This window comes from Tiliqua scincoides, chromosome 4 (assembly GCF_035046505.1).
Source record: "Tiliqua scincoides isolate rTilSci1 chromosome 4, rTilSci1.hap2, whole genome shotgun sequence".
NCBI lineage: Eukaryota > Metazoa > Chordata > Lepidosauria > Squamata > Scincidae > Tiliqua > Tiliqua scincoides.
In genome coordinates, this window is record NC_089824.1 from 37,685,854 (window position 1) to 37,757,942 (window position 72,089).

Genomic DNA, 72,089 nt, shown 5'->3' on the forward strand with positions numbered 1-72,089 from the left:
ACTGGGTGCAGGGCAGTCTCTAAAGAACTCCAAGTTGAGCATTCTAAATTTTAATAAACTTTCTGGCGATTGAGCTTTCATGCGTTCTGCTTTAAATGGGATATAACTCTCCATCAAGCACATGTAGAACTGCAGCACTGAAGTATTTTGAGATGGTGAAAGTGGCTCATGGCTCTCTCTTTCTCCCTTAAGATGTAAGGGTATTATTCACACTTGCTTTCACATACACAAGCAGGCAATTGGCACATCATTCTCCTCCCTCACCCCAAGTCTTCCATCATGCAGAACTCATTCCTCCCTCTATTCTAAAATCTCACCATCACATTTAACACCTTTCTTCCCACCCCTCCCCTCACTCACTCTTCAAAGGTTATAGTCCTTTGCCTGGAATTCTCTTCCCCCCACACCCCAGTTGAATCCCAAACCTTGTTTCGATCATGCCCCTTCTAAAATTTGACTACCCCGCTTCCAAACATGTTTTCCTTCTTTCCAGAAACAACATACATCTCTCTCCACTTATAGAGTTCCTCAAGCTAACTTTATGAGGAAGATCTGTTCAGAGAAGTTTGATCTCAGTTTATTGTGAACTTGCCATATGTTTAATTAAATTAAGATTTAATTAATTAATTTACAGCCCAATCCAATTTTCCAGTGCTTTTGCTGCTGTGCCTATGGGGTATGCACTGCTTCCTATGTTAGGGGTGCAGTCACAGAGGCCTCCTTAAGGTTTGGGAACACTTGTTCCCTTACCCAGGGTTGCACTGCGGGTTGCATTGCGGTTGCGGTTATTGCGGGTGCTGGAAAATTGGATAGAATTGGGCTGTTAATTGTGTAATTAAGTTAAACAATTAATAAATACAATTAAATTAATTAAATTGATTGTATTTATTAATTGTAATGAATTCCAGTGCTGCAGCAGAATTGCTGCAAACCAGGTCTGTGATGCTTTCTCCATTTGGAACTGGAAGAAGGGGAAATATCAAGGGTAGATCTGTTCTGGGGAAAACTTTGGTTGCAATTCTAAGCATGTTTACTCAGAAGTAAATTCCATGAGATAAGGAAGAGAACTGTGTTTGTACCCAAATGATGTTTCTTAGTTTCTAATGTATACACTTCTTTACCTGGATAGAAGTACAAGTCAGAAGGGAGTTTTATTTTCCTGGCCAAGGTGCACAGAAGCACCGGGCTACCTGACCAGCACTTCATTTTAAGTCCAGACTTGTCTCTGAACACTGAATTGACGCTGCTGGTGCAGGTTGCCTGCAAGGCTCTCCACCTACCTTCCCCTCCTCCCCACCAACCCTAGGCATGTCTACTCAGAAGCAAGTCCCATTATCCTCAATGAGATTTACTCCCAGGTAAGGTGGATCGGATTGCAGCCTGACAGCCCGATCCTGTGCCTGTCTACTCAGAAGTGAGCCCCAATGGGGCTTACTCTCTGCTAAGCCTGGCTCGCTTACCCCTAGAAGGCGAGGCAAGAGCCAACCCCAGAGGCGCTGCTCTCCCTTCCGCCTCCCCAAGCGGGGGCTGCCCTGTGTATGGTGAGGAGCGACCCAGGCGCAGGTCTTCAGAGGCGCGCAGCTTCCGCGCCCCGCCCAGCAGACTGCGCGACGCCACCTAGGCTGGCCAACGCCGACTCCCGAGCGCCCGGAGGGGAGGGAGGCGGGTCTCTGATAGGCGCCCAGCACGCCAAAGGCAGCGCTGAGGGGAGGGTTTGTGGTTCTCCAAAGCAGTTTCCAGGCTGGCGCTCGGAGGTGCCGCAGGCGCTCTCCCAGCCTGAGAGCGCGGGGTGTTCCTCGCATGGAGCTGGGCTTCTGCTCGCCAACAGGAGGAGGAGACAGTCCTCAGCAGTAAGTCCCGTTCTCGTCAATGGAGCTTGCCCCCAGCAGGAAAGTGTGGAGAGGACTGCAGCCTGAGTCCAAGCCTGTGCCTCTCTACTCAGAAGTAAGTCCTATTGTAGTCAATGGGTAAGTGTGGATAGGGTTGCAGCCTAAGAGTCCAATCCGATGCCTGTCTACTCGGAAGTAAGTCCCATTAGAGTCAGTGGAGCTCACTCCCAGGAAAGTGTGGAGAGGATTGCAGCCAAAGACAGCTGAGTGAACGCGAAGGCAGCTGCAGGTCCTGTCCTGAGCAGTAAGTAAGTAAGCAGTAAGTCCCTTGAGGGACTGACCAGCCCTTCTGCTGTCTTCTTGTCGCGGCTCTAGCAGGGGCTGAGCGGAGGAGCGGCATCCGGGAGCAGCAGCTGCTGCAGGAGCGGACTGGGCACCATGAAGCGCTCTCTGCTGAAGTTCTTCCAGGCCCGGGAGAAGGAGGACTGCACTGCCTACGAGGGGGTCGTGTGCGACGCGGACGCCGCCTCCCTGGCCTCGCAGGATGTCTTTAAGGTACAGCTGCCCCCCCTTGGTGGGAGGAGGGGGTTTTGGGGATGGGAGCTGCGAGAGAGACTTGGGAATGATCCAGCTGGGCAGAGGCTGGCCTCTTTTCTCTTTAGCTTCTGCTGAAACAGCTGTCATGACAGCCAGGCAGAAGTTCAACAGGGAACGTTTCCCCATACCTCAGAAAAAGGCTATTCTGAAGGATAGGATTCAGATGTAATTATAGAAAAGGAATACTGGGAATGCCAAAATATGCTGTGGACACTTGTTTTCCAAGTTCTTGGGATTCAAATTCAAGTTGTTACTTTTTTTTCTGTCAAGAGTCCTGGACAGGTGCAGGTCAGGTAGAGATCCAACAGGTGCTGTTTCCCAGCACAGAGATGCAACAAACTTAAGGAGAGCCCCGCTGGATCAGGCCAAAGGCCCACCGAGTCCAGCTTCCTGTATCTCACAGTGGCCCACCAAATGCTTCAGGGAGCACACAAGGCAAGAAGACACAACCAGTGTCCTGGTGCCCTCCCCTGCATATGGCATTTCCCCCCTATCTCAATCAATGTTGTAATCCAACACACCACACACACTGGTTCCTTACAGAGGATAAGAGGTGACCTGTGCAGTTGTGATGTTATGGAATAGTAAGTGATTCTTTCGAGTTAGTCTCTTTTAATAGGGGGTATCTAAACATCCTAGCTTGGCATAGAGCACATGCTTTGCATGCAGAAAATGCCCCATGTTCAATATTTGGCATTGCCAGATAAGGCAGAACAATTCCTGTTTGAAAGCACTTGCCAGATGTTGTCAACAGTATAGAACTAGAGGGACTAATGGTCTGACTGGTATAAAGCAGCTTCTTATCTTTCCCCCCTTCCCTGTCGAGTGTTACCTGCATTGGGAGTGGGTTGTACCTGATGGCTCTACCTGTACCTGTACCTCTAAGGCCACCCTAGAGTCAGAAACAACTGTAACATTCTAATTCGGATTTGAAACTAGGGGTAGTCTTGAAACCCTAGCATGTACTCATATTTTCTTCCCATCAAGCCCTGTAAAGGCTGTTTTCAACTTTTTAGGTAGCATGTTGCATAGGAAAAGTTGAATGTGCTTCGTTTTCTGAGCAGGGATGTACATTCTGGAAGACTTTCCACAGAGTTTACATCTTTACTGATAAACAGATGTGGGTGTGACTCATTCTGTGTGATGCTGCCTGCTGACACATGTGGCCATTTTCAGTATGTGCATTTCCTGCATTTGTAATTCTGATGTGAAACCTACGTCCTTTTGACATTTGTTCCCTTACCTCTGCATTGTAGCTATATCACTGCATCAGCACTTGGATAGGACTGGGCCCTATGACTTTATAAAGCATAAGGACTTAGGGCCTGATCCAGATCCCAGCGCATCTGCTTATTGCCTGTGCGCACTGTCACAAACATGCTGTAAGGCATGTTTGCAAGCCTTACCGAGGACCCAGTGTCAGAGCTAGCACAGCACGAACCTGCGCTGGACCAGCTCCAGCACTGAGCTCACATGCTGCCACCCAGCGTTTGCCCAGAATGCGGGGCGGTGGAGAGGTGAGTTGGGGTATGGGGGGAGGCGGAGGGAGGTGTTCCAGGTGGGAGGGGGTGGGATGGTAGAGCTTAACTCCACTGGATCCTGAGCTCTGTGTGAGGCCGCTTGGCCTGACACAGGACTCAATGATTCTTTGCTGGCTCAAGAGCCACTGTAGAATTGAGTACCCCATTGTAGGGCTACTTCACTTACTCGGGAAGTGAGTAGCTGCTGAGGAGCTGCTGTGGACTGCCTAGCATGTGTTGGAAGCTGCAGTAGCCATTTTAAGATACTAAAAGAATAAACCACTAATCTAATGGAACTCTGATTGGAAAAGAGAAGATTACTAAGACTTATTGAGAAAACGTTTCAGTGCATAGAATTTCTTGCCAGATTTTGCAAGCAGCCATGAGAAAACTTGCACTCATAATAGTAGTCTGAGTGGTAGTGCCCATCAGGAGCTCTTTAGAGGTGTTTAAGTCAGAAAGGCTGGGAAACCTAGTCAGGGGGAAAATAAATCTTGTCAAATTCCATCATAAAATGGGTAATATAATAGTACGTGTTTGATGGTCTCTACCTCCCCATTTCCACATGGGTAAACCCTCTCATTCATTGGCTTATTTTTATAACTCCCATCTGAAACACCAAGAGTAATAGGCTCCATCAAGGTAGAGTGAATGTCCTCTTGTGCCCCGGATGCTCCAACACAGAAAGGTAAACAGCTAGAACAACATATCTAGCTCTCTTGGCTGCCAGGAAGCTTGGTGTTTGATTAATATCCTCCTGCCTTGCAATGTCAAGCAGCCTGTCTGATAGCTGCTTTTGCCTGATCTATATCTATTTCCGGGATGGTCAGGGAAGAGAGGCCCATCCTCATTAGTTTAGGAAGTACTGCCTTTAACCATGAGGACTGGAAGTCAGCAGTATTTAAACTAGTATGTTTCTGGTTTCTGGAGTACTCATAGTCTATTGTCATTAAAATAAAGAATATTGTAATTTTTAAAATTAAAAAATAGGTGATCTCAGATGGAAGTGCCTGCAGACTTCGAAGCTTCATTAAGAAGAATCGTGATGGACTTTGCAAAGTGGATGATCTAAATGCAACTCCATTGCATCATGCTGCAGGAAGAGGTCAACTTGAATTAATGCAAATGATTATAGATGATTCTTCAGCTGAAGGTGACAAATAAAAAAAATTATGTATCCTTAATTTGCAGCATCTCTCTATGCACATGTGCACACACCTTTGCACATATAATTTTGTTAGAGAAACTTTGCTTGAAGCAATCTTTTTATATTCTTGGTACTTCCGTCTACTTGTTATGTTAATAAAGATGTTAAGAAATAATTAGAAAGGACAAAGACATAGGGTTGATTCTCATGCAACACCAAGTATGGTTTGGTTATTTTCATGATCCCAACTTCTACTCTCCCTCCCTCCCTCCTTCTTTCATACACCTTAATTCTGTCTTTCTGGCTGTGACAGCCATATCATGCTATTAGACCTGAAGTAGAGGATTCAGAATTGAAAATGCACTTCAGACTGTGCTTTCCCACTATAGTGTTACTGCTTTGCATGCAATGGCAAACTCTGGTTTGCCATGAACCAGGAAGTGAGGGAGGAAATTCGAGGAGGAAGCACACAACCCTAGGGTCAGCCAAACCAAGGTTTCAGGACTCGGGGCCCAATCCTATCCAACTTTCCAGCTCCGGTGTAACCACAGTGCAACCCCATGGAAAGGGAACACATGTTCCCATACCTTAAGAAGGCCCCAGTGACTGCCCCTCCACCACAGGATGCAGTGCACACTCTACTGGCACAACAGCACCAGCACTGGAAAATTGAATAGGATTGAGCCCTCAGTCTGTGCTGTTTCTGTTGCCACAAGAGCCAGTAGATTTGGATGTATGAGTTTGCAAGTGAAGCAGCGGAGCTGTCCAGCAAGGAAAGAAAGACTAATGTTGAAGATAGATGCCAGGACCTGTATTGTATTGGCAACCTTCAGTCTCGAAAGACTATGGTATCGCGCTCTGAAAGGTGGTTCTGGCACAGCGTCTAGTGTGGCTGAAAAGGCCAATCCGGGAGTGACAATCCCTTCCACACCGGGAGCAAGTGCAGTCTGTCCCTGGTCTGTCTCCCTGGCTATGGGCCTTCCTTCTTTGCCTCTTAGCCTCAGACTGTTGGCAAAGTGTCTCTTCAAACTGGGAAAGGCCATGCTGCACAGCCTGCCTCCAAGCGGGCCGCTCAGAGGCCAGGGTTTCCCACTTGTTGAGGTCCATCCCTAAGGCCTTCAGATCCCTCTTGCAGATGTCCTTGTATCGCAGCTGTGGTCTACCTGTAGGGCGCTTTCCTTGCACGAGTTCTCCATAGAGGAGATCCTTTGGGATCCGGCCATCATCCATTCTCACGACATGACCAAGCCAACGCAGGCGTCTCTGTTTTAGCAGTGAATACATGCTAGGGATTCCAGCACGTTCCAGGACTGTGTTGTTTGGAACTTTGTCCTGCCAGGTGATGCCGAGGATGCGTCGGAGGCAGCGCATGTGGAAAGCGCTCAGTTTCCTCTCCTGTTGTGAGCGAAGAGTCCATGACTCGCTGCAGTACAGAAGTGTACTCAGGACGCAAGCTCTGTAGACCTGGATCTTGGTATGTTCCGTCAGCTTCTTGTTGGACCAGACTCTCTTTGTGAGTCTGGAAAACGTGGTAGCTGCTTTACCGATGCGCTTGTTTAGCTCGGTATCGAGAGAATGAGTGTCGGAGATCGTTGAGCCAAGGTACACGAAGTCATGGACAACCTCCAGTTCATGCTCAGAGATTGTAATGCAGGGAGGTGAGTCCACATCCTGAACCATGACCTGTGTTTTCTTCAGGCTGATTGTCAGTCCAAAATCTTGGCAGGCCTTGCTAAAACGATCCATGAGCTGCTGGAGATCTTTGGCAGAGTGGGTAGTGACAGCTGCATCGTCGGCAAAGAGGAAGTCACGCAGACATTTCAGCTGGACTTTGGACTTTGCTCTCAACCTGGAGAGGTTGAAGAGCTTTCCGTCTGATCTGGTCCGGAGATAGATGCCTTCTGTTGCAGTTCCAAAGGCCTGCTTCAGCAGGACAGCGAAGAAAATCCCAAACAAGGTTGGTGCAAGAACACAGCCCTGCTTCACTCCGCTTCGGATGTCAAAAGGGTCTGATGTGGAGCCATCGAAGACAACAGTGCCCTTCATGTCCTTGTGGAAAGATCTGATGATGCTGAGGAGCCTGGGTGGACATCCAATCTTGGGGAGAATCTTGAAGAGGCCGTCTCTGCTGACCAGGTCGAAAGCCTTTGTGAGATCTATGAAGGCTATAAAGAGTGGCTGTCGTTGTTCCCTGCATTTCTCCTGCAGTTGTCTAAGGGAGAATACCATATCAGTGGTGGACCTGTTGGCTCGGAATCCACACTGCGATTCTGGATAGACGCTCTCTGCAAGTACCTGGAGCCTCTTTAGTACAACTCGGGCAAACAGCTTTCCTACAACGCTAAGGAGAGAGATGCCGCGGTAGTTGTTGCAGTCACCCCTGTCACCTTTGTTCTTGTACAGCGTGATGATGTTTGCATCCCTCATGTCTTGAGGTACTTCACCTTCTCTCCAGCAGAGACAGAGGATTTCATGCAGCTCAGTGACGATGATCTCTTTGCAGCATTTTAGGACTTCAGCAGGGATGCTGTCTTTTCCAGGTGCCTTGCCAAAGGCAAGGGAGTCCAGGGCCACGTGAAGTTCTTCTAGGGTTGGTTCACTGTCAAGCTCTTCCAGCACAGGCAGGCACTCAATGTTGTTCAGTGCTTCTTCGGTGACTACATTTTCTCTGGAATATAGCTCAGAGTAGTGCTGCACCCAGCGTTCCATCTGCTGCGCCCGATCCTGGATGACCTCGCCTGTGGCAGACTTCAGAGGGGCAATTTTCTTCTGTGTTGGACCTAGGGCCTGCTTGATACCATCATACATCCCCTTGATGTTGCCCGTGTCAGCTGCTATCTGTATCTCGGAACAGAGCTGGAGCCAGTAGTCGTTAGCACATCTCCTGGCAGTCTGTTGGACTTTGCTGCGAGCAGTTCGGAGGACCTGCAGGTTGCGCTCACTGGGACAGGCCTTGTATGCTGCTTGAGCTCTCCTCTTTTCCTCAATGACTGGCGTCAACTCCTCAGAGTGGGCTTCAAACCAGTCTGCCGCCTTGTTGGTCTTCTTGCCGAATATGGACAAGGCGGTGTTGTAAACGGTATTCTTGAAATGTTCCCATCTGTTGGATGCGTTTGCGTCGGCCGGGCCTGGAAGAGATTCCTCAAGCGCTTGTGCAAATTCCTCCACTTTTTTCTGATCCCGGGAAACCTGATTGCTGAACAAATGGGGGTGGGGGGAGCTGTCCATATGGTAGCTCTAGCAAGGAATTGGGCAATATGGGAATTGCACCAGTTAGATAGCCACTGAGAACTCAGAACAAACCTTGGAGCCCAGTCCAGTTAGTGGAGGCCCTAATTTCTACGCACGCAGGTTCAGTCAGGGGGTAGGGTTGTGAGGAGAGCACTCAACCTTCCAAGGTTGACTTATGTCTTGGTTTTCTGTTGTCTTTGAGGAGCCAGGGAAAGTAGTTGATCCTATAGTATAGAGAGCTCTAGCATGGAGCACTTGGTATATCTCTGAGTCCCTACTTTCAGTTCCATCATGCTCTATAACTGCTATTACACAGTCCCTACTAAGGGTGCCAGTTCCTCCTGGTTGCAGCATGTAGTGGGGTCTGAGAGGAACTTTTCCTACTCTTTTACAGCGATCCCATGTGACAATCTTTAGAAGATCAAGAACTGAGAACACAGAACTGAGGCACAGAATACCATTCAAATAGTCATTCTATTCACTAACTGTTGCAAAACTAATTAAAATCAAATTATGCAGCAGCTGCATTTATATTGTACTAATATGATATTTCTGTATGGAGACACATTAGTGATAATTTAATATGATACTGTGAATACAGCAGGCTTGGCACCTCTGGATTTGAATATTGCATCTGTTTGCATCCAGGAGGTCTTTTGAGGCATGGGGAGATCATGCATGACCTGCATGCCTCAGAAGGCCTCCTAGATGCTTCTAAAAGGTACTCCTGATTTGTTGGAAAACCGGAAGTGCCTTCCAGAAGTATTCAGGAGGCTTCTGAGGAGGCCAGGAGGCTGCACGAGACCTTTAGAGGGCCAGGCACGGCTGCTCCCAGTAAGTTTAATTGTGACAGTGTGCTCTTCCCCCCCCCCCCAATGATTTCATTATCTGAGGAATTTGGTTTCTGCAGTGGGTCCTGGAACAGATCCCTTGAGGAGATTTGGGTGCATGACTATTTCACTACACAGTCATATAGCCTACATTACTTTAGCCATTCATCATGGTATTAGGATGATGTAACTTGGCCATTGGACATTCTCTTTTTCTTTTTTACTTCTCTACTTATTTAGCAAATTTCTACCAGAAGCAATCTTAAGAGTTTGGTCCTTTAGGCACCTAGGATTTTTAGAAAGAAATTTAGAAAATGATTTTCAAAGGGTTAAATAGAGAAGTGCTTGTGTGATTCCTATTATTAGATTCCTGTTATTATCTAGTGATCAAAGTGAGGGTGCTCTCTTATCTATACACCAGGACATGGTCACTAAACATTACTTTTAGATGAATGTGAAATAAAAAAATCTTACAGACCATACATTTATAGACCATACATTGATATAGACCATACATTTGTAGCATGTTCTAGAATAGGGGTGCCCAAACCCCGGCCCTGGGACCACTTGCGGCCCTCTCAGTGCGGCCCTCAGGGAGCCCCCAGTCTCCAATGAGCCGCTGGCCCTCCGGAGGAGCCCACACTGGCCCGACGCAACTGCTCTCAGCGTGAGGGTGACTGTTTGAGCTCTTGCATGAGCTGTGGGATGAGGGCTTCCTCCAATGCTTGTTGTTTCATGTCTGTGATGTAGTAGCGGCACCAAAGGAATGCACAACCCAAATACTACAGAACAAAGAAGCTACGGAGAGGATGGTATTTAATTTTTTGTTAGACCAACATCTGCATTTACTATTTCATTATTTTGTTATAAGAATAGTACAAACATTTGTAATTGTATGTGCCACAGAAGTGTGATGTTAACATTTGCTCTGTTTTCCTATCCTTTGACCTAGTACTAAATGTGACTGACTGTTCTGGAAATACCCCATTGCACTGGGCAACCAAAAAACGGCAGGTTGAAAGTATTAAATTACTTCTCAGAGGAGGAGCCAACCCAAACATTCTTAACTCCAGTACGATGGCTCCACTTCACTTGGCTGTGCAGTCTCTTTACAATGAAATAGTTAAGGTAACTCTAACTTCCAAATGTATATGTGTGTAAACGTCTGAAACGAGCAGCATTAAAACAATCCTTGGATGGTTATTTCCCAAACTGTAAACTGAACTGGGAAAGCTTTTATTTACGTATTATTGAATTGGCATAATGAGGTCTGAATTGTCCAAGATACTGTACTACACCAAGGATGTTTATTGAAATTATTTATTTCCTGCCTTTCCTTCCAAATAAATGGACTGCTCAAGGTGGAGTACAGCTCTGCTGAATCCAAAACCTGGATCCTCCCAGCCCAACACAGGACTACTTTACTCTGTGCCAGCTGTGTGGGACTTCTTACATTTTACAGGGGAAGGGGAAAAATGTCCTCTTCGCCTGAGGAGGTGTCAGAAGCTGCTTATGGTGTCTATAGGATGCAGCAGCAGTCATTTCAGCACCACTGCAGCCTTGGGGGCAGGGTATCTCAGGATTGGGCTGCCCATTTGCATCTGAGTGAGAAAGATTCAATGACTAGAGGCAGGAGCTTAAATGGTCTGTTTTTTTCCCTGAGGGCAGGAAATTTCCAGGTTGGACCAGTGTGTCCCAAGGCTGATAGGGCAGCTTTGTGCAAGATATGACCTGCTGAGGTAATTTCTGCAATGCTTCTTCAGGTTGTTCAAAGGGGGGGGGGGCTAGAGAGGAAAAAAAGTTTTGAATTCGGTTTGATGGCTGCCCATCTGTGGTCATCTCTGCATCATTTGTGATCAAGAGGAACATAAGTCTGGTCTGGGCTCACTGGTATTTATCCTAGGCCAGTTACGCATGTCTGAGGCACTTCCAAAATATTAGAGAGGCCACATAACAGAAGGAGCATACACAGCTAATGATAGTAACAAATAATGCTTTTTTTCTTTGTAATTTTGCATCTGCAAAGTTACTTTTACAGTGATGGCTGTTATTGGCCATCCACAACCCACTTTTACATGTCTGTAAGCACATTGTGGATGAAATTGATTTTTTTTTTTGCACCCACCTAAATAAACAGAGTTTGGTATCATCTGTATGCTGATGACCTATTTTTCATCTTTAACTATGCTAGAAGCTGTGGACCTAATTGTCACCAGTGGTTGAACCTGCATAAATTGAAGCCGAACCAACTAACATTGGCTTAGCAATCCTTGAACTGTAAGGAAGGTGCATTCAGTTCACAGGCTGGGCCTTGTTCTACACTTGACAACTCTCATTTGTACTTAAGAACAGTCCCACTGGATCAGGCCATAGGCCCATCTAGTCCAGCTTCCTGTATCTCACAGCGGCCCACCAAATGCCCCAGGGAGCACACCAGATAACAAGAGACCTCATCCTGGTGCCCTCCCTTGCATCCGGCATTCTGACATAGCCCATTTCTAAAATCAGGAGGTTGCGCATACACATCATGGCTTGTAACCCGTAATGGATTTTTCCTCCAGAAACTTGTCCAATCCCCTTTTAAAGGCGTCCAGGTCAGATGCTATCACCACATCCTGTGACAAGGAGTTCCACAGACCAACCACATGCTGAGTAAAGAAATATTTTCTTTTGTCTGTTCTAACTCTCCCAACACTCAATTTTAGCGCATGTCCCCTTGTTCTGGTGTTATGTGAGAGTGTAAAGAGCATCTCTCTATGCACTCTGTCCATCCCCTGCATAATTTTGTATGTCTCAATCATGTCCCCCCTCAGGCGCCTCTTTTCTAGGCTGAAGAGGCCCAAACGCCATAGCCTTTCCTTATAAGGAAGGTGCCCCAGCCCAGTAATCATCTTGGTCGCTCAATCACAAGTCGCTCTAGTCGCTTAGTCTACTTCTCTAAGCTCTAGTATTGATTAGTGTAATGTACTATGCATAAGAAGTTCTAGCAGTTGAAAAATGCAGTGACTTACCATGTGAATTGGATCCTGAGAACAAATCCAGGCAACTTTTTGAAAAACCTGGGTCAAGAATCAGAAACCATGTGCCTCCAGAAACCATGTGCCTTAATCCGTCGACCCATAGTTACCCATGGAGAGAGAGAGCAGGCCTGCCAAAAATTATCATGTAGGTGCTCTGGGGAAGATGTATCCTATTGCCCTGAGACTAGTACAACAAAGATATGGTAGCAAGTTCAACAAACTTTTGTATTTTATTTTAATGTTTAGATTTTAGCTGAACACAGCTCTACAGATGTAAACCTGGAAGGAGAGAGTGGGAACACACCTATATTAGTAGCTTGTTATAAAGATAACCCTGAAGCACTGAATATTCTGGTATGTATAACAATTGTGTGTCTGTTCATCTATGTATTTAGTATCTACCCTTTCGTATTTCAGTATAGTATAAAAAGTATAACCTACACACATTTGAGTTGTGGCTACAAGATTCTTCATTACTGAACAACAGAGTATGAGAAAGTCTGTTGTGGTATTTGTTGTTTGTCTTTTTTTCTTTTTATGAAAAGGGTGTTAAAATGTTTTGTCTGACAAATATGTGATGAAACACCTGATAAAAGAACAGTGGGTAGGAGGGTGTTTCCTTCCATGCTGTTTCTGTTTAGTGTTGCCAGCCAAAAAATGTTTTGCAAATTTTACGTAATACTAGAGTTTTATGAAATTTAAATCAAGGACTAAATTTAGGACTAAATTAGGACTTCCTGCATCTGCTAGAAAAAGTACCTTAAGGCTCAGCCACAATTCATATTTATTGCCTCTGATATAGAGAGGGACAGAAACGTTTTTTGTGCCCATTGTGCAAAAGTATGCGGAGGGGGTGGGGGGCTAAAGCAGGGCTTCATAGAGGGTTAAAAAGGTAAAGCAACTTTAAATATCACTGTGATCATTACAGTGTAATTGTCTCATTACAGTCTCATTACAGTGATCACACTTTGTAAAAGTACAAAGCTGGTTGTGTTCCATCTAAAGAAGATTAAAAGCCCAAACTTATCTAAGTGGTCTGCTGCCAGAACTAGTGTTCTGACTGCAAAACCTGCTTTACAGCTATCCCAAACTGCCTGCTAGCAGCATGTAGAGCCATATGCTACTATCCTGCTAATGATGACGCTGGACCAGCCTCTTACAGCGCAGCAGCAGCACACAAGACATGGCGAGCCCTGTGGAGGGTTGTGCAGGGCTTTCTGCCCCCCCCCCCCGAGGCTGCAGCAGGGACTGGTAAGTGCATGCCAGTCCCTGCACTGACGTAGCGATGCGATCCTGGGGAACGCTTTGCTGCCTTCCCCCTGCTGCTGCCCCTTAAGGAGGCAGAGTCCAGGGCCTACAGGCTGGGGCGTTGCGACTTCCCAGTTTGAGAAGCCCTGCACTAGTCACTGACACAGGTCACTGGTACATTATTTCATTTCCCAGTGGGAGTTGCATGTGCATCTGGTGGCATCACAAGAAGCAGAGCACAAGTCTTTCTTGCTTGTGCTCTGCTTCTTGTGATGCCACCAGATGCACATGCAGCTTCTTTTGGCCCTGACAGCACTGACCTTCTTATTGGTGCTGGTAGGACCAGAAAGAGTGTGAGACAGTCGCATTGCAAGTCCACCTGGCACCATACCCATTAGGAAATGGGAATTCACTCAGGCAGGATCATCTTATGATTGTCCATTTCTTAATTGGAGGGGCATCTGGTTGCTGAACGAGAAGTAGCACTTCATGCACTGCTTCTGAATCTTGTAGAAAGCCTGTCCCCACTTTCAGCTTCTGCAGAGAACGGCTGCAGAAGCTAATTCCCTTCTTGGCAGCAGGCCCCCCTCATGGGTCTTGGCAGGTGTCTGATGATACCAGGTGGATGGCAAGTGTCTGATGATAACTAATGGTACCAGGTCCAATCCAGCAAAGTTATGGATGTCTAACTGCCCAGTCCTTTCCCCCATTATTGGTGTTGATGCAGCTGCACTGGTAGAGTGCATGCTGCATCTGATAGTGGGTGGGGGGCAATCAGGAGGCCAGAGGTAAATATTTTTTAATTTACCTCTGCATAGACTCACTGATGGCCTACGTGTCTCCTTAGACCCAAGCCATCTATATAGGTGGTGTAACTCCAAGGAGAGAAGAAGGGGTGGGAACCAAAAAATGGGAAATAGGATCTGCATGTTCATTTGCTGCTGAGATTGTTCCCCCCAGTCTGCTTCCTGCTTTCCCCCTCCCCTCCTTGGAGCACCCTCAAATTTCCCCATCCTCACTTCCACTGCCAGTATATCAGCACCCGTGGAGCCCTCCGTAGCTACTGCTGTATGTGCCATGCCTCTTGCTGTATGCAGCAACAGTCTGGCAGCATGCGACAATGGCCCAGTTTTTGCACTGGTATAAAGAACCTTGAGCTGCTGGAACAGCACCTAAGACCTATTTGAAATCAGTAGATGTGCTTGATAGTGTCTAGGTTAGGCTTGACCACAGTCCATAAATGTGGAAATGGGAGAGTGTGCAATGCATTCTACATTTCTGGTTATGCATTCTATATAATTTCAGAATTTATCATCTAACTATTATTTGATCCTTCCTTTCAGATAGAAAATGGCGGTCTTATAAATAAAGCAAACAGTCTGGGCTGTATGCCAGTCCACGCAGCTGCATTTTCTGGTGCAAAATTATGCTTGGAGATTGTTATTAAAAAAGGTAAATACAGTTTTGACATCACCTGATTATTGCCAAAATGGTACATGGCCACTCATTGAGGCCCATGTACCCATCATTTGGCTGGGTGAAAATGGTTTTAAGCATAATTAAATTTGTATACAACTGACTGTATGATTTCAGTCTATTTATAAATATATCCTAGCTTTAAGAATCAGGCCTGTGATGTTTTGAATTTCTGTTGCCCTAGTCCAGTGGTTCCCAAACATTTTCAATGGGTGGTTCCCTTGACCTACTCAGCTATTGTCTGTGGCTCCCTATTAGGCTACAATCCTATACATTGTATAGGACAGCAGGGTTTTTGCCAGGATTCCGTGGCTCCTCTGTCTGGTTTTGCAGCTCCCTGGGGAGACACGGCTCACTGAGAACCACTGCCATAGCCTTAGGAACACTTATACATTTTATTATCTCTCTAACAATACAATCCAAACTGCTGCCTGAGTTGGCGCAGTCTTCCCTGTGCCAGCTTAGTGTGCCACAAACATGCTGTAAAACATGTTTGTGACTACTCATGAGCTGGCAGCTGCGGCTCAAAGGCCTGCGTCAACCTGCCAGCACTGCATCTGGGAGCATGCGTGAAGCAGGTAGAGCTTGTGTTGGAAGCTGCAGGGGCATGGGGAAGAAGGGGGAAAGGGGGTTTCTGGACAGGGGGAGGGCAGAACAGGGGTGGATTGGGTCCGGGAGGGTCACAGGATCAGCTGAAGCCTCTTCTGGCAATATCCTAACCCCTTCCCAGTCATTCAAGCATTACATCGGGCTTCCCAGATTTGCACCAGTTAAATAGCTGGTGTGGATCCATGAAGCCATATAGGTAGGCTGGGGCTTGACATGGTGTAAGGGGAAAAATATCCCTTTACCCCAAGGAGACCTTCAGCCACTTTCCATCCTGTGCAGGATACAGTGCAGGCCATGCAACCTGGCTGTACTGGTACAGGATAGGATTAGCCTGCCCTTTGAATGCAAGTTGACATTATTAGCAAATGTCTTGTTTTTGAACGTACTGGGTTACTGTATCATTTTTATTGATTATATTTGTTTTATATTCTTAAATGTATCTTCATAAATCACGTTATATTAACAGGAGCTGGTTTTGCAAAATTAAAATGCTCCAAACATTGGGAATAAAGATTTAAAAAAAAAAAGTGTGTTTGTATCTCTGTATCTTTGCACTTTGTAACCAATTTGCATTTTAATTTTTAAGGTGAAGAGCTAGGCTATTCCCCTGAAAATCACATCAATTTTATTAATAATGGAAAATGTAGTGCTCTTCACCTGGCTGTTCAAAGTGGTGATTTGGAAATGATTAAAATGTGCATTGAATATGGAGCACAGATTGATCTTAAGCAGGTAATAGCTAACGTAATACTTTTTGATGATAAATATGTTTGGCATCATATGGCTAAAGTTAAGCTTTTCTAAACTGCATTTATTTTAGCTGAGATATTTAGGCTGCAATCCTTTGCACACCTATCTTGGAGTAAGCCCCATCAAACATAAAGGCACTCATTTCTGAATAAACTTGCATAGAATTGTACTGTAAAATGTGTGCTTTTGGCTGTGTAAAATTTGGCTGGATTGTAATCACTATTGTGTATTGTTCTCATCCGCCTATTCCCATTGTACCTCATGCATTTCAGAATTAAAATACCTACTGAAATCCTATCCATTCTTACCTGGGAGTAAGCCCCATTGACTATAACAGGACTTACTTCTGAGCACACATGAATAGGATTGGACTCACAATTACTTTAATTATAATGGGAAAAAGATTTAAAGAAGGCTAGATTTTGGAGAATGAAGAATTAGAATTCTAGGAATTGCATGGTCTACAGGGAAAAAGTAATATAGCATTGTAGAAAAGAAGCTAGTAATTAGAAGATTTGTGTATGTAACAAAACAGCAAAAGGTTCAGAAATCTCATAGATTCTATAAAACATTTTCAGTGGTTATGGACAGGGATGTCCACTCCCCAAAACAATAATTTTTGGATTTCACTTTGCTGCTTTGCTTTGTAACCTGATTTGTTCCACTGGTTCCTTTTAACAGTTTACTTTGTTTCATTCTCTATTCAGAGTGACTTCATTTCAGACTTGCTTTTTGAATATTTAGACTGCATTCTTATATACACTTGCTTGGAAGTAAATCTAAGTTAACTCAATGGGACTTCTGAATAGCTGTACATTAAGATTGCCTAGTTTAGTTGCTTTTTAAATTTAATTTCAATAGGCAAAATTAATTTCACTAAAACCTTTTTGTTTTCAGAAGTGAATGAAATTGAAAAAGTTAGAAATACTCCATAAGAGGCAAAACTGTTTCCTCTGACCAGGGTAGACCTTTCAATTGACTAAGGAAGGACTAGGGCAGGGGCAATTGAAGCTTGATGTGTTTCAAAGGTTTCTACTGCTCCTGCCACATGTTTTTGTGGCCAATTAGCATGAAGCTTATAGGTAATTGATTTTTTTTGTAAGATCCCTGCATAGAACTGGCCTGTGAATGAAGTAGCCAGGCAGTAAAAAACTACCTCAGATGGTTTTGCTGCAGTTTGGAGAGCTTGCAAGGTTCTTGCTTTGTTTAGGGTATCTCTGCAGTATCTCCCAAGCAGTGTGTGACTCTCTCCAAATCAAATGCACCCCCATGGTTGTAGGCATCATCACAAGATTTGTGATCAGTCATGGATTTTTCAGTGCATCACCTCTACCTGAAGATTGGAACCTGCTGCATGGATACACTTATGACATGGTGTGTGGCTTTTCTTTCCTGACAAAAAGATAGTGAATGAAATCCTGTATTTGGGCTGTAACAAAAAATGTTGATTGGTATGAACTGACCTTAAGAAACAATAAAAATCCCAAACAATATTATGAACCTCTGAGCTGCATTTTCAGTCTAAATTTTAGTCTATACAGTATGGGTTCCGGTCAAGTATGAGTATATAAAAACAACTGTCATAGGAATAAAAATAACTGAGTTTTCTTGTGCTTTATATTTTCTCCTCACAGGGTAACAAATGCACAGCTCTTCATTTTGCTGCTACCCAAGGAGCTACTGACATTCTTAAATTAATGATGTCATCTTATACAGGAGATGAACCTATCATTGATGCATTAGATGGAAATAAAGAAACATTGCTTCACAGGTGAGACTTTTGCCCAATTCTACTGTATTTGGAATTCCACTGGAATTCCAATCCCACAATATTTCAAGAAATAAACTTTAAAAAGAAAGGGGAAACTGTTGGGATGAACACACACACACACACCCATCTACTTATCTGTATTGGTTTGACTGCTAGGCATCTATATGTATAATTCAATAATTTGGATAGTTTGAAGTTAACCACATGTGTCATGGGTGTAATCCAAAATATGCCTATGCAGAACATTTTCATTTATTGAAGAGAAATCAGTAGGGAATCCCCTCATTGTTGTCATAAAAAAACAAACAAACAGGGAAACAAATCATAGTTAGAGCTTCATGTCTAAGGGGAGACTGAATTGGGACAAGATTCTGCAGCTGAAATAACGTAATCTTTTCAGCATCTTAAATGAGGTCAGAGAGAAAAAACCATAATGTCTTCTCCTAAACATCATTATGTCCTCTTATTGTGTTTTCTAACATTTTGATTTGCTTTTCATTTTTCTCACAGGGCTGCATTGTTTGATCACTATGAACTTGCAGAATATTTGATATCAATGGTAAATATTTAATTTAATTTCCAGTAGTAATAAAAGCTGGTCATAACTGTCACTTCAGGTTGCATGGTAACGTGCACAAAGGCACACTTAAAAAATTAATTTCCTGTTTAGTACAGGAAACTGAAAAATGTGTTGATGCTAAACAAGAAATTCTTGCAAATTATAGTGATGATATTGGCTAGAATCCAAAAAAATCAATGTGAGTGGAGGAAAGAACCACACAGGCAAGAAGGCAGTAATTTCATTGCATTAGTAGAAATGCTATTTTTTAAAACTGAAAAGTGACTTGTATCTTTGCCAGTAGGAAGTTGACTGCCACTGACATGGAAGCTGTGATCACATGCATTGTAATCTATGTTTGCTTATCCCTTCCTTGGACTTTGATTGTAGTTTACCACAGCATCAAATGGAGAAAGTAAAGAAGGAAATAAAGCCAAATATATCACTTTGTATTTGAAGTTTTCTAGATTTTTGTATTAGAAACAAACAAGAAAACCCATAAAGAGTAACTATGATTAACAGCCCAATCCTAAACTGCCCAGTGCCTGAAATGGCTGCTGCTGCATCCTATGGGCACCAGGCAGCTGCTGGCATCTCCTTGGCGGAAGGAAACAGGTCTTGCAATGGGACTACTCTAGTATGCGCTGACTATTTTGCTGGTACAGAGTTGAGAGTCCCTGGGTTGGAACAGAAGCCCAGACGTGAGGTTTGGGATACAGTGGAGCAGAGCTCCTCCAGTTCCTCCCCTCCCCCCATTCCTCCTCCCTGCCCTGGATTGCATCCCAACCCTGACTGACTTCTCTGCTGCCTGGAGCTCTTCTGTTTCTCTGGGCGGCCTGTGGTGGGTGTCCAGCTGGCACTGGGTTCAGCATGGATTAGAACTGAGCCAGTGCCAGCACTGTCCCAGTGCTGAATACCATGGGCATGCCTTACAACACATTTGTAGCACTCAGTGCCAGCATAGGCCTAGTGCTAAGAGCTCAGGATTGGACTCTAAAAGGATAAAACTAATTCTATAATAGACGTTTACGGCAACTAAGTTCAAGCTCCATTAAAATAGAGAATCTGTAAATTTTTCATAAAATTAAAGATGGGGTTGGCTTTCCAACCAGTGTTACCACACTGTGAAAACATAAGCTCCTTTCATGAAAGCAAGGAGCCTTTTGTTTGTGGAAGGGTCCTTGCACAAGTTCATCATGTCAACCTGGTGCATGTCAACATGCGCAGAATGGCATGTCACTTTTCATGACAGCTGTAAAGCACGCTGCACCGCAGGAACATGAGTTTCAGTGGCACAGCAGACCCATTGGGCCCTGTGATATTTTAAGAAAGGTCTTCATCAGATCTACCCATCTGACTTTCTTTTCAGAGCTCCATCACTTGATAAGTTAAAAATTGTCACTTGGCCCTGGGTGGATGTGGTGTTAGTCACCATTCTCAGTTAGTTGACTCTCCCAGTATATTACATTACACTACCATTGTACTCCTTGTACATGAACCTATGAATGCCAGTGCGACTGCTTATAGCAGTGAGCCATAAATATGGATTTAAAGGCCCTGTTAAATAAAGAGGAAAATGGACCATGACATTCTTAGAAACAGAGTTTTCAAGAAAACGTAAGTATAGAACAGGTTTTATTTCTTGCATTGTCATTATATTACTGAGCTGAGGCATCTCCCTTATGAGGAAAGGCTACAGCATTTGGGCTTCTTTGGTCTAAAAGGAGCCTGAGTTGGGACATGTTTGAGATGTACAAAATAATGCAGGGGGTGGATAGAGGGATGTTCTTTTTCCCTCTCACACAACACCAGAACCAGAGGATATTCACTAAAATTGAGTGTTGGGAGAATTAGGACAGACAAAATATTTCTTTACCCAGTGAGTAATTGGTCTGTGGAACTCCTTGCCACAGGATGCGGTGATGGCATCTGGCCTAGATGCTTTTTAAAGGGGAATGGACACATTTCTGGAGGAATGTCTGTCACAGGTTACAACCATAACGTGTATGTGCAACCTCCTGATTTTAGAGTAGGCTACCGCAGAGTGCCAGATGCAAGGGATGACACCAGGATGCAGATCTCTTGTTGTCTCGTGTGCTCTCTGAAGCACCTACCAGCACAGGTGGGTCACTGTAAGATATAGGAAGCTGGACTAGATGGGCCTTTAGCCCAGTCTAGCAGGGTTCTTATATTTGTATCCATAATTCTTGATGGATCTAATTACAGGGAGCAAAGATCGATAGTGTTGACATTGAGGGTCGAACGCCACTACTTCGCGCTACATCTTGTGCATCATGGAAAATTGTGAATTTATTACTATCGAAAGGTATGAACTGAGAAAAAGTGGCACATTATTTTTTTTCCATTTGGGTTCTATTTGAAATCTCTCATTTCTTTTTTATATTTATCTAGGAGCAAATGTAGATTTAAAAGATCAACTTGGTCGTAATTTTTTACATCTAACAGTATTGCATCCTGGAGGATTACAACATCTGAATGAAAAGTTTTTGCAGGTAATAATAATAATAACAACTTTATTTTTACCCCGCCTTTCTCCCCGAAGGGACTCAAGGTACAAGGAGAATCTATTTGTGTATATTAGTGTTACAAAGATTCATCCTCCTGTTTGAAAAGCAATATTTTCATGCTCTACAAGGACATAGTTTTTGGAAGTACATTTAATACAGTATTTGCCTCTATTCCCCCGCAATAAAGCAGAAAGATTGAGTTGAAATGGGCCACAGTTTATTGATCAAATACAAAGATTTGCAGCAGTCCTAACACAAACCAAAATAAACTCCCTTTATTTTGTGTGAGTTTCTTTCCTTATGGGAGATAGAAATCTACTGTCTATTTCCCCCATGGGTGACCCATCCTGGCTCCAAGCCAACAATTGCCAAAGATAATTGCAGCTTATAAATGTTTACCCCTTTAAGGGGGTTTGAGGAAAATCTGGATTGCACCATTCTCCCTAAACTGACCAGCCTTTGAGGTTGACTTTACAATCCATGGACAAGATGTTCCCAGCTAGCTTCCCTGAGCCAAACAACCTCTAGGAACCAGTTCTAGCCCCCACTTTATCCAGTCCACTTCCTCAGAATGCACATCAGTCCCTAATCCTAATTTATAACCTGCACTTATCTGCCACATGGGGGACTAGCTTGGAGTTTGGCTCTCCCTGACTCCACTATCCCCCAAATATCCACCAAACTCTGCTGCAAACCTGACAAAATATATTTGCTCCCAAATTAGCAAGTGGATTTGCTGATTCCTCTATTGGATCAAATGAGAGGGGAGAGACTGGAGCATCCATGACTGGAGCTCAAAGCCCACCTCCATTTCCATGCAGCTCCAATGACCTGTCTCCTGTCTGCTTGTCTGCACTGGGGGCAAAACACCGGTTAAGTCAACATCATTGTGGTCAGCATCATTGTAACAAACTCATGGCTCTCAATATAGATGTATTTGCTTTAAAATATTGCACATCAACTCATGTCATTGTTACCAGAGGAAGAGGGTGTAATATATTGAGATTTACACTCATGTGCCCCTCATAAAAGAGAGCCATTTTTTCCTGCATTTATTGTGCAAGTGAGCAAAGGATGTAGCAATGCTTTCCAAAAAAAATCACTGTGTTTTTGGAGCACTGAAAGTCCTAAGTGTTGTTTCCTAAGGAAAAACATTAGTAAATTACAAGTGCAGCCTATATATCCACAGATTTTTTATCTGCAGATTTGTCTCAAAGCGAATGGGGTGGGGGGAACTGAAAGTCACACACACCTTTGCCTTCTTTGCCCTGCGCTGGCAGCCCAAAACACTGCCAAAAGGCTCAAAATAGGGAAATAGCCCTAGAGCCCTGGAAGAGGTTCCCCTTGCAGTAAGGAACAGTAAGACTCCTGGAGCCCCTGAGCAGATGCGTGGCTACAGGTGGGGCAGTGCACTAAGTTTTGCAAAGAACCTTTCTGCAGGGTGCAAGTGGCTCCTCCCTCTCCATTCGCTTCACCCCTGCCCACATGGCTCCAAAGGGGAGGGGAGGAGCTGCTTGCAGGCTGTGGGAGGCTAATGGCTCCCAACAGGAGGAGCTCTTGCAGGCTTCAGGAAGGCTCTCTGCAAAACTTAGTGCACTGCCCCCCCTGTAGTATCCCTCTGCCCCTGAGCCAGAAAAGAGACTGAAGAGGGGAAGGGGGGGAGGAAAACCTCTGTAGCCAGAGCATGTGCAGCAGGGTGGAGCGCTCTCTCTCTCTCTCTCTTTCTCACACTCACAGGGGCCGGTTTGGCAGCAACAGAGGGAATTGCTTTAAAAAACCCAGGGAGTGTTTGACCAATCCCCCCCCCCACCCCAGATGGTGCAGGCTCTCCTGCTCCAGCCTACAGAAGCAAAACAACCCAGCAAAACTACAATGCTCTCCACACTTTCCTGGGAGTAAGCCCCATTGACTACAGTGGGGCTTACATGAAAGAAGCGGGACAGCTGGCAACAGGGAGGGCGGAGGGGAGGGGTTTGAGAACAGCTGCCTTAGTTTCCTTCTATCTGGAAGTGTCAGGCTGCAGCGAATTTGCATAACTCTATGCAACTCAGCACAACATGTTTTTTGTTAATCACGCCAATTCACGGAATGGAACTAACGTGGATAAATAGGCTCCACCTGTATAAGTATTTTTAAAGTGTTTTTTTTGTATATGACAGATGAAGAATATTCAAGATCTTGTAACTGATGAAGATAATGAAGGGTGCACTCCACTTCATTATGCATGCAGGCAAGGGGTTCCCCTTTCAGTGAATAGCCTTCTTAGTTTGAATGTTTCCATCTGTTCTAAAAGCAGAGACAAGAAGTCTCCATTGCATTTTGCAGCTAGGTAAGCCTATGCTAGGTAAGCCTCATTGTCCATTTCAGCTTTCAGACATGGTCATTGATAATTTGCAACTAAATCTTTTATACAGCTATGGGCGTATCAATACCTGTCAACGCCTTCTACGAGATATGGAAGACACTAGACTCCTGAATGAAGGAGATAAGAAGGGGATGACTCCTCTACACTTGGCTGCTCAAAATGGTCATGAAAAGGTTACACAGTTCCTCCTGAAGAAAGGTGCCCTGTTTCTCTGGTAGGGTTATTGTTCATTTGTACCCCCCCACCCCATTGGTTGGCAACCTTCAGTCTCAAAAGACTATGGTATAAGCCTACAGCACCCAGTATTCCTAGGCAGTCTCCCCCTCCCCCCATGTTTTCTGTTAACAGAACGGAAAGTGACTTAAAAGAAATAAAATGAATTCAAAATACAATATAAAACTACAAAACAAAGGGTTGCGTTCTAATTTTTGGCAGAGCACTCCATCATCGTGAGCAGAAGAAGCTCCTTTTGAAGGAGTGTTGGCAGTCTCACAGAATTCTTGCTCTCACTCTCTGCTTGTGGGAGAACTCCTTGTGAAAGCGCAGTGCTCCTTCCTTGTCATTGGAAGGGGCTTCTGACAACAGAGTAGTACTCTGAAGGTTATGATACAACCCAGTTGGTTGTATCCCAGGTTTAGTTAGTCATGACTGTGGCTGCAATCTTATACACACTTACCTGGGAATAAGTTCTGTTTCACACAATGGTACTCACTTCTGAGTAGATAGGCATAGGTTTGGTTCTAAATTCAATTGAAATAACTGGGACTTAGCCATTAATAACTTCTTAGTCCTGACTATTTGAACTCAGGCTTCCACAGTTTTGGTTTCTGTCCATGCCATGGCAAGTAGGCTGAAGCCCTCTGGTGGAAATAGTAAGCAAATTTTGGTTGCACTCACTATAGGAGCCCTCAACACATCCACAGAGTGAAACTGAACCTATGATTTTTTCCTCCTGCTGTAGAGGAGGAGAGGAAAACGTAGGAGGCAGTTGTGACCATGTTTGAGTGAGGTTCCCTAGTGCCTCAGTCAAGCATAGCCCAACAGCCCAGCCTCATGCTTTCTTCTACTGCTTCAGAGCAGGAGATGGATACAGGGGTAGGTGTCATTTGTGAGTGTCTCCACCACACACACATCGTATCAGTTTGCAGGGGATGGATGGAGTGGTTAGAGAGACGCAGTCCCTTTCACATAACACCAGAACCAAGGGACATCCACTAAAATTGAGTGTTGGGAAAGTTAGGACAGACGAAAGAAAAGACAAAAGAAAATATTTCTTTACTCAGCATGTAATTAGTCTGTGGAACTCCTTGACATAGGAAGTGGTGATGGCATCTTGCCTAGATACCTTTAAGAGGGGATTGGACAAATTTCTGAAGGAAAAGTCCATCACAGGTTACAAGTCATGATGGGTATGTTCAAGCTCCTGATTTTAGAAGTAGACTACATTGGAATGTCAGATGCAGGGGAGGGTGCCAGGATGCAGGTTGTGCCCTGCTGTCTTCTGTGCTCCCTGAAGCTTTGGGTGGGTTACTGTGAGATATAGGAAGTTGGACTAGATGGGCCATTGATCTGATCCAGCGGGGCTCTTCTTTTGTACTTATACTTACCAGTAACTATTCAGAAGTTTTGATTTTCATAGTTCAAATTTTTGAAAAAGTTGGAGGGAAGATTGTTTCTTAAATTTTCCAGAAATTTCAAATCCCCGCAGCTGAGACTATTAATTGTATATAATTGACATTGTCCTGACACACCACTGAATAGTGTAAGAATAAAGATAGTTGCAATTCACCTGGAAGTAACTGTAGAGCAGTGTTTCTCAAACTATGGGTTGGGACCCACTAGGTGGGTCGGGAGCCAATTTCAGGTGGGTCCCCATTCATTTCAATATTTTATTTTTAATATATGAGACTTGATGCTACCATGGTATGTGACTGCATTTGGGGAAATGTTACAGACCTGTACTTTTAACAAGCTACTATGTATATTTTTTTTTAACAATGATAGTAAATGGGACTTACTCCTGGGTGTGTGTGGGTAGAATTGCAGCCTAGGGTTGTTAAAAATGTTCCTGCTTGATGACGTCACTTCTGGTCATGGCATTACTTCTCGTGGGTCCTGACAGATTTTCATTCTACAAAGTGGGTCTCTTTGCTAAATGTGCGAGAACCACTGCTGTAGAGGGAAAAAAATTAATGAATAGCATTGAACATATAGCTTATTGAACATAGCTTGTGACAACATATTTAGGCTTTAGTTTCCTTTCAGATCAATGTGAATTATATCCTAAGTATGCATGCTGTTAAAATCTCAGCCAGCAAGTGTGGTGATATATGGTAATAATATGGCAATACTATGCTCTGATTTGTTTTCAAAAGTGATTATAAAGGGTGGACGGCTTTGCATCATGCTGCCTTTGGAGGATATACTCGCACAATGAGGATTATTTTGGATACTAATGTGAAATGCACGGATAATGTGGATGAAGATGGGGTAGGTCTATGCATAGTCTTCAGATTTAGTATTGCAGTGAGGAAGCTGCATTGCAGTAGACTGTATCATTAGTTGTCACCTACAAATGATCTTTCTCTTCCATCTGTACAGAAGTGATCAGGCATGGTAATTAGTTTCCTTGTTTGTTACAATATTACCAAGTAAGCAAAATTAGAAACTAGGATTTTTTATTTCCTACCACTAAATATTGATTCTGTGCTTCAGTAAATTCAAAACTTTGAATATTGTGCCTTAATTAACTGACAGCCCAATCCATGGGGTAAGGCAATTCAGCAGCTCTGATGCAGCTTCCACTGCATCCTATCAGGAATTTTCAGCTGCTAGAGGTCTCTTTGGGGTAAAGGGACATTTGTTCCCTTGCCCTGGGGTAAGCCCCAGCTTCTGCTATGGGGCTATTCAGTCTTGAACCAGCTCAGTCACTGGCTTGAGTCTGTGTTATCCATGGAAGTAGATCAGAGCCATTTGGTTATTTGATTTTTCTCTGTAAACCGCTTTGTGAACTTTTAGTTGAAAAGCGGTATATAAATAGTTAATAATAATAATAATAAATAATCAGACCCGGGAAGGGATTCAGTGTGCATCGATGCTGCTGGCCCTGTCCCCCTCTAGGACTTGATCTCTCTTCTCCCTGACCCTTTCACCATCCTGTTCCTCACATCCCTGCCCTGTTCAACACCTTCCCCACCTCCCTCCAATCCTCTGCTCAGGCTTACCTGCTCTAGCATGTGTCTGTGGGCCTGCTGGCAGATGGGAAATTGCTTCACTCATTGATGGAGGCTGTTTTATGACAGCTGTAAAGCAAAACATTGTTGGGGAGTTGTGAGGAACTCTGATACTCCTTTTACATTATTAAAGCAACTTAAAAAAAGAAAAAAAAATCCAGTACTCAGCCCTGCTACAAGGTAAACTCTTCATCCCTTTTGTTATGAAGACAAATGAGGTAGCAAATGAATCAAGTGACTTGTGTGATTTGGTTAATTTGGTCCCTTTAGGCCAGTGTTTCCTGAACTGGTAAGTCATGACTTGCCAGGAAATTGGAAGCAGGGCATTCCCCTTAAGGGGAGTGGCCCTGCTTCAATGGTAGCGACAGTGCTGCAGAGATCACAGTGCTGCCACTGCCAAGGGGCTTATTTCTTACCTTGGGGGGTTGAGCTGGTCTCCTGCAAAGTCCTGAAGGCTTTCGATCCCCTCTGATGTCCTCCCAGGATTCTGTAAGCAATCCTTATCTCTGTTCAGCAGCTACTGTACTTCTACAGAAAGATCGGAGACAAGGATTGTTTACAGAATCCTGGGAGGACATCCTGAGAGGGGACTGCAAGCCTCCAGGACTTTCCAGGAGGCCAGCTGTACCTCCAAGGTAAGAAATCAGCCCCTTGACAGCAGCAGTGCTGCGATGGCTGTGATGCCTCTCTCATCACCTCCCTTCCTGTCCACACAAATACTTACCTGGCTTCCAGCTCCCCTGTAGGAGTTGCTATAGATATTTGCTTCAGAATGAATCAAATTGAAACGTGTCAGCACTGCTCAGTTCCATTTTCCATTGTCTTGAAATAAATGCGTGCCTCTGTTAATTCTGGAATTTGAAAAATTTTGATCAAAATGAAATTGATGGAAGAAACTGAGCTGCAGAGCAGAAATTGCATCTGATCCACCATTTGGAAACCGTGATGTTAGCGGTGCAGTTGAAGCCTGGTGCAAAGGATTGGCATGTGTGTGATAATTTCTAACGGTATGATATTTGTTGCATTCTTCTGGGGTAAAGAACACGGCTCTTCATCTTGCTGCCAGAGAAGGCCATTCCAAAGCAGTTAGACTGCTTCTTGAAGATGGCGCTAAAATGGTCCTGAACAAAGCAGATGCTTCTTTTATCCATGAAGCCATACACAATGGGCGGAAAGATGTTGTAAATGCTATCATCTTACATAAGAGGTAAAAAGTATAACATAATATATAATGCCTATAACAATATACCAGTGCTCTTCTTCAATGCCCTCCCTGGTACAAGTAAAATGATCAAAACAGCATTTATTGTTGCCATTTCATTTTCCCTTTCCTCTTCCTCTGAGGTGTATGCTTAGGATTATCTGTGCACTTGAGTGGTATCTATCACTATCTATCTATTATCTATCACTTGAGTGGGAGAAGGTTCTTCTTGCATCGTTTTAAGATTAGGATCACATCATTTAGATCAGTGGGCTTAAACCTTTTCCATGCTACAACTCCAATGAATAAATAAGTGTATGAGACTGGGGACCCACTGCCCCTCTCCCAGGAACCAGTCCACCCACATCTCGCCCCTTTTGCCGCTACCAATCCACCCCATTTTCCCCTAGCTCTTGTGTCTTAAACAACCCTGTGAGGTAGCAGCCTGAGGGGGGCTGGCCTAGATGCTGCCAAACAAAGCAGAAAGAAGAGGCTGTGAAAGATTATATAAAGAACTCAGTCTTGATAAGACACTACCATTTTTGGATTGGATCCAAGCCCCCTCTTGCAAAGGCTTTGAAAAGTTGCTGTAAGCCCCCCTCCCCCAAGGAGGCTTTGCTACACCATTGGGGTCCTGACCAGCAGGTTGAAGAACACTGGTTTAGATTATAACTTCCTTTCTTTAACTGTTTGAAGGGGGAAAATAATTTCTCTTAAACAGCTTAAATTCAGACATTTTAAATTGATTTTGGTTTCTACTCTTCTTTCAAGAGATCCTCCTTGCAAAATTCCATACTGATAGGACAAGCTATTTTGCTTTATAATAAGAGGATGTTCATGGCTTTAACAGAAAATCCATTGTGCAGCTACCAGTTCTTTCTTCTCACAATTCTGCCTTTTGGATCTAAATGTAAATAGATTCTGAAGATTCTGTCCTGTCGTCCCTGTCCCCCCCATGCTACTTATCCACCTGAAACTGCTGGGAGAAATTGACCAGAGATTTTGGCTTACATAGCTTACATATGTGATTTTACCCAACTCTGCTTTCTCTTTTTTTTTTCGGGAAGGCAGTAGAATAACATAAGTGGTTTCTGGAGGTGTTATGGGCTGAATGTGGGCTAATAAAACTGAAACGCAATCCAGATGAGATAGAGATACTGTGGCTCAGTAAGAGAGTTGATCTGCATATGGAGTATGGAAATGGGGTAGCATCCCCTCTGATGGACCAATGTGCAGTCTAGGGATTCTTCTAAAATTTGCCCTGGGAAGTCAAGTTGTGGCTGAGGCTAGGAGGGCTTTTGCTTAGCTTTTGTTGGTTGGTACACTAGCTGCAGCCCTTCCTGGAGAAGCCTGATCTTTTCACTATGATGCATTCACTATGATGCATTGGTTACATCCTAGTTTCACTACTGCAACATGCTCTGTGTGGGCCCTGTCCTTGAAGTGTGTTCAGAAGCTTAGCTGGTGCAGAATGCTGCTACCAGACTGGTAAGGGGAGCCTGGTATGTAAAGCATATTTGCTCAGGTACCTTCCAATAAAACACACAAAACAAGGTGACTTGGTATGAAATAGAGCCATGTTTATTGATCAGAGAAATGGCCCAATCCTATCCAGCTTTCCAGCACTGATGCAGCCATGCCAGTGGGGTGTGCAATGGATTCTTTAGTGGCAGGGACAGTCATGAAGGCCTCAAGCTAAGGGAATGTTTGTTCCCTTACCTAGGAGTTGCACTATAGCTGCATTGACACTAGAAAGTTGGATAGGATTGGGCCCGCAGATGGTTAATAAATGCAGCTGGTCCTGCCTAGGACATACTAACCCCCAAGTGCACCTACTCTGTAGGAGACAGCTAACCTGCCAAGACCTCCTTTGGTGAAACCACACTGTCTCACTGCACTCCCAGCTTTTTTACCTCCTGCCCAGGAAAGTGAACTGTTCTTCCTACCCCAAGCCAGACAGCCAATTTTGTTCAGCTCACACCGGCTCTTGCTTCGCTTTCAGTTGCCAGTGCTAAGGTACCTGAATAACCTCTATACTCCTTATACATCTGCCAACACTTGAGGTCATCTGAGAGGGCCTTTCTTTGGGTCCTCTTGCTGGCTGAGATATGACTGGCATGGACTTGGGTTAGGAACTTTTCTGTATTTTCTTAACAAAGGTTTCAGTTGGAAACAGTAGCAAGTTGTCATGGTTTTAAAAATTGTGGCGAAGTATTTTGTAGGATAAACTCATCATTTATGTGCTAGTGTGTTGTACAATTCAGTTAGAATTAATTCAAGTGTTCCTGAACATTTTTTACACAGACTTTTTATTGTTTTTAAGACAAAACAATTTCCCTGTTCCGTATTCATTATAAGCAAAATAGCTATTCTGAGTCCCTTCAATGTCTTTTTTGTTTTCCAGATGGGAAGAATCTGTAATAACATTTTCACACCTTTCCTCTACCAATAAATGTCCTGTGCTGGAGATGGTTGAATATCTTCCTGAATGTTTGAAAGTAAGATTTTATACAGTGACCAATTTAAATTTTGATGAAAATATTGTTAGTAGAGCTGTGGAAAATAACTCATTCACAGCAGAACTGAGTTACGTGAAGCATCTTTGGATACATACTGCAAAATAAGAACAGGAGAAGTAAGTGGTCATGGCTGCTTAAAACACCAAGACAAGAAAAGAAGCTAATGAAAGTCTAATCAAAGTAGGCATTAATGCAGGATTTTCAAAGAACGTAACCTATTGCAGTTAATGAGGATTGACTGTACCCACATCCCCTGTTGTTCATGCTAGAACTCTTCCAGTGTCCCTTCTCAACAGTATGTGTGTTAGGCTACAATCCTGCATTTCTGAGAGTAAGCCCGATTGAACAAAATAGTACTTACTTCTGAGTAGACCTTTTTTAGGATTCTGCCCTTGGTCTGCTAAAAGAGCAGACCTGCATTTGAGCCAGCACAAGTCCCCTGCTCTTGCCTCTGACTGTCACAAATGTGCCGTAAGGCACATTTGCACCACCTCGTGAGTCAGGAAGGCCGGCACAGAGGATCATGTTGGCTCCCGATGGCTAAATCTCAAACCTGCATCAGTAAGTTTGTGCCAGCCCAGATAGGCCGGCACAGGGGGTGGGAGAAGGTGGTGGGAGTGTCCCGGAGGCAGGGAGGGGTTGTTTTTGAGTGAGGGCGGGCAGGCTGGGAGGCAGATCGGACCCAGAAGAGGGTGGCATCCGCTGCACAGCGCAGGCTAAGTCCCAACCCCCATCCCAGGCCTGAGCTGCATTATATGGGCCACTTGGATTTGTACTTGCAAAATAGCTGGCACAAATCAGAGTAGCCCCGGGGTAACTGGAGCGTGATGGGCGATAAGGGGAAAAATACCCCCTTACCCTGAGTTGCCCTCTAGCCAGCACCTACTTTGTGCTGCATACAGCACAGACAACTTGGCTTTCCTGTTCCAGCGTAAATTAGGATTGCACCTGAAGTTCATTTGCTTCTGCACTTCCCCTCTTGGGGAAATGGTTCAGTGAAGATGTCTGCAGTCATTTTCTCAGATGGGCAACACTACATGTCAATAGTCACTTGCTTTTACATGTGACTTAGGAGGTAATATTTGTTGTCAGTGTGTTTAATTTGAAGGTTGATTCTTTCAGCTTGTGACTGTTTTAGACAGCCTGGATGATCTGGAAAAATTGGAATTGGATCAAGTCTGTCCAGCAATCCAATGGCAACTGATGAATTCAAGGGGTGTTCTTGCTCTCCACTTATTTCTACCCTCACCTTCATTGACCATCTTCTAGGCTCTGCTCTTATCTTCTCTTTTCCCCACCATCCCTGCTTATGTCTCTTTTCCCTTTATAGCACCCGCCCAGCCTCTTCCACTTCATTCAGCAAGATCTGGGCCTACTGCATTGCCAGCCTATTCTCATGACCGTTTGCTGCCCATGCCCTGCTTTTAGCTTGTGCAGTGCCTTAGCAGGTCATGCATGACAGCATCCAGATCTTGGTCTTGGTTCGGGTCAGTGGAGGGTGTTACCAGGGGCGGGTCCTGACTGTTATACCAGATCCCAACCCTGATCCCCAAGCAGTGTGAAGTGACTTGAAGCAGCTCCATTCACCTCGGACTTATGCCACCTCCTGAGGTGGCACAAGTCCGAGGAGACCCATTGGGTCCATGGTGGTTTACCCAGGGGTAAGGGGAAGCATTTTCTCTTGCCTCTGGCTGAGCCACTTCTGACCCCAATCTTGCGCTGGATACAGCGCAGGCCTCCTTGCCTGCTTGTTCCAGTGTAAGATAGGATTGTGCTGTTAGTCTTTTAAATAAGTTCCTTCCTTCCTACTTCTTTCTGTTCGTGGTTCTCCAAGCCATGCAACTATTTCACAAGTTCTAACATGGCATTTATGCATTCATTCATGCATCTTCCGCCCTTTGCCAAGTCTCATCCTATACAGCTTATGTAACAAGTAGAGTTTGCTGCAAGACATCCACTAGTTGATGCCATTATGTGGACAAGCAGAAGAGCACAAGAAAAAGCAGTTTCTTTTTTTTAATGCTTTATTCTTTTTATCAAAAGAAAAAATGAGAGCATTACATAAATGTGATCCTTACACAATTGCATGTTTTAAGAAAAAGTAGTTTTAGAAGTGGCAAATTCTACAGCTGAGCATTCACAAACCTAAATTCTAAACTTGTTAACTGGCTTGCTGGGCAATGTGGAGGTCTGTTTCTAGGAAATGATGACTTGGGCTAGCACAGGGGTCTCCAAACCCTGGCCAAGGGACCAGATGCAGCTCGTGACAAGCCTCTATCTGGCCCTTGGCAAGCCTCTGGTCCCCGGCAAGCCTCTGACCTGCTCAACTGAATGTGACTAGAGCTGTACTCCAGTTGCGTCTGGAGGGTGTTCTGAGGGCTGGGGAGACCATGCGCCTCCCGTCAAAGTGCCTTCTAAAGGCCTAAAAACATCACTTCCTTGTTTCCCTGATAAACCAGAAATGACATTTTTGGGTCACCTGAAGACCTTAGGCTTTATAATGTATTTATTTAAGTTTTATATTTTAAATCTCTGCTGACCAGGTCGAAAGCCTTTGTGAGATCTATGAAGGCTATAAAGAGTGGCTGTCGTTGTTCCCTGCATTTCTCCTGCAGTTGTCTAAGGGAGAATACCATATCAGTGGTGGACCTGTTGGCTCGGAATCCACACTGCGATTCTGGATAGACGCTCTCTGCAAGTACCTGGAGCCTCTTTAGTACAACTCGGGCAAACAGCTTTCCTACAACGCTAAGGAGAGAGATGCCGCGGTAGTTGTTGCAGTCACCCCTGTCACCTTTGTTCTTGTACAGCGTGATGATGTTTGCATCCCTCATGTCTTGAGGTACTCCACCTTCTCTCCAGCAGAGACAGAGGATTTCATGCAGCTCAGTGACGATGATCTCTTTGCAGCATTTTAGGACTTCAGCAGGGATGCTGTCTTTTCCAGGTGCCTTGCCAAAGGCAAGGGAGTCCAGGGCCACGTGAAGTTCTTCTAGGGTTGGTTCACTGTCAAGCTCTTCCAGCACAGGCAGGCACTCAATGTTGTTCAGTGCTTCTTCTGTGACTACATTTTCTCTGGAATATAGCTCAGAGTAGTGCTGCACCCAGCGTTCCATCTGCTGCGCCCGATCCTGGATGACCTCGCCTGTGGCAGACTTCAGAGGGGCAATTTTCTTCTGTGTTGGACCTAGGGCCTGCTTGATACCATCATACATCCCCTTGATGTTGCCCGTGTCAGCTGCTATCTGTATCTCGGAACAGAGCTGGAGCCAGTAGTCGTTAGCACATCTCCTGGCAGTCTGTTGGACTTTGCTGCGAGCAGTTCGGAGGACCTGCAGGTTGCGCTCACTGGGACAGGCCTTGTATGCTGCTTGAGCTCTCCTCTTTTCCTCAATGACTGGTGTCAACTCCTCAGAGTGGGCTTCAAACCAGTCTGCCGCCTTGTTGGTCTTCTTGCCGAATATGGACAAGGCGGTGTTGTAAACGGTATTCTTGAAATGTTCCCATCTGTTGGATGCGTTTGCGTCGGCCGGGCCTGGAAGAGATTCCTCAAGCACTTGTGCAAATTCCTCCACTTTTCTCTGATCCCGGGTCTTGCTGGTATCAATGCGAGGTCTTCCTTCCTTTTTCGTGTGATACAGTCGCTTTGTTTGCAGTTTCACTCTGCTGCACACCAGGGAGTGGTCAGTGTCGCAGGCAGCACCATGATAACTGCGTGTGATCTTGATGCTGGGAAGGCCGGAGCGTCTGGTGAGGATCAGGTCGAGCTGGTGCCAGTGCTTTGATCTTGGATGTCTCCAAGAGACTCTATGTTGGGGCTTTGTGTTGAAGAACGTGTTGCTGACACAGAGACCGTGATGACAGCAAAACTCTAGCAGGCGTTGGCCATTTTCGTTCATCCTCCCAGTGCCAAACTGACCTAAGCAAGTGGGCCATGAACTGTTATCAGCACCAACTCTAGCATTGAAATCGCCAAGGATGAACAATGGCTCTTTTACAGGGATTTTCTTGACAGTGGTGGCCAGGTCATCATAGAATTTGTCTTTGGCTTCTGCTGGAGACGACAGAGTTGGTGCATAAGCACTGATGAGAGTGATAGGTCCTGCTGATGACTGGTCCGGCCTCTTCAAGATTCTCCCCAAGATTGGATGTCCACCCAGGCTCCTCAGCATCATCAGATCTTTCCACAAGGACATGAAGGGCACTGTTGTCTTCGATGGCTCCACATCAGACCCTTTTGACATCCGAAGCGGAGTGAAGCAGGGCTGTGTTCTTGCACCAACCTTGTTTGGGATTTTCTTCGCTGTCCTGCTGAAGCAGGCCTTTGGAACTGCAACAGAAGGCATCTATCTCCGGACCAGATCAGACGGAAAGCTCTTCAACCTCTCCAGACTGAGAGCAAAATCCAAAGTCCAGCTGAAATGTCTGCGTGACTTCCTCTTTGCCGACGATGCAGCTGTCACTACCCACTCTGCCAAAGATCTCCAGCAGCTCATGGATCATTTTAGCAAGGCCTGCCAAGATTTTGGACTGACAATCAGCCTGAAGAAAACACAGGTCATGGTTCAGGATGTGGACTCACCTCCCTGCATTACAATCTCTGAGCATGAACTGGAGGTTGTCCATGACTTTGTGTACCTTGGCTCAACGATCTCCGACACTCATTCTCTCGATACCGAGCTAAACAAGTGCATCGGTAAAGCAGCTACCACGTTTTCCAGACTCACAAAGAGAGTCTGGTCCAACAAGAAGCTGACGGAACATACCAAGATCCAGGTCTACAGAGCTTGCGTCCTGAGTACACTTCTGTACTGCAGTGAGTCATGGACTCTTCGCTCACAACAGGAGAGTAAACTGAACGCATTCCACATGCGCTGCCTCCGACGCATCCTCGGCATCACCTGGCAGGACAAAGTTCCAAACAACACAGTCCTGGAACGTGCTGGAATCCCTAGCATGTATTCACTGCTGAAACAGAGACGCCTGCGTTGGCTTGGTCATGTCGTGAGAATGGATGATGGCCGGATCCCAAAGGATCTCCTCTATGGAGAACTCGTGCAAGGAAAGCGCCCTACAGGTAGACCACAGCTGCGATACAAGGACATCTGCAAGAGGGATCTGAAGGCCTTAGGGATGGACCTCAACAAGTGGGAAACCCTGGCCTCTGAGCGGCCCGCTTGGAGGCAGGCTGTGCAGCATGGCCTTTCCCAGTTTGAAGAGACACTTTGCCAACAGTCTGAGGCTAAGAGGCAAAGAAGGAAGGCCCATAGCCAGGGAGACAGACCAGGGACAGACTGCACTTGCTCCCGGTGTGGAAGGGATTGTCACTCCCGGATTGGCCTTTTCAGCCACACTAGACGCTGTGCCAGAACCACCTTTCAGAGCGCGATACCATAGTCTTTCGAGACTGAAGGTTGCCAATACAATATTTTAAATGTATTTATTTTTCCGGCATTTGACACCATGCCAGATATTTGATGTGGCCCTCTGGCCTAAAAGTTTAGAGACCCCTGGGCTAGCATAACACATGATTCTTACAACAAGAGCTTGGGACAGAAGCTTGTGTGTGTGTGTTTGAATTTTACAGTTTTCAGTTGGGAAAACTCATCATATAGCTAGTTTTTGTGAAATATTTCAGTTTTAGTCTATACATTGCAACATGTGAGTAATGGACAGCTTATTTCAACTACACACTGAGGACAAAATATTTTTTCTTCAGTGGATAAGCTGTCTTTTTGTTGTGTAACACCTTTTTTATTACTAACTCCTCAAGGTTTCACTTGTTGTTCACTGAAATGTTTCTCTTTTGTCTCTTCAAGTTGGTTTTAGATAACTGCATTATTGAATCATCAGATGAAAAGACATCAAGAGACTACTCTGTAAGTTAGCAGAAAGGTTCAATAGAATGAAGCATTTTGGAGGCTAAAACATTTGGTGATTGTAAAAGGTGGGGCATGATATATATCTGGTTTTGTACCACTAGGGGAAATCATCAAGCCTTGTCATCTAGAAATGCATTATTTGTATTTGCTAACACATAATGTCATATTGGCTCTATTAATTCAAATCTGATAATATTATTTCAAGTACAGGTTGAGTACTCCTTATCCAGAATTCCAAAATACAGACTATTCCGAAATATAGAACTTTTTTGAGTGCCAACATGACTTTTTTTTTTTTTTACTTTTTCACCTAAAGAAATAAAATCACAAACTGTGTTTCATGCATAGGCCTTGTTTCATGCACAAAATTATTTCAGAATATTACATAAAATTACCTTCAGGTTATGTGTAAAAGGGCATATGAAACATAAATGAATTTTGTGTTTAGACTTGGGCCCAGTCCCCAAGATCTCTCATTATGTATATAAAAGTATTCTGAAATACAGAAAAATCCAAAACACTTCTGGTCCCAAGCGCTTTGGATAAGGGATACCCAATCTGTATTCTTTAACTGAAATTCACCAAAGTGTCAGTTGATTTCTGCACGGAACAAACGAAAAGCCTACTTTCTAGAGTAAGAATAAAGTATGTTAATTTGTATTTAGGCAAACATCTAAAGGTACTGAATTTTTCTAAAATGATGTAGTTGCAAAATCAGAGTTTAGGGAGAATATTTTTTGCAGAGTAGTAGAGGAAGAGTAAAAGGGCTGAAGCGGGCAAAGCAGAAAGAAGGAAAGGGGGATGTTGGTGTGGAGCCATGGAAACTGCCAGGCAAGCTTTCTGATGTCCTGTTCCCTGTGCTATGTCCACATTCTGATATTTTATCAGATAGGGTGTGCACTGTCTCAGGGTTTGCTGCAGAGTCGTAAAGGACAATGATTGTTGGATGTCTTTGTTTAATGAAACTGAGATTCTTTTGGTTCACACTTTTGTATATAGATTGAGTATAACTTCAGATATCTTCAGTGTCCACTGAAGCTTGTTAAGATATGGAAGGAAGGAAGTGAAATAAAGGAAGCAGCCGACACACTCTATGAACCACTTGTCACTCTAAATGTAAGCTATGCTGAATGTGATTTTAGATCAGCTCTGTTGGCATTCTTTTAAGCTTGCTTTATATTTTCTTGATATATTGGCTTCCAGTCACTCAAAGAATATATGCAGGACTGATGTCAAGAGATCAGCAGTGCTGGGCACTGATAGAGGGGTCACCTGGTCAAGCTAACCTCTGAATGTTCAGTATTGGTGACAGTGGTAGCACCCATTGTGCCATCAAGTGCTGAGCAATGGTGCCATGGGATGCCTAGTGTGGAGTTTAGCCCCAGGGCCTCCATTAACCTGGTTCTGGTACTGAATATGTGTGTCTGTCTGCGTAGCTTGTTGCTTATGCAAACTGACACCCAAGAACTTTGGGACTATATCTATGCCAAGAAAACCCCTGATCTTTGGTAGGTTTCCCTGGTGTCATCAAAATCATTGAGAACCATACGAGTTTATGCAAGTGGCTATCCCCAAAGAGAGGTGTCTAAGTTGCTAGGTTAGAATGTCAAATAGGCCCACATTAATATTATTAAACTTAACTAGTCTTCAGCCTAACTAAAGTGTTAACATAAGAACAGTCCCACTGGATCAGGCCATAGGCCCATCTAGTCCAGATTCCTGTATCTCACAGCGGCCCACAAAATGCCCCAGGGAGCACACCTGATAACAAGAGACCTCATCCTGGTGCCCTCCCTTGCATTGGCATTCTGACATAGCCCATTCCTAAAATCAGGAGGTTGCGCATACACATCATGGCTTGTACCCCATAATGGATTTTTCCTCCAGAAACTTGTCCAATCCCCTTTTAAAGGTGTCTAGGCTAGACGCCAGCACCACATCCTGTGGCAAGGAGTTCCACAGACCGACCACACGCTGAGTAAAGAAATATTTTCTTTTGTCTGTCCTAACCCGCCCAACACTCAATTTTAGTGGATGTCCCCTGGTTCTGGTATTATGTGAGAGTGTAAAGAGCATCTCCCTATCCATTCTGTCCTTCCCGTGCATAATTTTGTATGTCTCAAACATGTCCCCCCTCAGGCGCCTCTTTTCTAGGCTGAAGAGGCCCAAATGCCGTAGCCTTTCCTCATAAGGAAGGTGCCCCAGCCCCGTAATCATCTTAGTTGCCCTCTTTTGCACCTTTTCCATTTCCACTATGTCTTTTTTGAGATGCGGCGACAAGAACTGGACACAATACTCCAGGTGTGGCCTTACCATAGATTTGTACAACAGCATTATAATATTAGCCATTTTGTTCTCAGTACCTTTTCTAATGATCCCAAGAATAGAATTGGCCTTCTTCACTGCCGCCGCACATTGGGTTGACACTTTCATCGACCTGTCCACCACCAGCCCAAGATCTCTCTCCTGATCTGTCACAGACCGCTCAGAACCCATCATGTAACCAAATATGTAAAGTTTTGATTTTTTTGCCCCAATGTGCATGACTTTACACTTACTTACATTGAAACGCATCTGCCATTTTGCTGCCCATTCTGCCAGTCTGGAGAGATCCATCTGGAGCTCCTCACAATCACTTCTGGTCTTCACCACTCGGAAAAGTTTGGTGTTGTCTGCAAACTTTGCCACCTCACTGCTCAACCCTGTCTCCAGGTCATTTATGAAGAGGTTGAAAAGAACCGGTCCCAGGACAGATCCTTGGGGCACACCTCTTTTCACCTCTCTCCATTGTGAAAATTGCCCATTGACACCCACTCTCTGTTTCCTGGTCTTCAACCAGTTCTCAATCCATGAGAGGACCTGTCCTCTAATTCTCTGACTGTGGAGTTTTTTTAATAGCCTTTGGTGGGCGACCGTGTCGAACGCCTTCTGAAAGTCCAGATATATAATGTCTACGGGTTCCCCCGCATCCACATGCCTGTTGACCTTTTCAAAGAATTCTATAAGTGTTGAGGCAAGACCCCTTACAGAAGCCATGCTGATTCTCCCTCAGCAAGGCCTGTTCGTCTATGTGTTTTGAGATTCTATCTTTGATGAGGCATTCCACCATCTTACCCGGTATAGATGTTAGGCTGACCAGCCTATAGTTTCCCGGGTCCCCCCTCTTTCCCTTTTTAAAGATAGGTGTGACATTTGCCATCCTCCAATCTTCTGGCACCGTGGCTGTTTTGAGGGACAAGTTGCATATTTTAGTCAAGAGATCAGCAACTTCATTCTTCAATTCCTTAATAACTCTTGGGTGGATGCCATCAGGGCCCGGTGACTTACTGATCTTTAATTTATCAATGAGGCCTGAAACATCTTCTCTTTTAACCTCTATCTGACTTAATTCCTCGTTCAGGAGGGTCCATTTGGGCAGCGGTATCTGCCCAAGGTCTTCTGCCATGAAGACAGATGCAAAGAACTCATTCAATTTCTCTGCCATCTCTAAGTCTCCTTTTATCTCCCCTTTCCCTCCCTCACCATCCAGAGGGCCAACCGCTTGTCTGGCAGGTTTCCTGCTTCTAACATATTTGAAGAAGCTTTTATTATTCCCCTTAATGTTGCTGGCCATGCGTTCCTCATAGTCTCGCTTGGCCTCACGTATCACCTTCTTACATTTCTTTTGCCACAGTTTATGTTCCTTTTTATTCTCCTCATTAGGGCAAGACTTCCATTTACGGAAGGAAGCTTCCTTGTCCTTTACAACCTCTCTAACTTGGCTCGTTAGCCATGCAGGCACCCTCCTGGATTTAGTGGAGCCCTTCTTTCTTTGCGGTGTACACCTCTGCTGGGCCTCTATTAGTGTTGTTTTAAGCAGCCTCCATGCACTCTGGAGAGATTGGACTCTTTTTACCTTCCCTTTCAACCTCCTTCTAACCAGCCTCCTCATTTGAGGGAAGTCCGCCCGTTGGAAGTCAAGGGTTTTTGTGAGAGATTTGCCTGGTGCTCTTCCACCGACATGCATGTCAAAACGGATCGCAGCATGATCACTGTTCCCCAATGGCTCCGTAACACTGACATCTCTAACGAGGTCCTGTGTACCGCCCAATATTAAGTCCAGAGTCACCTGTCCTCTGGTGGGCTCCATGACTAGCTGCTCTAAGGCACAGTCATTTAGAATGTCAAGGAATCCAGTCTCCTTTTCGTGACCAGAACACAAATTGACCCAGTCAATATGAGGATAATTGATGTCCCCCATGATTACAACCCTGTCCCTCCTTGTCACCTCCTTGATCTGTTTCCTCATTTCAAGGTCCCCTTCCGGTTTCTGGTCTGGAGGACGATAGTATGCCCCCAGTATTACATCGCTCCATAGGCCTGGTAATTTAACCCACAGAAATTCTACGGTAGAGTCAGACCCACCTTCAATCTCTACTTTGCTGGATTCTATCCCTTCCTTAACATAAATGGCCACCCCACCTCCAACAAGCCCCTCCCTGTCCCTCCTGTAGAGTTTATAGCCCGGGATTGCGGTATCCCACTGATTCTCCGCATTCCACCAGGTTTCCGTTATGCCCACTATGTCAGTGTTTTCCTTTGTCACCAGACATTCCAGTTCTTGCATCTTTGCTCGGAGACTTTGGGCATTTGCATAACAGCATTTATACATGGAATGCTCCAGGATGGGCTGCTTATTCGCTCCTTTGTCCCCGCATCCTCTCACTGTGCCAAACTGTCTATCACATCCCATCATGCTACCATTCCCAATTTCTTCTCCTGCTCTGCCTCTGTTTTGTTGTCCTCTAACCTCCCCCTCCTCGTCCCATAGGGATGAGGAGTCCGGAACTGAATGCCCCTCGGCTCCTGTCGGCCTTCCCCCAGGGATCAGTTTAAAAGCTGCTCTGCCACCTTTTGCAGAACAAGCAAAGCCAGCAGGTGTATTCTTCCCCTGACATGCATGTCAAAACCGATCGCAGCATGATCACTGTTCAGCAATGGCTCCATAACGTTGACATCTCTAACATCTCTAATGTTACTTTTCTAATAAGAATGCATTGTAACTTTAGGCCTTTTTATTTAAATACAGCCATGGGTGTACCTATGCAAAACACCTAGAACATCATGCATTTATGTTAAAATGTAGAAAAAGAACTTGGAAAACGGGTAGAGATTCCGGTTGGGTGTTTGCTTGCGAGGTCCTCCTGGAGCAGACTCGGAATAAGAATTTGAATAAGAGGATATGTGTTTAGCAAAATTATCTTTCCATGCATGTTGAGAGGGATATTCTCTTTGTGTTCCAAGTACCCTTTCACCATGATTCCCATCACCAAAGCTCCTCTTTGAAAGACCAGAGAACTACAACCCTGCTACAACTACAACCCCATGTATCTTATCATCTGAAATGTAATCTCCCTGGTAGGGATTTATACTGGGGTCTGTGTGTCTGATTGGCTATCAAAAGTAGTCTATACCCTATGCTCTTTTGTTAGGAAGTGAGTGGGGCCAGTGATGGCAGTGGGGTGTGCACTTTTCTCTTCTTTTCCCCTACCCCATTATTCCTTATGGCTGAAGTTCTCAAACTGGGACGTTGCAATGCCCTTGCCTGAGAGCACTGGCTTCTGCCCCTTAAGAGACAGGGGAAGGGGGAAGGCAGCAACGCGATCCTCAGGATCACAATGCTAAAGGGGGGGGGGGTGAAGGGGGCTTTTTTTTTTTTTTTTTTTTACTTACTGAGGGCTGCTGCACCATCCAGGAGTTGCAGGGAGCCCTGCACAGCCCTCTGCAGGGCTCCCCAAGTGTTAGAACGTTGCAAAAAAAAAAAAAAAAAATCAATCGGAAACCACTTCCAGTTTCTGAATTGCAACCAGGAAGTGGTCTCTGATTACTTTTTTTCAACATTCTAACCGTTGAAACTCCACTCTCTACCAATGGAGTTGCAGCAGTGTCTGAGCTATGGTGGTGTGATTTTTTTCCCCTTATGTTGCACTAGCATCTGTGGCATACCCATCAGTGGGTGGACTTCTATGCTAGCAGAATGGTCATGGAGATATACTGGTATATCTCAAGGACAGGACATGGCAAACCATTTTTCAATCACTAGCCTATAATTAACAAATAGTCCTGTGTCGCAGTATTAGCTTGTAGTGTTAGTATAACTAATTCATGGTGTAAGTTGACATATCTGCATCTATTTTTTAGGCCATGGTACGTCATAATCGTGTTGAATTGCTCACCCATCCTGTCTGTACAGAATATTTACTCATGAAATGGTAGGTGATTTTAGTTTATCCAGGCAACTAAATTTCCCATTTAGAAATAATTTGTTCTAATTGGGGTTCACTGGAAGACAGAAATCATAAGATGTGAGTGACATTAAAACATGAATTTTTAGTTGGCAGAAAGGAGATGGGCAGCCCAATCTTTTCTAACTCCCCATGTGGCAATACAGTGGTACCAACATGACATCTGCTGAATCCTGTGGGGAACTTTTGGCCTAGGGAGCTTCCTTGGGATAAGTAAATATTTGTTTCCCCAGGGTAAGTCCCTTTCAGGCTAGTGGGTGAATTTGGGCCTGTGCCAATGATATCACTGGTACAAGTCTGTGTTGACTTGTGAAGGCGGCTCAGGCCCAGGAAGGGGGTGAGGATTCAGTGGGCGCTGCTGGTGCTGAACCTTCCCCTTTCACTGACCCAATCTGCCAACGTCCCTGCCCCATCTCCTCCACATACCACCCCCCCCCCATTCCACCTGTCTCTCTCTCAATTCCTGTGTGGCCTTACCTGAGGTGGCGGGCTTCTGCAGTCTGTCACTGTATGGACTTGGCTAATCACTGCTTCTGGCCAGGCCATGTTTTTCAGTGCTTTTGCATTTGTGACAACCTGAAATTGTGTTATGCCAATGCTGTTGTGTCATAAACTAAACATACATTTTACTGTAAAATGTTTCCCTGTTCCTGTTAAATGTTGCTAAAAGGAATGTGGGAACTTTTTTTCTGAAGAACAGAAATTGTGAAATTGCACTCATTAATCTCTTTCTACATGTTGTATTTAGACAGTGCTCAAACAAAGCCATTCAGTAAAGCCCTTTAGATCTAGGCCTCCAAGGTTACCTGATGATATTGAGATTCTAAGGAAGCCCAATGGAACAGTTTTTCTCTGATAATTGTCTTTTTTTCTCTGTGAACCATAATTCCTGAAATTTTGTCACATGGCTCAACAGTTTGATCACCAGGATCCGTTTTCTAGGACAGCAGTTCTTACTTTTCTGATTTTGGGTGGTTTGAAGGGCTGGTGCTACCTGGAAGCTGCAAGGCATTCTGGGGCGTGACTTGACCGCTATAGCCACCAAAGTGAGTCATGGCGGTAACAAGTTTGAGAACTGCTGTTCTAGAATGAAAAGGGTTTTTTTCAATATGCATTTTTCATCACAGCAAGCACCACAGTTTGGGCATCTCTTATTTGGAATTCTGAAATCCATAACTTTTTTGAGTGATGACATGAAGCCACAAGTGAAAATTCCACAGGTGACTTCATATGATGGGTTGCACAAAATGCACAAAGTTATTTAAAATATTGTGTAAAATTACCTTCAGGCTAAGCGTGTAAGGTGTACATGAAATATAAATTGTGTTTAGACTTGAGCCCCGCCCCAATGTTATCTCATTAGGTATATGCCAGAATTCCAAATTACAGAAAAAACCAGAACACTTTTGGTTCCGTGTACTTTGGATAAGGCATGCCCAACCTGTATTGCCAAAAATAATAGATTTGATTCACCTTTTTACTAGCATTGTGTTAAATCAAATGAGCAAAATTATCTGATAATTGTATTTGGTGTGATGGAAGGTGATTCTACTATTCTCTATGTGTGTATGCCCTTTTTGAAGCCAGATATACAGGTGTGCCCCCGTATTCGTGGGGATCCATTCTAGGGATCTTCCCACAGATACAGGAAATGCCTATATTAATAATGCCCCCCCCTGCATCCATTAAGCATTCAGGCTTATAGCACAATGGGAGCAGGATGCTGGCAGTCTAATGCTAAAAAGAAAGACCTAACACAAAAAAGGAAGCAGAAATTAACTGCCAGCAGCCTGCTCTCATCAGGCTATGAGCTTGAATGCTTATAGTGACCTGTTTAAAGCAAGAAACACTTCCCAATAAGTCTTTAAAGTATGTTAATGGGTGTCTGGGGGGGACTCGAAGGGGCCCCCTGGATCCATAGATCATTAAAACCGCAGATACCAGATCCACAGATATGGAGGCCTGTCTGAATAAACAATTGGAAAAACTGACTCAGTTCAAAACTCATGAATTTATTTTAAAAAGCTGTTTGCACTCTGAAAATACTCCTAATATGCTTCTCCTCAAAGGAAACATAAAATGCAGTGCCTTTATACTATTATGGAAGTCATAAATGAAATTTTGTTTTGTAGGATGGCCTATGGCTTCCGAGCACATCTTCTGAATCTAGCGGTGTATTGTCTTGGCTTGATTCCTCTAACCCTTCTGATCACCCAGTTAGAGCCACAAACATCTTTCAATACAACTCGGCTAATAGGACCATTTGAAAATAAGGTATCATTTTATTATGGAAAGAGCTGTCTTGAACTGTCATGTCTCAAATTTTAGCAGTTTTCAGTCCCATTACATTTCCAGTTCTTGGCACTTGAAAATAATTTGCATAATTTTTTTATATTGGCAAACTGGAATTTGGAGAGCTAATGTTCCTCACTTTATATCAGATAGTTGACAACACCTCGTTTCAATATAATATAGAATAGAATCTTCTGTTACAATTATCAGTGTACAGTATTGTTTGTTTTTTTCCTCTTTCAGAATTCATACTTCGTAAAAGTGTGTATGTCTTTAGTTCTTTTCATGAGTTTATTTGGAATCTGCAAAGAAATACTACAACTCTTCCAACAGGTATTAACACATGTTGTGACTCTGCTTCAGCATTTCTTGAAGTTATTTTTATATGCCACTAGTACAGTCTTTTGAAAGATAACTCCTTCAGTGTGACACAGACAGAATACAGTGTGACGTGGGCAGTGCAATCCTAAGTGCCTCTGAGCTAGCGCAACCCCATTGCACCAGCTCCCTAGTGTTCCAAACATGCTGTAAAGCATGTTCACAGTTATTCGGGAGCAGGCTAGGGCAGCCCAGCAAAGGGAGCTGGAGAGGATGGCAGGAGGATATATTGGTGGTGGGGAGGGGGCATTTTTGGGTGGGGCGAGGGTAGCCTGGAAGCCAGATCGGACCCAGGAAGGGTGTGGGATCTGCCATGGCAGCACAGGCTGGATCCTAACCCCTGTCCCAACCAGTGTTACATGGAAATCACGGGCACAGATCTGAGTAGCCCATAAAGCTGGCTGGCACATGACACAGGGTAAGAGGAGTAAAATCCCCTTACTCTGAGTTGCATCGAAACCCACACCTACCTTGTGCCGAATTCATCGCAGGCCAGTCAGTCTACCTGTTCCAATGCAAGTTAGGATTGCACCCTTAGTTTAATTTTTTTTATAATATGGTGGTGGTTGGCAACCTTCAGTCTCGAAAGACTATGATATAAGCCTACGGCACCCGGTATTCCCAGGCGGTCTCCCATCCAAGTACTAACCAGGCCTGACCCTGCTTAGCTTCCAAGATCAGACGAGATTGGACATGTGCAGGGTAACAGTTGCATATTTATTTGTTTTATATCCTAGAAACTTAGATATTTATTGGATTATTCCAATCTTCTTGACTGGACTATTTATACAACAAGCATCGTTTTTGTATCATCTTTAATTGGAAAAATTACACCTAATTTACAATGGGAATGTGGTGCAATTGCTATATTCCTGTCTTGGATGAACTTCTTGCTGTATCTACAAAGGTACACTGTCTTGCAAGAGTGCATGCATAAAATGTTTTACATTTGTATTAGATCCATATTTAACAGAATAGAATTATTAAATCCATGGTATTTACAAAAATAGGCATGTTGGTGATCTACTCTGGATTGATATGCCCCGGATTTACAGAACAGTGAATTATGTTGGAATATTGCTGCCTATGTGTCCACTTACCAGTGGTATCTTGAGGATGTGCCATGTTGACTACAAACTGATCTGAAGGAGAGAACTAAAAAAATACAAGCAAAACACTTTCTAATTTTGGTTAATTGCCAAGTACAAAAGAATGGAAAGCTAGTCACATGGTTTCAAGAAAGGTTTAGTGGGTTTCCCAATGTAGGAACCCCACATTGTAGGGTAGATCTTTTTTTCTGGATTGGGGCAAATGGAAATGAGAAAGAAATACAGTAACCCATTCATTTACTTATTTCTTTTGCTTTGTAAACTGCTTTGTGAATTTTTTTGGTGAAGCAGTATGTTGTATAAATATTCTTGATTATAGTGACAAAATAGGAGTACTTCTATAGAAAACCTTTAATGTATATAACTCATGTTTCTTCATATATTTTCCTAGATTTGAAACTTATGGAATCTATGTTGTGATGTTTTGGGAAATTTTGAGGACTTTGATCCGAATCATTGTTGTGTTCTTCTTCTTGATGTTAGCCTTTGGACTCAGCTTCCATGTTCTTCTTGGTACACAGGTTAGAAATGTCACTGTTGTATCATTTGTTTATTATTAACAGAATATAATATTTTTAATGTAAAATATTGTTACAACTTGATATGATGTAATACACTTTTTGTGTGTGCTTTGAATTTCTCATTCATAAATCCTGGGATTTTTTTTGTTAACTTTCATTGTGGTTTCTTGACTTTCTTGCACATATCTTGCAAACTTGTGGACATTACTCTATAGCAGTCAGTGGGAGTGTTTTTTAAGTCTGTCAAGAGAATAGCTATAGAAGAGAAGTTTCCATTTAAGAGAAAAAGAAAAAAAGATCAATTGGGAATTAGAGAATGCATCTTGTTTCTATGGATCTGAAGGAAAGCAGAGCTTCCTATGTGTGTGTCTACAGATAAACATACAATGTTGCTACATGAAGCTGTGATGAATGTGTTTCATGTCTATTTCTTTCCACCATATTCTTTTTTAGCAAACGTACAGCCTTCCATACCTTTCTGTAATGCAGACGTTTGCCATGATGTTAGGAGATATCAATTACCGTGAAGCCTTCCTTGAACCATTGCTAGACCGCACCTTGCCTTATCCATTACTGAGTTATATAATTCTCATTATCTTCACTTTGCTTATTCCAATTCTTCTTATGAACTTGCTGGTAAGAATTAATTAAATGCATTCAATATAGAAGCTAGTGAAATGTTCCCACCTGGTGCTTGCATAGGTTTTATTTTCTTTGGTTTAAAACAGGGCCACTTGAACCCCGGATCTGGGGCTGGATCTGGGGTTCAGATGAATCCGTCCACCCAGTGAGCAGAACTTTCTGTTCCCGCCACGCACGGTTCATTATCTGGATAGACCTGGGCACCAGGACACTCTGGGCAGTCGCATCTGCTCAGACGTCCTGTGGCACAGCCTTCTGGGGTGCCGGGCAACAGACCCGACTGCCCAGAGCGTCCTGGTGCCCAGACGATGAGCCGCATGGGGGTGAAACAAAAAGCTGTGGTCTGGATGAGGACCACATTCCAGGTGCACAGCAGTTGCGAGTTTGGGTGCTGCTGGTTTAAAACTGTGGTCCGGACAGGGACCACATTCTGGGTGCACTGCAGTCACAAGTTGGGATACTGCTGGTTTAAATCCAAACCAGACCAATGAGTAGAATAGAAGAAGAGTTTCTTCATGCTTGGATGAAGAGGCAGATCAGGCCTGATATATGTTCCCTAAACTTAGAAATGGCTCCTCATTTCCTTATTTCCCTTCGAAGGCAACAGAATCGCTATCTCAGCAGGCCCATTTATCTTCAGTTTATAATTTTTAACATTCATGCAATACTTTCCAAGTGTGGAAGCTACTTCACATGTATTGCCTTGATAGCAACCCTGAAAGATGAGCAGGTACAATAATACTGATTATAATGCTGCTTTGTTACAGTTGTCTTTGTCCTGATGTGATTGACAGCTATTGTGGCCAAAGAATAGTGCTTTCTGGATAGCGCAGGGCCAGTCAGTGCCTCATCATGACAGTTTTCTACAGTGCTTTCACACAGTGTTCACCTTTTAGGTTATGGGAGGAATTTCTGTATTGTTATCTCCATACTGCAGCTGGGAAGCTCCGTATTGTGGCTTTTCATCTAGTGAGTTTATGGCAGAGGTGAGATTTGAACTGGAAAGTCCTGGTTCTCAGCTCAGCCTCATCACCACAATATTACACGGGCTCTCCACACTTGCATTTCAAATGGTCAGTGGCTATATACGAGAAAACTCATTCATATCCTACAGTTTCACTCTTATGCTTGATAAAATGCACCGGAAATTTTGTACCTCGTTTGTTTGTTTCAGGCTCCGATAGATTCATCTATTCTGTTCTCTCACTAAAAGATGATTCTAGGTTATATTAATTGCTATAGCAGGGCCAACCCATCCATGAGGCAAACTGGACATTCAGGTGGCAGGATTGATGGGGGAAACCTGCTGTGCACCTCTCTTTCCACTGCTTCTCTGCCTGCTCCCTAGTTTGAAAAAGAAGGTGGAGAATAGAGGGAAATGTGGAGAAGAGGATTGCTCCTTTCACCTCCACCTTTCTTTGTGTGAATGGAGTGAATGGAGGAGTGAATGGAGGAGAAGTGAGGGCAGCAGCTGATGTGCCACTGACCAAGGGAGTAGCATTTGCTGGGATATAGCAGTGCATGAGGGGGTAGTGCATTTGGTACAGTGGCTCAGGTGCTAGGAGATCTTGGGCTTTTGGATGGCAACAAGTTCAATAGACATTACTAGAATAATAAGCTTGTGGGATATGACCATAATGAGCTGGTATAGCTATACTAATGCACAAAAAATATGCGTGAATAAATGCTTTGCTTCAGTAGTCATAAAAAACATGTAATGATGTGAGACAGTGGTGGGTTTTGAGTTTATAAAGATCCAGTTTATTACATATTTAGAAATAATTACACTTTTGTCAGAAACAAGATTCATGAGGACCTGTACTGAAATGTGGGAAAAGCATGAAAATAAAAATAGACCTATTGATTATGCTTTGCGTTTTATAGATTGGTTTGGCTGTTGGAGACATCGCAGAAGTGCAGAAATTTGCTTCACTAAAAAGATTAGCAATGCAGGTTAGTGACACAGACTGTAGATTTGTCAGAGTGTAAGTATTTATAGGCAAGCAAAGACCATCACCCCTCCCAGAATCTATCTTAAATCGACTTGATACCAGCTGGGATATTTTCCACCAAATTGGAAAACAGTTTTACTTGTTTCAAGCCAATACTAGGTAAATTGTGTCCAATCTCCCATGTGCATTCAACCCCTTCTCACTCACCCACCTGTGGAACTCCCCTGCCCACCCACACTCTTTTAATTGATCCTCCTATATGCCTTCTTTCCTTAAGGCTGCAGCTGCTCTGGCTCTAGCAGCAGAAGGAAGGAAAGTCTTCCATTTTCTCTTTCTCTGCCTGGCACTGCTATGGCCATAAGCCAGGCATTGGGAATGCTGGGAAAAGTAAATTTTCTAGGGCTCCTGATTTGCTAGTAGGGCAATGTCAGACACCAGTGAGGCAGAAGAAAGAGACTAACCTTGAAGTTCTGCTGTATAGCATGAATAGCAGCAACACATGGGATTGCACTGCTATTTACTCAGGAGTAAGCCCCCTTAGTACAGTGAGATTTACCCCCAGGTAAGTGTGTATAGTATTGCAGCCTAAAGTGAGCAGATGTGTTAATGGGTGGGAAAGTTGTGGCATGGAGTAGAACAGCCTTGATTCACTCCCTGTCCCCAGTTGGTGATTCATAGTTTCTCAGCTTACAGTGCCAACTACTTCCTTTGCTACATATATAACCCTATTTCGGGGAGTGTGTGTGCAGAGCCCCTTTTGTTACAGCACTGTTTTATATAATGACAGTTCTTTTAGTTTTGCATGATTAGCAGTTTGTATTAAGAGAAATGTTTATTATGTTTAGGTCAATCTCCATACAAACTTGGAGAAAAAACTACCATATTGGTTCCTCACTCGCGTCGACCAGGATTCAATTACAGTCTATCCCAATAGGCCAAGATATTGTGGATTTATGGTAAGATGGATATAGAATTATTTCCAAATTATATTCTGAGTCCTGTCGTATCAGCCAGCTGCACCTCTATCCACCTGCAAGAAATGACTAGTAGCACTGACTTTCTTAAATGAAGTCCAGAAAGGTGGACAAACTTCTATTCATCCTATTGAATTGGATGGGAAAAGTTAGCCTACCTCTCTGAGCCAATGTTACGCTTCTCATTCTCGTTTTGTTTTGTTTGTTTTCAGACTGTGTTCCAGTATTGTTTTGGTTCTGATTATAAAGCAGCCGACAATCAGAGTGCTGACAGATCTTTAGAACTAGAAGTATTGAAACAGAAGTACAGGTATTGATTGTTTGCTTTTATGGTACTAAAGATTGTGAAGTTTTTAGTTAATGGCACTGTAATAGAGTTTTTCTGAATATTTGCAACTGAAGGTAGTCATATGAGACACACAGCATGCAATCAGATAATAGGACAGAATGCAATATATTCCATAAAATATTTTGAAGAACTTTCATAATACATTTTTATGTGCCCAATTGTAAATGTGGTGTGGCCGCTGGGTGCAGCGGTGCCAAAGTGGCCACCGCTGCATCCTGCAGCACCACAGCAGTGCTGGAGGTCTCCTTGGGGGATGGGGAGGTCTCCTTGGGGGATGGGGATGAAAGCCCCGCAATGGGGCTTCTGAAGTTTGCGCTCGCTATTTTGCTGGAAGATCCAACATGGAGTTCAGGATCCAGTAGAACCCCCTTTTGCTGTGCTTCTTCCCCCCACCCCCAAAGCCATCACTGCTGCCTAGAGTTCTTACCTAGCTCCAGGATGCATCCAGCTGGCACTGGGCTCAGTGCCAAGTGGCACTGGGCTGGCATCGGCACTGAGCACAGGGTGTTGCAGGCATGCCTTATGGCACATTTGCAACACCCAGCCCCTGAGCCCCGGCACTGGAACTCAGCACTGGCACTACAGATGTGTAGGCTTGGGCAGATGTGTTAGACAGCTGAAGGAAGCAAATTACTTTACAATATGGCTCCTGCAGTACATATATCACACATCTCAACTGTACACTGTTAGCTTGAAGGATCAAGTCAAGTACACGAGTACCTGACTAGGATCAAGGCAATGTTTATCATCAGGCCACTGCAAAGTTTCTCAAAACTTATGCGTTTCAAAATCAAGAAAAAGCAACAGTTCAGGCCCCAAGATTAACAGTCCAATCCATTCCCTCCTCTCTCCCCCAGCCAGTGCAGCAATGCCAAAATGAGTACTGATTCTTCCTGTTTGGGGGTGTGTGTCTAGGACTCCTCTGGGTAAGGGAACGTTTGTTCCCCATACAAATTTGCTGATGAAGGTCCATGTGGCCCTGGGAAGGGGACTAGGATTTGGTGGCCGCATAATCTTAAAAGGTGTTTTTTCATATTTAATTGGGCAAATTATAGTGTGGTTACAAACTTTGTCATGTATTCTTATGTGTTTTAGGCTTAAAGATATAGCAACACTTATGGAGAAACAGCACAACCTTCTTAAACTAGTCCTACAAAAAATGGAAATTATATCTGAGGCTGAGGATGAAGACACAAGTGATTTATTCCAGCATACATTTAGAAAAAAGCAGCTGGAGCATAAGAACAGCAAATGGGATACAGTGTTAAAGGCAGTAAAATCTAAATGCCCCTAGTTCTGGTGAAGCTGTACCTAGATTGTAGGTAGGCTTACTAGAGCAAAACTCCAACTGCTACACTGAAAGCTGAAATGAAAGTCTGCTCTTGCCTGTATCTGGAACCCTTGGTGGAAGCAGTAGTTAGCTCAGTCAGGAATATACAGCACATATTTGCTGATTGGCTTTCATGGTTGCTTGTGCCAACAGCCCATTGGCTACTAGCCATCAGCAACTATGTTTTTGTATGGTGCTGACTGAGATGTTCCCTGCTAATACAGCTACCTCCTGATGGCGTGTGCTTTTGTTCCTCTTCATTAAATTTCAAAGGCTAATGTCCAGCTGCATGAGTTCATATCAAGATGTTCCCAACTACAGTCTATATAAAATATAATACTTTAGCTTCTTAGCTCTGTATCTATCACATGTAGTGCAATTATGAGCAATAGCAGCATTGTCTCTTTGCTGATTAACAGCCCAGTTCTAAAGGTGGTGGCTCTACAGTACTAGGTACCAGGTGCAGCAGTACTAAAACAGCTACCGCTGTTTCCAGCAGCATCGACAAGGCCGCTAGGGAAGCCCCAAACCCTGCAATGGGGCTTCTCAAGTCTGCACTGCCTATTTGCCAGCACAGACTTGCTGACAAATAGGCAGTGAGACTCCACGTTGGGCCTTCTGGCCTGATACAGAGTTCATGATCAGGCAGAGAAGAGCTCCACTGGTTTCACCCCCTTCTGTCCCTGTTCCTCGCCTTGCCCCACCCTGCCTCCTCCCTGGAATGCCTCCCTCACCCCTGGAGACCTCACCACCGCCCAGAGCACTTAATCTAGATCCGGGCAGCATCTGGCCAGCGCTGGGTAGGCACTGACTCCTCACAGGGTGTCGCAGACATGCCTTGCGGCACATTTGCAACACCCAGCGCCAAGACTAGAGCTCAGTGCTGGAGCTGATGCTGGCCCTGCTTAGGATAGGGCCCTAATTGTGTTCAAACTAACGAGCAAGGTAAACTGAGATTCTGTTTAAATGAAATGAACACCAGTCAAAAAATATATCCCCAAATAGTCACAGTGTTTTGAGGTGTTTTGAGTTGGAATGCCATGAAAACTGCTTGTGATCATGCAGCTGAATGGTTAGAAAAATTACATGAATTGTAACCACTTCTTTGCCAATTAACAAGGTCAAGGTGATTGTATGGTTTAGACTAGTGGTTCTCAGTGTGGACCATATGGCCCCCCATACATCCCTGCATAGGGTGACACCATACTTTTAGGGGACCTCATAGGAAAAAAAAGGAACATAAGGGGCCACAATAAGTTTCTGTGGGTGCCACAGAACAAACATAACCGCCAGGCATATGATGAGTTGTCATAATCATCACATCACATTTTCCATGCTAATTTCAGAAGCATCAATAGTTACAGTACAATGAATATAGTTTACAATACATATCTCAGTGAAAAAGGCAGTTTGTAATAAATGAAATTTTATAGGCATGAGAAAGCAATGATAATGCAGCAGGCGCTTTAAGGTGGCAAAACCTGGCTGCTCTAAATCATTCAGGTGATGTAAGGTGTTAGCTACTAACCAGTGGTGTAGCTAGAGGAGGTGCAAAGCACTAAGTTTTGCAGGGAGCCTCACCATGTTGTGCACATGGCCCCTCCCCTTCAGAGCCATCCTGGGTGGTGGGAACCTAATGGAGGCAAAAGTAACCTCTAGCTATGCCACTGTTGCTCCACGTGGATCTCTGTGTGCATTTCATTACTCTTTTTTCTCAACACAAGGTATGATTTAAACGTTTCCAATGTTCTGGAAGAAAGCAATGTATTCTACCGCTTTTCTCACTTCTTACCTTGTTGAATCTAACTTTAGTTGGATGGTTCACCTACTGTCAGAAGTTTGTAACAGCCTTGATATTGTGAAGAAAAGTGATCTTTACTTGCCACTATCAATGCTGCAGCCAGATATTTTAAAACTTGCAAATCTGTATCTGCCACAACGATAACACTGTATAAAGTGCCAATTACCAGAATATTTTTCATTAGCAGACCATATGCTGCTACTATACATTTTATGTCTTTAAGATTTTTTTTTGTTACTTAAAAATAAAGTACTGATTACAATAAATAGTGCAGATGGTAAATACCCTTTTTCCCAACTAATAGCGGCTATGAGGTGGGCAACATAAGTAAATGAAGCTCAGAAAGGAACTGTGAGCAAAAACAAAGTTAAGAAAATGTGGTCTGTGCAAGCTCCATGTAAATAAATAGGAACTAGTTTATCTATCATGAAACTTCTTGATACTTACTACATATGAATGAATGGCTTATAGATGCCAAATCCGGACGGATATATTTGAAAATATTTGGAAACCATTTCTTGATTTGTATATACAGTGCAACCATTATCTATTTAACATATAGCTGTATTATTATTTGTATATTTTGTATATCAGACTAACTGAATGCAGTAATTCTGACAAAATTATTATTATTATTATTATTATTATTATTATTATTATTATTATTATTATTATTACTAATTCTTTTTTGTGCATGGATTTTTTTGTAGTTTTTTTTCCAAAAAGTTATAAAAATAAAGTTAACATTAACAGTATTTATATACCGCTTTTCAACTAAAAGTTCACAAAGCGGTTTACAGAGAAAAATCAAATAACTGAATGGCTCCCTGTCCCAAAAGGGCTCACAATCTAAAAAGATGCCAAGGAATACCAGCAGACAGCCACTAGAACAGACACTGCTGGGGTGAGGTGGGCCAGTTACTCTCCCCCTGCTAAAAAAAAGTTAAGAAAAATCTTTGTCACAAAATATCCATACAGTGCTGAAATTAATGATGAAATTTAGGTTATAATCCTGGGAGTAAGCACCATTGAATATAATGTGATTTACTTCTGAGTAGACATGCATAGGATTGTGCTGTATGTCTTTGAATTAGCCCACAACTGTGAAATTCAATTTTTGACTTAATTTTTTTTTTAATTTCCATGGAAGATAGTTTGATTTTCATTACTTCAGTCTTAAATCACTTTGGACATCATGTACTGAGATATATTGTATTAAGTCTGGACATGATATGATCAAAGTAAAACACCTTTTAAGTCCTGTGGGAGTCAGATGTGTTTAACGCACCTATTGAAAACAATGGGACTTTATGCAAGGGTTAACTTTGGCAGTATTGTACCTTTTTATATATTTGTGTGAATATATTTATTTGTGAAGTGATTGTCCAACGTCATCTGACAAAGTACCAATTTATGGAATAATATATACTAAAATGACCAAAGGAATGTGATGGAAAGTTGCCTGATAACAAAGTAACCAAATACCAATGTACAAAAAAGTGTGGATTTAAATTAGACTCGTCTATATCCTAATTCAGTTTGAAATGACCAGCTTGTTCTCTTCAAACCTCTCTTTGTTTTATCATAAGAACTGGTTTTGCTGTAAAAAAAAAATTACATGGTATAAAATATTGTTGTACCTAATGCATAATATGTGGTAACCTGTATAGCCATTAACCACTATTGAAACTGAATGGCATGCTTCCTGTTTCAATAATGATCCTAATAAAACTACCTATATATCTCTCTGACAGCATCATTCAATCATTTTTTTTGTAATCAGACAAGTAATGCTGTCTGCATCATGCACTACATTACACTTTAAAGAAGCAACTTATGGCCTGATCCAACCTGGGGCTAGCACTGGTTTTGCATCCGTTGCCTGGAAGACAGCTGTCTTAAAAGTGCTGTAAAGCACTTTGTGGCTGTCAGAAGGAGAGAGGCGCTGGCATGAAGACTAGTGTGGGTGGGCACTTGGCCTCTGCACTGGTTGGAAGAGCCCTGGGAGCCACTGATGGTAAGTCTGCCGCCAAGTGGTATGGAGGCGTTCCAAGGCAGGGGGAAGGTGGGGAGTGGGTGACATTGGGCAGGGGGTAGGGCAGTTCACCCACACAAATCTAGGCATCCAGGTAGCTACAAAATGGAATGTGTTCTGCTGCCTGATAAAGTGAATCTGTCCTTTATCTGTAGTGTTGACAGTCCATCATAACAACACTAGAGGGCAGTGAGTTCTTATGGGACATTTTGGCCATTGTAACTTTCTTCAGTGAAGGAAGGCCTGATCACAGTAACTTTAGCAGTGAAATACGCTACAGCTTACTGTTTAACAGACTGATATTCCAAAGTACAAACTCAATGACATCTGACACTTCCAGGGAAAGTGTGGAGGAGTGAGTCCTTGACCATGTCTTAACTGCTTGTTGGTGGTGGCTTTTTTTTTTCTTTAAGTAATTTGCAATGGTTTGTGTTTGTTCAGCTTTTCTCTCTCACTCATGAAGCAGCTGTCATGAAGGCTGGGAATATACATAACCATCTGTAGCCCTCTCTCCCCCTATACACATATCTAAAGTTAATCTCTGGCTGTTAATCACTTGGCTCTGGCTGGCAGAAAGAATCATTTGATTTGGTGGTGTTAGCAACTTCCCAAATCTCCAAGTGGTTTTATTTTATTTACTGTGATCTAGACACAGAAGGTTCACAGTCCGGGAAGTTCACAGCAACTATTCTTCCACAGCTCAGGGTGGCCACACAGTTTTGCAATCCAGCACAACCACAAGATCTAGTATGGTTAGCTCCAAAACACTTGCATGGTTAGGGGAACAAACACACAGCTCCTCATGTTCTTTGATTAATTTTTAAATTAATGCATGTGTATCTTTATTGAAAAAGTGATTGTTTCATAAATATAAAACACCATAGAATTGGACTACATGTAAAACCTTATAACACAACTTATTAAAGTTTATTAAGAAATTATGGATGTAATATTTGGCTAATCCAAACTTCCCCACCTACTTTTTTTGGATAAAGAATGGGCTGAAGATATTGCAGCTACACAGCATTCAGAAAAATCGTTCTTACAACTATGTAGGGTTTGAAGAATCTAGAGCTGAGCTGATTCTTCTCTTTTCCTGACTCCCACAACTGCCTATTCCAGTGTTTCTCAAACTGTGGGTCGGGACCCACTAGGTGGGTCGTGAACCAATTTCAGGTGGGTCCCCATTCATTTCAATATTTTATTTTCAATATATTAGACTTGATGCTACCCTGGTATGTGACTGCATTTGGGGAAATGTTACAGACCTGTACTTTTAACAGGCTTATATGTATATTCTTTTAACAATGATAGTCAATGGGACTTAATCCTGGGTAGGAATGCAGCCTAAGATTGTTAAGAATTTTCCTGCTTGATGATGTCACTTCTGGTGATGACATCATTTCTGATGGACCCTGACAGAGTCTCATTCTAAACAGTGGGTCCTGGTGCTAAACATTTGAGAACCACTGGCCTATTCAGTACATACAGTATTCTATTTCTCAGTGAGAGTGGATAAACTCAGTCTGAAAGGGGAGTGCAGTAGCATAGCTGAGGGGGAGTTACAAGGGTCACAGGAGCCCGGATATCAGCAGTACCACCTCCACCATGGCTGCCGGTGTCTTCTCCCCCTTGCTCGCCCCATGCTCCCCCTCCACGGAATTGTGCTCTTGTCGGCTCCAGAGAGTGTTCTGATGCCTTTAGGAGGCTGTAAAGGTCACTTCTAGTTTGGGGGGAGAGAAACCGGAAGTGACGTTTTAGGGGCTTAGGTCTTCTGAGGCTCGGGGAGGCTTTCCCAGGCCTCAGAAGGCCGTCTGAGGCCTTAAAATGTCACTTCAAGTTTTCCCCCAGGAACAAAAACCTTCTGAGCCCCGAGGAGGCTGCCTTGGGCCTCAGAACGTACTCTGGACGTGGCTGCTCTGGTCATGTTCGAAAGGGGCAGCCCTGGGAGGTGTGCCCTGGGGCAGCAGACCTTCCACTTACACTGTTGGGGGAGTGATACAAAATCTGTACAGGAGAATGAACTAGGAACTGCAGCACTGAATGATGTGATTGCTTATGTTAATATGTCATTGGAACATTTTCTACATCAGTGGTTCCCAAATTGTTGGGACGCAACATACCAGAGAAACCAGAAGCAGCGCATTCCCACTTAAGGGGAATGACCCTGCTCCAATGGCAGAGACTGAAGCACTGCTGTTGCCAATGGGCTTTTTCTACTTACCTGGGGGCAGTGCTCCTCCTGCTCTCCTCCGCAACTTGTTTACAAAGCCCTTCAGTCTAAAGGCAGTAGCTTTAGATTGGAAATAAGGGTTGTTTACAGCAGAAACAGACAAGATCAGCAGAGGCTGTGAGCCTCCAGGACCCTGCAGCATTGCCCAACAGGTTCATTTTTTAAAAAACCTCTTGGCAGCGGCTGTGCTGCGATCTCTGCAGCACTGTCACTGCCCCCCCAACCCCCTTCCCCACCCACACAAACAGCTGGTTGGGAACCACTGTCCGACATGTTTGATTGTGATAAATGCTCTCAAAATCAGTGGCGTCACTAGGGTTTGCATCACCCAGTGCAGGAGGCCAGCATGTCACCCCCATGATGGACCTCCTCCCACACAGCGGGCAGTGGGTGTGGTAATGCACTATCACCCTGCCACTGCTGGTTTTTTTGGCTATAACTTTTGATAGAATAGAGATTTTGATGCGGTTTGTTTTATTGCATTCTGCATGAAATTATGCACTGAATGATATATAACTTGATGGTATTATTTCCACTCTGTTCAGTGATGGTGCTTGTTCCTAGCAAGGGAAAGGGCAGCAGCATCCTGAGCACATCTACTCAGAAGTAAGTCCCACAGAGTTCATTGAAACTTACTCCCAGGTAAGTAAGCGTATCTAGGATGGCAGGCTCAGATATAAAGTAGTCCATCAGTTTCTCAGTTCATTAATTTGTCAGTTTATTCCCTCTCCTTCCTTCCTCCAAGCTTTCCTCCTCCTACTAGCCACACCCTTTTCCTTCCTCCAGGTGCTGCTTTTAACCCTGAGGCCTTTTTGCCCCCAAGTGGCTGCAGCTGTGCAGCACACTCATTGCAATCTAAGGCCCTGGTGTTAACCCCATGCTTGCCTGCCAGAGCAAGGTGCCACTGTTGACACCACACCTTATCTCCTTGAGGGATCTTGTGCATTTCCATTCAAACCCTTGTCCCCACTGTAATTTCAATCAAAGAAGACAATGTTCGGAGATTTACGGAGCAATCCTGATTCTGAGTGTGGCCAGCACATTTCCCCTGCGCTGGCCTCAGAGTGTTGCAAAAGTGCTGTAAGGCAATTCTGTGATAACTCGGGAGCCAGGAGGCTGCCTCCTGTGCCATTGTGCTGGAGGAATTGTAGGTCTGCTCTGGCTGAATCGGGCCAGCATGGATGGGCCACAGCCAAGTGGGGGTGGGACCAGAATCCAGTACTTGGGCCTGATCCTAACCCTATTCCTGAAGGACCTGGTGCAGTTCTGGGCTGCTCGGATCTGTGCCACCGCTTTAGGTGATGCAGATCTGAGTAGCCCCATTTTAGTGATTTTGGTCACTAGTGGTGTCACCCCCCAGTACGTGTTCACCCCTCAGCACATTCACCCGGTGTGGGCTGCACCTCCCACATACCCTCCTAGTAATGCCACTGCCTGTTCCATTGTGGGTTAGTTTTGGGCTGTGTATAATATATCTTCTATGTCACATTTAAATGACCCACATTTAATTGATCCTGTTCATGTATGTATGCAATGTGTGGACTGTAACTGGGCAGCCTGCAGTCTTCATATTTCCAGCATATGGCTAGAAACTTGGAGGGGGGGGGGCCACAAAAACAAAGATCAGCCATATGAATACTGTTGCAATCCCATTTAGAAACTATGATGCATTGAAGCACATCCTGGTGTGGTTCATGTTCTTAAGTGCTTTCCTGAATCTGGGCCATGGATAATGAAGTCAGTCTTTGGAAGGCCAAACTCAAGCAGAGGAGATGATGAGCTGCAGGTGAAAAATCAGTTGGTGCCTGAGCTGGAGATGAGCAAGGAGCGTGCTTATTCTGATGGTCTTCAAATAGAAGATGAGTAAAAATGTTACTAATAGTTCTCAGGAAAGAGAGAGAGAGAGAGAGACATGTGGAGAAAGTTCAGGATGGGGTCAATAAAGCAAGAACATGAACGATGAGTCACTATTTCATTCTGCTTGATCTCCAGCAGAGTTGTAAAATCATCATCCAGCTATATGAATAAGCTCAACAATACTCAAATGAATCCTGAGACACTCATAAAGCATGTAGTATCCCAAAGAAAATGAATATTTAAAATGTCACTGCGTGAGGACATTGACTTTTGCTTTTCTGCTTTTTTTTCTCAGCGATTAGGGCTTTAAAATTGCTACAATGAACTGCAGTACTTTAACAAAAATAGTAATGAATTCATACTCTGTTCCTAGGCATAATTTAGAAATGAGGCATATAAATATAAACTGAATAAAGGCCAAATCTTTACTTGGAAATAAATCTCACTTTATGTCCCTGTTGGGCAATAATTCGATCAGTGGTTTTCAGGTTGCCCAATTGCTAGGCCCCACCCACCTCGCAAACTGCAGCATGGGTTCCACCTTCAAGAGCCAAGTGGGCAAATAAGTGGCTGTGGTTCCTGTTCTTTGAACATGCACTGCTAACTGTGTCATCCTGGCCCTTCTTTCCTACTAGATCACTTGGGCGAGGAGGAGCAGACAGCAGCATGATAACATTTTGAAAGGAGGGAGAGAAAGAAGTGAGTGCATTGCCAGGAGAGAGCAGATGAATAGGTGGAAGACACACTCTCTCTCTCTCTCTCTCTCTCTCTCTCTCTCTCTGTGTGTGTGTGTGTGTGTGTGTGTGTGTGTGTGTGTGTGTGTGTTTTCCTGCTGAAGCTGCATTTGTCACCTGGATCAGTATTGGGTAGCAGCTCATAAAATGTACAATTAAAGTATTGAACTGTGGCTGGTTTACACATCACAGCTGCCATGTGAAGTATATCTTAGGCCGCAATCCTAACCACACTTTCCTGAGAGTAAGCCCCATTGAACAAAATAGAACTTATTTCTGAGTAGACCTGGTTAGGATTGTGCCCTTAGATTGCTCCACATGGTGGCTGTCATCACAGTGCTGGCACATTCATGAGCAGTGGCTCACCATGTAGGTTGGGTGTTCTTTTCCACACCCCTGCACCTCAAAAGACTTTCACTGATGGGGATGGCTATGATGCTGGTTGGAAAATCTACCAAGTGGCTGGTGAGCCATGGCATATGGGTGGTTCATCTCTCAATGACAGGAACCTACTACCTCCATGTCCACAGTTGAGAGCCATCATGGATCTTCCATGTCACATCTAGCTTTGCCAAATCAGAATAGAATTGAATAGAATAGAGAATTTAGATTTCTTACCACCAATATTCAGGGTAGCCCATCCATGAGACCACCTGAGCCAACTCAAGGAGCAAGTTAGGAGAAGTAGTGAACTGGCAGGGGGCCCAATCAAAAGTATCCAGGCTTGAATGCCTGGATAAAATAAAATAAATGTCCAATAAAATGTCTTTTGACTAACATTTCACCCCCATCTGTGGAGGGCATTTTCAAAGGTTCCATGATCCAGAGGATGATTCATTTTACTGGATCATGACCTTCAAGCCTGGACACTTTTAATTGGACATTCCAGCCATAAAAGCCTTGGTATGCATGGCAGAGGGTGCTTCATAACTTGTGCCTACTCACCATGACCCTTTGCGCACTGTCTGCCTGGTTGTTCCACCCAGCCACTGTCCCAGTCACTATCCCTCCACCTCCATCACCACTGTAATCCTTTTCCTGAGCACTCTTCCACCCTTCCCCTTCAGATACTGCCATATTATCAATGTCCAGAACATGCTAACATGTGACCAGGATGTGAGAATTCTAGAAACAGATGTACAGTAGTGACATGGGGACACTTCTACAAGACCATTCCACCTGGCACTATCTGAGGGTGATGGTCACTTTCTAGTGATAATTTCCCCTCAGAAATGAACCTATGGTCACCAGAATGGTAGCCGAGTTGGTGAATAAAATTATCTGTAGTGATTCACCATGCAATAATGAAGGCAAGTAATTCATGTATGAAACTCCCACCCAAATGTGCTAAATATTGTATGGTTTCCTCAGCATGTTAAAGTACTAATATGCTGTGAAAATGTGTATAAAGAATATGCTGCAGTAAAATTATCAGGCAGCCCAAAGGCAAACACACAAGCATATTAAGATCGCTTTAACACAGCAAGCAGTAACTGGCAAGAAATGTGTGACAGGTGGTGCAATGACTGGAGTGTGTGTGGTCTTGTATAAATTCTGTCCAAAAGATTTCCAAGTCACACAGATATGTTTGGCTGCCTTTCTTTTGGCTGTAACATCTCACAGTGGTACTTCAACACAAACTTCTTCAGCAGGGAAAAAGATGGGAAAAACCAATGGGAAAGCACTGGGAGAGATGGGAGATTAAGAGATGGGAAAAACAAAAGAATAAGGTCCTCAGGATGCTCATACCATCTCTGAGTTGTATGGATGGATTAACATAGTCCCTCTGTGCATGGGTCCAATACTAATTTCAAATCTCAGAGCACAGTTTGAGGGCACATGATGCAATAATCCAGTTGACGGTAAACAGGCCTAGGTCTACTGATGCTGCATAAAGATAGGATCGTACTATGAGCTTTAGAAGATGACCCAGCACCCTTTATAAACATGCAGGACTTCTGTTGTAGGTACACAGGCATTCTGCAATGTAGGAAATCTGAAAACGAGTCTGCATCCAATTGTGTGTACACTGAGAGTTTTTCCACTAAAGGAACAAGTATTGTGATTTTTAACAGCAGTAGAGTGGGTGTACCTTTGAGTGAGCAACACGGTTAAATAGTTAGCTGTGTATTTTTTGAGTTGCTAGTGTATTGTCCACGGCATCAAAATATTTCTATGCATCAGGGATTAGCTAGAATTTTGAGTGTGAACAAGGCTTAGGAAATATTTATATCCAAAAAGTCCCCCGTCCCCCCGGGTTGAGAATATGAGGTGTAGAATTATTAATGGATTTATAGCAATTGGATTTGGATTTATAGCTAATGGACATATAGGCCACAATCCAGAGAACTACTTTAGACACATTTATGGAGCTTGTGTGAATCCAAAGGGACTCTTCCCCCTGCCTATCGCCCAATGGCAGAGCTCCACTGAATATCAGAAACTGCTTTTGAAACTCTCTCTGAACTGCAGAATGTGTTTGTGATGTGTACTGGGAAGCTGCTGTTTGAGAAACAGGAGTCTGGGTATGCAGAACTAGTCAGACCTCTCTAGATTATCTCATTCATGGTTATGGCTATAATCTATTTAAAATGCAATCCAAGCAAATTATATTTAAATGCCACTGATTTCAGGAAGAGTTAGGCATGTGTGCAACTCTATCCTACATGGATCTAAATGCATCTCAACTTTGGCTGGATCGTGTCCCTAAATTGTATATTTTAAATCAAGCTTTCCCACTCTATTGTCCTGGCAGACCTAGCTTAAAATATTTGAGTTTATCTCCTAATTTCACTCTGAAGGTACCATCAAAACACCTTCTCCTCATGATCTCTCAGACAGCAGGCACATCAAGAAATTTCATCAGCTTGTCTCCATAAAAAATGACAGAAATAACATATTCTCCAGTATCTCACAGATGAAAATAGGAACTCTCTGGTGCACAAGTGGGAGAGGCTATGGATGGAACCCAGCCACTTAGCCCAACTTTTCCCCTTCAAGAGCTCCGTCCATCTGCAGCAGACAGAAAGGACTGAGAGCCAGGTGCCCTCTGTGGGTGTGGCTGAGACCAACTAGAGATGTGACCATCCTATTAGGAGAGATTGAATATTGAACTTGCCTGCTCAAGTCTTCCTGAGGAAGATTAAGACAAGCATGAATATACCTGCAAATTTGGACCTTTGCAAGCAAACTGAACACTTGTAAAAGTTCTTTTTCTTTTGAACCTTTGCAAATCTTTTTGAGTAGTCAGTGTTCAAGATGGTTCCATCTTTTGTGGGCATATTCAAACCTTCTGTGAGGAAGGACACTGATAGCTTGCAAAGGCTTGAGCTTTTGTGGACATTTGCTTGGAACATGCACAAAAGCTCAGCTTGATCTCAGGTCATCTCAGGAACATTGGGTTAGGGTGGTTCCTACATCTGTAAGACCATCTGACATCTGGCTCCCCCCATCTGTGTCCACTTGCAGCCATTCCACCTGGCCATAGCAAGAGGAGAAGTCAGACAATTATTTCCATGTAATTTTAATATTATTTTTTTGTAATCTTCTTTGAGGGCTTTTAATTTGAAAGACAGGGTAAAAATAACCAGAAATCTGTGCTGATAGATCATTTTTAAATTAGCATTTCATGAGCCTACACTAAATCTTATGTATTTATGGAGAAATATTTTGTAAATAGAAACAAATTCTCAAAGGAGTTATGAATTATATAAAGTCACACTTGTCAATGTACATAGAGCTGCAGACTTTCTGCTAATACTGCATCTGGTAAGAACACTTCTGGGGACCTTGAGAATTTGAGAAATGTGAGCAGATGTGGTTCTGATTTTCATATCCATTCTGTAACTGAAAACAACCCTGTCTATATGCTCCAAGCACTGGGGTAGAGCACACCCTTTCATTGCATATGATCCCACATACAGTTCTTGGTGATTATCCTGTTAAAAAGATCTTAGGAAGTGGAGATAGGAAAACCTGAACCTCTGCCCGAGACCTCAGAGAGCAGCAACCAATTGGAGTGTACAGCACTAGGTTGGATTGATCTTGTAGAGGTGGCCTTAGGAATCAACCAGGTTGGGTACAAACAGAAGGCAAACACCCATCAGAGGCATTACTTGGTTGGGAACTCCTGAAACCTTAGTACGAGTAGCAGTGATAGTGGCCAATGCGATAGAGAAGGTGGGAGACACCACAGGGGATCTAATACAAGAGTTTGCCCCAGGACTCCTAGCAGCCTGATACCGGCCCAGAGGCTCAGTTTTGGACAGCTTTGTATTCTTTGCTAAGCCTTATGGCCATCCAGCATACTCTCCTTCTGAGACAGTTGGCCAAAAATGTGAAGCTGGACCACAGGGAAATTTCAGTTGGTGGGTAGCAAAGGCTTTCATATTTGGAAGATGAAGTTTTGGCCTTAGTATTGATAAGTGAACAGAAGTGCATACTTTCCCCCTCTGCTTCTCACTTCATTGTGCATTTAAAAGACTCTCCTCAATGATTCACTGATTGGCACCTTAGGGAAGCCCAGCTTCTTTTATTTCCAAAGGAGGAAATGGATCTGGGCGTTCAGTTTTTTCTTAATGTTTTGAGCCCTGACTTAAACACTAGCCTTAAATTAGGCCAAGATACAATTATCTGTGAATCTTTCATTAATTCCTTCATGATCTGCCACCCTCCCTTTCATCTTTGGTCCCCTTTGTGCCTTCATCAGAAGCCTTCTGAGTGATGCTTGTTAGCAGCTGCAAGTCTGCCAGCACCTTTGGCAATATCAGACATACTTCATGGATGCTCTCCTGCCTTGTGGTTCTCTTTCACCCCCTCCTACCCTCCTCCTCTAGTTCCTCTCACACATAGGAGGCAGTCAGCCTGAGTGAAGTATGACATCCTCCCCCCTCCCTTCCATCTTACTGAGATCTATTAAAAGACACTCATAAATCATTGTTATTAGCCTACTGACTCATTTTTGTGCCCAGAAGAAGACTCTCTGATCTCCAAAGTTTTCTGGGTCTAGACAGCATCAAAAGTGTTGATGAATCTTTATGGAATTCTTATCTTGCATTTTCAACAGCAAAACTCAAGCAATGTTTTAACAAGGTTGTTTATGTATCTAATCAAAGTAGGCCAGGAAATGTGGAAGACAGCACAGGGCTGCCCAAGAAACATAATATTTGTCAGAGAGCATTAGCTCAGGCTCGCTTTCTTTCAAGGAGTGATAGATGAACTGTGGCCTGAAACTCTGTTTAAACTTTGTGAAATAATGCACTGGTGAATACATTCATCCTAAGCAAATCGTTTTCACTCTCTTGAGCTTTGCTACAAAATTTCTCTGTAATGCTTCAGGATGCATAACACAAATCCCAAAAAGAAGTCTTCACATGACTCTTGTGGGAACGTTCCTGTCCGAATATGTTTGTAGAAAGATCGCTCTGCAAGAGTGGAAGCCACTGATCTGGGCATACAATTTGTCCACAAGTTCTTCTGGTCAAGGGAAAATTGTTCTCCTAGTCCTGTGTGCTCATTTTCTACTTGCAGGGTTTTGTTTTTCACACAAGGGAAGTGTTTATAAATGTGATCCCCACCTGTAGCCCAAAGGAGTGCAGTCCATTCTGTCATCTTAGCATTCTACCACCTTGTCCTGCTTTATCTGTAGACCAGCCTGAACCAACATGGAAAGAACCACTTGAAGGCAGAAGTTTGTAAAAGAGTGACCTATAGCATTTCTAGACTTATAATCAATGCAGGAGAGAGGAGAATTAGGGGATTAATCTGAACAGTGATTCTCCCTTGAGTTTCAATACCATTAGCAAAATTTATTTTACCAGTCTAATTACACTTTATGTCCTAAGATGCAATTAGCTGAACTGAGAAAACTCAACAGAAGCCCTTTACTCTTGCAAATTTGGTTTCCACTGACATATTAAAACATAGTTTATGCAGGGGATGGACAGAGTGGATAGGGAGATGCTCTTTACACTCTCACATAATACCAGAACCAGGGGACATCCACTAAAATTGAGTGTTGGGCGGGTTAGGACAGACAAAAGAAAATATTTCTTTACTCAGCATGTGGTCGGTCTGTGGAACTCCTTGCCACAGGATGTGGTGCTGGCGTCTAGCCTAGATGCCTTTAAAAGGGGATTGGACAAGTTTCTGGAGGAAAAATCCATTATGGGGTACAAGCCATGATGTGTATGCGCAACCTCCTGATTTTAGGAATGGGTTATGTCAGAATGCCAGATGCAAGGGAGGGCACCAGGATGAGGTCTCTTGTTATCTGGTGTGCTCCCTGGGGCATTTGGTGGGCCGCTGTGAGATACAGGAAGCTGGACTAGATGGGCCTATGGCCTGATCCAGTGGGGCTGTTCTTATGTTCTTATAGTTTGTTTTAAGAATCTTTTTTCCCCAGGAAAAAAAAAACCTTTCTCTAACGGAGGCAACTCATGAAAAGTCTTCTTGGCTTTTACATGATGACTTTTAAATTGTCTCCTCTAATTTTCATAATTTTCATGTATTATAAAATCAAAGAATCGTGCACAAAGACGCCTCCTCTAAATGAAGACTGCCATTTACACAGACACATTCCATGTAATCAAGTCCCAGTGAAAATGGAAGGCCGTTCATAGACCACTTGAGCAGCAATACAGATTGCCTTTCCAGATGCATTAAGACTTAAGAGGAAAAGAAGCTAAACAATAGTCAATTTTATAAACTCTGACGTATTTGGATGCAGGTCTGATTCACATTCTACAAGCTTCCAGAATCTGGAAGCTAGAGGCACGCCGGGGTATTCAGAAGTTACAGTGCCAAATGAGAAAGTTACACGAAACATGGCCTTTCGAGTCTCTTGGGCAGCTTACACTTAAGCTAGGTTGTACGATGGGTTTTTTCCCTTCAGCATGACTTTTGCCTTCCGCCCTTTGTTCTACAAAGGGCACAATCGTAACCAACTTTCCAGCACCAGGGTAAGGGCAATGCAGCGCCAAGCTAAGGGAAAAAACTTTCCCTTTCCTTGAGGAGGTCTCCTTGACTTCTCCACAACTGCAAGATGCAGCACATGCCCCACTGGCACAACTATGTCAGAGCTGGAAAGTTGGTTAGAATTTGGGCCAAAGTATGTATTATCACTACGCTGGCTGCTGCCTTTTTTTTTTTCCTTTAAGTGCTTTGCACAATTATCACAGTTTTCACATTTTAACACTTTTAAAACTGATTATTATGATTGGAGAACTGCCCACAGGTGGGGAAGGTGACTTTGTGATTGACACAAAGGCCAGCTAATCAGCATGTTCCGAAACCAGCTTCTGTTGAAACCCAAAGAATAGGTTTTTCCTGAGCTCAGTGCAGGGGAGAATTTGGTTTGGGTCCTCAAACTACAATGTGCACTCTTCCACAGCAGGATCACTACCAACATTATGTAAACACCCTTAGTGAGAAGTAGGTTATATGATTCTGTTGAGTCAATCAGACTTATTTCTTGTTAAATGTCTTTTGCATTTGAATATGAAAACATCATACATTCTCTGAGACGAACATGGTTAATGCGGAATGCACCTTTTTAAAGGAATACTTTGTTGATTATCTTCTCATGCATTCTCAGTTTCTTAGACATGATTTGGCAACAACCAAATTAGGAATTCTGGGGCTGAAGGGGAAAGATCTCATTAACAACTTTTTCTGACACCCTTTGAGTAATTGAGGAGAACCACTCCAGTTGATTATTTTACTGGTATGAAATATGACTTCAAAGAAACTTCATCTGTTTCCTTTTCAAGGTTCTTTTGTAAGGCAAGAACGTTTGGGAGCATGTGCAACAGTGGAATGCTACCTTTTGCAAGATTTATTGAGAGCCCTGACGGGCACAGTGATCCAAGAAGGTAACTTTTTATGCTACCTCACTCAAGACCAATTTAATTCATGTCAGTTCTGAAACTGCAGCCACAATATTAGCTGTGAGTACATAAATTGGTCTTCAGTGTAGCTGACCTTGGTGAGCAGGGCAGACAGGAACTGGAAGACAGAAATACCAACATTGTCTGACTTTACTGGGTTATTGGACCTCTCATTTTATCTTAACATCATTGTTTTAATGTTACTGCAAGAAAACATTTCCCATTGAAGAGCACAAAAGGCTATTGAACTTGCTCTGAGGTTCACCAGACAGAAGTGGGAGAATTACCTGGACAAGCTGTTCGTTCTGGTAAACTCAGAGCTAGTTGAACTTGCTATGAGCACATCAGAAGTGTGGTTATAGAAGGCATAATGGGCACTGCCACTTCTTTTGCCAACAAAACTAAAACAGAGAGGACCAAATAAGCTGTGGTGTAAATGCAGGAGTCCCAAGGCAGTGAGAATTCTCTTATCTAGGCCTGACGCAGTCAAGAAGTTGCCTGCTGTCAACAATGTAAAGTTGGTTTCCCAGTTCTCTATCTATAAATTATGGGCATTATATTTTTAGTTGTATCCATGGTCGCATTTTATGAAACTTTAAACTTGTATTAATAATGTAATTCACCTTTTCCTCATTTTTAGAAGTTGTAAGAAATCCTATTCAGAAAATGCTAAAAGTTTGATTTACCCCAAAGTCAGTTCTAGGGTTGGGTAAGATTGTTAATTCATTAGAATCATTCTGATGTGTGGTGTTATGTATGCAAGTTATGCAGGATTGAAATCCTGCATAACTGATTGGCCCAGTCTTATGGTTGGTCAATCGCATGGAGGATCGAAATCCTACCGTCCGATTGGCCCTCTGGTTTAGTGTTTCAACAGCACCTATCATCGGGAATCTGGGCGGAGGTAAGGGGTATAAAGCCAGGGGTGTTTGCCTTGTGCTTTCATTGCCAGGCTCTGTTCTGAAGATGAAATAAATGTATTGAGCTGTTATCTCTATGCCTTCCCTTATTTGCATGAACCCACTATTTAACATGTATGGTCAGCCCAAGACAGGGTGTGCCCCTGCACTGCTGCAATCTGCCTAAAAGCCACTTTTGTGCACAAACACATTTTCCAAGGATGTGAGGGGCAGGCAGGTGGGCAAATGAATGGGCCCATCCCAGTTCCCCCTTCTCTTTTTTTGCCAAAAGCACAGTAGGGTAGCCTTTCGTGCTCTATGTTGCTTCTGTCTGATATGAATGGAAGCAGGGCAGTTTGGATTCCCAGGCTGCACTGCTTCCATTCATATCAAATAGGTGTAGCACATGGAGGGCGCAGTACTCCTTTTTATCAACCTGTTCTAAATGGGGCAGGATCAAAATCACCTGTCAAAACACCAAGTAAGCAAGGAGAGGTGATCTGGAGCATGGCAGTCTCTCCCCCCCCCCCCTTCTTGGAGCAGCACTGGAGGGAGTAGGAAAAAGTAAAATTCCTTACCTCCTTACCATGCTCCCTCCTTGCACAGAGTTTAAAAGTTAAAGGGGATGCATCCCATTAAACTTTAAATACTACATGAGTATGGAGTGAAAGGAGGGCTAGCAAAGAGCTCCTTCCTTACGCTTTCCCTATAAACTTTAAGCTCCATGAGAAGACAGAAAGCAGGGAGGGAAGGAAATGATCCAATTCTCCCTTACTAGATGCACACAGGGACAGATCAATGTAGCTCGCATCCATGGGGGACCGGAAGGAGGTTGGGTGAAGGGCACCCCAAATCTGCTGCTCTTCCCAGCACCTGCCTTGATGCAAGCTGCATCACATTGCTTCTTACCTGGGCTGCCCATGTTTATATGAAACATGGCCATTCCCTGCCTGTGGAGGCATCACCCACACATGGGAAAATTCCATCAGTCCTTCTGCCTCTTTTCCTCCTCTTCCTCTTCACTCAGTGCCTTTGCACAGATGCACCTACAGGCTGCATGATAGATTCTTACAGGGAATGGGAGATGTGTGTGTGTACCTCACCCATCAGAAATCTGAGAGGTTACCGAAAATGCTTAACCCAGGGATTCTAGCTCCCGCTGATCAACAATTTTGAGCATCTCCTGCATCTTTTCAAGGTCTGTCCATGACTTCATAAACAATGTGGCCTGTGAAGAATAAAGTTCATAACAGTGAACAATGTAATGATTGAACATTTTCCGTTTCTTTGTCACAGACCAGGCCTTTTGGCCTTTTTTCCCCCCTGCTAGATGAATTATAAGGCATTATTTGTGACATACTGCAGTTAAACTTTGAATTAGCAAAAATAAATACAGCTACAGTTTCTTTGTTTTACCATTGAGGTTTCTGTGGTATTGCTAACTCTTTCAGTATTGACGTCTGTTTTTCTTTTCCTATGGGCATAAATACTGTTTTATGCTTTTTCCTTAAATGATTATATTGCTAGCTTTAAGGGATGTTCCCATAAAATTGTTATATAAATGAAAAGACCAGTGACATTTCTTTTTTCATTATTGTGTGCCATGAGTCATAAGAAACTTCTACTCAGAATTTGGGAACTACATAAGTGTTTGCAGGAGCAGGGCAATGGACTGTGCTGCTGCCAGAGACTGAAGTTGTTTTTTTTTAACTTATCCCTTGTAGTTCCAGTCTGGGGGGGGGGGGTGCGGGGAGCCTCGTGGGTGCCTCCACAGGGCTCCCCAAGGCTCAAAATGACTAAAAATTGTGAACCCAGTTTCAGTTTTTGATTGTGAAAATATAAGTGGGTTCCAATCACAATTTTTAGTCATTTTGAGCCTTGGGGAGCCCTGCAGAGGCATCCACAGGCTCCCTGCACTCCCCTGGAGGCCAGCGCTGCCAGGGGGAAGTTAAAAACAAAAACAACCTTTCAGTCCCTGGCAGCAGCATGATCCTGTTCCTGCCACCCTCCATTATGCTCCTTAAGGGGACAGAGACTAGTGCTTCCCAGGATGGCGAGTCACAGCCTACCAGTTTGAGAACCACTGTCCTAAACCACTACTTACAAAACAGTTGCAGTGTGTGTAGTCTGTGTAGCCCAGTGCTCTTTTCAGAACAATCTACATAGCCCAGTGTTCTCTTCTGCACACCTCAGGTGATGTCATGCACTACAAACCTGGAAGAGCATCCTCATTTTCCTTTGTGCTGCATCAGTGGCGTACCAAGGCCATCTGTCACCTGGGACAAAGTAAAATTTTGGCGCCCCATTAATTAATTAATTAATTAAAATATATAATTTAATTAATTAATTAAATTTATTATTTGCAAAACTATGTGATTTTAAAAAGCTGCCTGACACACAGCTGCCTAAGATAGACAGCACCACATTGGACAAGCAGCACAGCAGCATATTAATGTCACACAGAAGGCTCGATTTGCAGCACTGAACTGCTTGAGAGC

The 72,089-nt window shown here is 43.7% G+C and overlaps 1 protein-coding gene and 1 pseudogene across 1 annotated transcript; one reads left to right on the top strand and one right to left on the bottom strand.

The window, feature by feature from the left end:
* Positions 1–1,870: 1,870 nt before the first annotated feature.
* Positions 1,871–52,110, top strand: TRPA1 (transient receptor potential cation channel subfamily A member 1). The gene is made up of 28 exons (XM_066624405.1): positions 1,871–1,944; positions 2,205–2,384; positions 4,937–5,099; positions 10,107–10,282; positions 12,421–12,528; positions 14,766–14,874; positions 16,094–16,239; positions 17,892–18,028; positions 18,539–18,587; positions 20,814–20,913; positions 21,000–21,100; positions 23,275–23,444; positions 23,530–23,694; positions 25,856–25,970; positions 27,754–27,920; positions 30,319–30,412; positions 36,253–36,312; positions 37,315–37,431; positions 42,496–42,566; positions 44,732–44,873; positions 45,135–45,224; positions 46,007–46,176; positions 46,770–46,899; positions 47,353–47,535; positions 49,426–49,494; positions 50,339–50,449; positions 50,680–50,777; positions 51,912–52,110. The coding sequence occupies exons 2-28, from the start codon at positions 2,268–2,270 to the stop codon at positions 52,108–52,110; spliced, it is 3,357 nt and encodes a 1,118-aa protein (XP_066480502.1). The 5' UTR covers positions 1,871–1,944; positions 2,205–2,267.
* LOC136650249 (5S ribosomal RNA) lies at positions 45,870–45,988 on the bottom strand (annotated as a pseudogene).
* Positions 52,111–72,089: the final 19,979 nt, after the last annotated feature.

Coding starts and splice junctions, on each gene's coding strand:
- TRPA1 (XM_066624405.1), top strand. CDS start 2,268: ATGAAGCGCTCTCTGCTGAAGTTCTTCCAGGCCCGGGAGAAGGAGGAC. Junction 14,875..16,093: donor GGAGATTGTTATTAAAAAAG/GTAAATACAGTT, acceptor TTAATTTTTAAG/GTGAAGAGCTAGGCTATTCC. Junction 46,177..46,769: donor TTCTTGCTGTATCTACAAAG/GTACACTGTCTT, acceptor ATATTTTCCTAG/ATTTGAAACTTATGGAATCT.